Genomic DNA, 72,089 nt, shown 5'->3' with positions numbered 1-72,089 from the left:
TAAGGTTTTAAAAATTTTATAATACTTTTAAAAATGATTAAAGTCTAAGGTTTGCATGCAACTCTTTATTATTGATTTTAATTCTAATTTCGTTTATTATAACACTTATAAGAAATGAAACAATTAAAACTAACTAACATTGCAAGCTAAACATACATAAGTTATTTATAACAATTATAAATTAACCTAAGGTAGTGTCATGCTTCACGCAACGTTCATTCATTACTAATATATAACTTTTATATAAACAAGTAATAAATTAAACTATAGCATACATTCCATACAAACATTCAACATTATATTATAACATTTATAATATAAATGATGCATGCATGCATGCATATATTATAACTCTTATATTATATGATGCATGAGCATGCTTTATGTAATTTAAATCATGCATACTAATATATTATAACACTTATAATATAAAATGATACATGAAATGAAATGCATAACCTATGGTGGGTTTTAAAATTATATGACATGTATTATGGCATATAAAATAAACATACATCACATGTACATTTAAATAAAATTGATGGACTGGGATAGATTATCTCAAAACCAAAAATAAAAGGCTAAAATATTATAAAATTTGAGTCCACCGGTTTGGAAAAAGTGAACCGAGTCTTGAACCACTCAGCTCGAACCACTCCACCAAGAACTCTTGCAGCTTGATCATGTAGCAAACTCCTGATCGTCGAGTAATGAGCATCGCGTATAGATGATCATGTAAAAGTGATCATGTAGCTTTTGAGTAAGCGATGAGCATGAAAGTCTACGCGATCCTGCAGCGTGCATCGAGTATCACATACCATGTGATCATGTAGCTACTGACTATGCGATGAGCATGATAATCTACACGGTCGTTTAGCACGAAATCCTTGTGCCGAGTATCATATATCGCGCGATTGTCTACCTATCGAGCACCTATGCGATCATGCAGCCAACGCAACATGATCGTATATCAAACTTTACACGATCGCGTAGCATTAGCTATGCGATCATTTAGCAGATGCTACACGAACACATAGCAAAATCTAAACGATCGTTTAGCTCTAGCTCCACGATGCGGCCACTGTATCGTCTTCTCCATCGAAATGACTTGCAACCTTTCTTCTGAAGGTTCACGAACGACTCAAAACCAAACAAATACATACTCGATTGCAAGTTTAATGCCCAAAAACGTAGAGGCCCTTACAAATTAACTTTGTAATTTAAACAGAAAGCCACAAATAGAGACATCTATCCCGTAAACATCCATCAACAACCATCCACATACATTTAACAATTAAACACAATGCAAAAACTAAAACCCACCAAAATTGTAAATGATTTCAATACATAAATGGAATTTGGAATCAGAACTACAACTTGGCTCTGATACCAATTGAAGGAACTCGTTTTAAAGAGATCCATGAGCGAAAGAAAATCATCCAAATTCTATTTAGATTGAAAAATACAAATTTACAGCAAACATACAGATTATGCATTCTAAGTAAAATTATAGCCTACTTTTTATACAAGAAATAAAGTTCAAGAGATTATACTTTTGAAGAACACTTCTTCTCGTAAAACACTCAAACTGACACGAATTTTACAAACAGCAACAAAAACTTGAAGACCCTCTTCAAGAAAAACACGAACCAAAATAGAAGACACGGCCACTTGGATCCTTCGGTATACTCGGGGTGAGAGTCCAAGAGTTGTGGGCTCTGACTATTTTGGTTAGGAAGGAGTTTGACTTTTGAGGAGGAAGAAGATTGAGGAAGAACGTTGTCGTATAGAAAGATTTTTGATCGTGTAGTGTATAAGCCTATCGTATAGACTTTGTATTTTTCGTGTAGACTTGTTAGGGAAAAAATAGAAACTTATTTTCATTTATCCCATTTGCCACAAAAAAAAAAAAAAAAAAAAAAAAAAAAAAAAACTACTTAATCGCCTACTAAGGTGGTTGGAGAGAAAAGAGGGATTATTATTCAAAATAATAAATAATATAAATAAATATGATAACCAATTTATCGTATTATATTTATAATCTATAGTTTTAATATTTCATCATATACAATATAAGCTATAGTTCTTTTTCTCTATTTTATGGCATTTAATATAAATTACATTTATATTAAAATTAACAACTATTTGAATCTCATTCAAATATTTCTTTCCTCCAATTAAACTATAATGCATCAAATACATTATAACAATTATATCAAATATAATTGAATCAATTTACTTATATCATATATAATTAAATTCCCTCTTATTAATTTAAATAATTCAAATTAACCCAAAAACTGATTCTCAACTAAATCCTTTTAAGCTACCAAGGGGACCTTATGGACCTGTAACTTGAAGCTCCAATGGTACGTGAATAATTAATTAAACTCTTTAATTACATTATCCACCATTCTTTAACTGTTGGGCACTCCACTCAAGACCGACAGTTGTACTATTCGCACTGCAAATATATTTATGTGTCCATTAGATATAACCAATCAACAATACGATGACCCTTCACAAATTGCTCGTAAGTATAGCTGGGCCAACATACTGTTTTGCCCCTATAATTACATCTAACTCTTTAAGTACCATTGATCCCTCTAATGAACAATAGATCATAATCCTACTATGATTAAACCCCTTAGAGCCAGGAGAGGGTGTGGTGTCACATTGTTCAAGACCTGGAATCGGCCCTTAAGGGAGCAATTTATCTACTTACCCTATTTCGGGGAAGGAGTGAATTACATCTTGTGTAACTAAGTTCTCAGGTCCCCAATCAGACGAATCCCCAAAATGGTAGGCTTGTTGAGTTAGCGATCTGGCCACTCTCACCCATACAAATTAACAGACCGCCCTCATAGGTAGAAGTTCACAACTCACTCAAGATTAAGTTCATGTTACCTATGAACGTCCTGGTGAAATGAAAATCTCTATTATGAACGGCATTATATAATGAAACTAAGCATTTCGTGGTCCGGTCTTATACAAACTCCTTTGTATAGAATATCCCTGCTCGCATGTCTAGTACATGAATGATCAGGATCAGATCATTTGTAGCACTTTACAACATTTGTAATATCTACAAAGTGGGTCATACTCGTAGTGTCACCAGGATAAGGTACCCAGCCTTATCCATATATTACAAACCATTTAGGTTATCACTTAAACACGATTCACCTGTATGTCTCCACATACATGTTTAAGTTACAATGATAACCTTGGATGTTAGTTTATTGGTTTATGGTTAATGCAACTAAAAATCACATATTTTATAGACAAAGTGAATAAAAATATCATATATTATTAATCACATAAAAGTTTGTTCATACGAGGTTTAAAAATTATAGGACCCTACGAGATTTAGGGCATCAACCTCAACACTCATATTGTCACAGAAAAGAGTCATAACATCTTGTGAGATATCATACTCCATTAACATCTGCTTCATCCAAATTAATTGAGTACAGCTACTCCCTGCAACAACATATTCTACTTCAGTCGCAGACAAGATAACACAATTTTCTTTCTTGCTAAACCACAAAATCAAGTTGTTCTCTAAGAAGAAATAACCTCTAGAAGTACTCTTTCTATCTTCTGAGCAACTTGCCCAATTAGCATCACAATAACCAACTAGAGAGCTACTGGTATCAAGGGTATAATAAGCTATAATCTCTAGTTTCATTTGTTGGGGTTAGATGCCCTAAATCTCGCTGGGTTCAGTAGTTTGTAAGCATGTGTATGAACAAAAATTTTGTGATGTAATAATATGAGATATTTTCTTCACTACAGTCTTTGTTATATGAGATATTTTGTTGCATTACCACAAACCAATAAACTAAGATTTTTGGTTATCGTTGTAACTTAAACATGTTTGTGATGACATACAAGTGGATCGTGCATTAAGTGATAACCTAAATAGTTTGTAATAGATGGATAAATGAGGGAAACCTTATCCTATTGACACTATGAGTGTGACCTGCTTTGTAGATGTTACAAGTGTTGTAATGTACTACGGATGGTCTGATTCTGACCATTCATGTATTAAACATGCAAGCAGGGATGCTCTATACAAAAGAATTTGCATAAGATCAGACCAAAAATGTTTAGTCTCGTTATATAAATTCATTTATGATAGAGACTTTCATTTCACTAGGATAACCATAGGTAACATGACCTTAATCCTAAGTGAGTTGGGAACTCCTGCCTATAAGGGCAATCCTTTGATTTGTATGGGTGCGAATGGTCAGATCGCCGACTCAAACCTACCGCCTCAAACCTACCACTTTGGGGATTCGTTTGATTGGAGAGCTAGGAACTCAGCTACACAAGACGGAATTCACTTCTTCCCCGATTTATGGGTAAGTAGATAAATTGCTCCCTTAAGGGCTGATTTCGGGACTTGAGCAATGTCGCGCCATACCTTCTCTTGGCTCGAGAAGGATTTACTCATAGTAGGACTATGATGTATTGTTCATTAGAGGAATCGTTGGTACTTAAGGATTAAATGTAATTACAAGAGCAAAACGGTAAATTGGCCTAGTTGTACTTACGAGCGATTTGTGAAGGGTCATTGTACTGTTGATTGGTTATATCAAATGGACACAGAAATATATCTGTAGCGCGAAGAGTGTAGTTTTCGATCTTTAGTAGAATGCCCGACAGTTAAAAGATAGTGGATATCGTGATTAAAGAGTTTAGTCAGTTATTCATGTACCGTTGGAGCTTCAAGCTATAGGTCCATGAGGTCCCCTTGGTAGCTCAATGGATTCATGTTGAGAATCAGTTTTTGGGTTAGTTTGAAATGTTCATATTAACAAGAGGGAATTTGATTATATATGAGATATAATTGACTTAATATATTAGATACATTAATTGGAGGAATTATTATTAAATGTTATAAGGGAGAAAAAGAACTATGGTTTATATATTGCATGAGATGATATTAAAACTATAGGTTATGAATATATTGATTATATTTGTAATTAAATCAATTATATGATAATTGGTTACGGTTTTTTCTCCCATAACCAACTTAATGGGAAGTTGTGATCAATTATGGTAACTGATGGTTAAAATGAAAATCGTTTTCATTTTTACACTAAGCGATCATTACGAATTTGAGAATCGGACGATCAAAAGCATAAGCTATAAGATCGCTTGAAAGCATACACGATCGTGTAGCAAGTTTTCTATACGATAATAACTTATCCTCTAAACGATCGAGTACACTGTCTATACGATAGACTAAATCTTTCTCCCATTTACTCGATCATCTACACGATCTGAAAATTCCTCCTACCCTCTACCAAATCCTATAGAGCCCACAACTCCTAGATTCTCACATTGAGAATACCAAGGTAACCTGCTGGTGGTGTCTGTTTACTGTTCAAAGGACGAGTGTAGATTGGTTCTTGTTCGAGGAAATTGTTGAAACCTGACGTTCATGTTTGGTGAACAATCGTGCAACAAAGTTCGAGGGAACGAGAAGAATAGTTCTTCAAAAGTAAGTTCACTTGAACCTTTGTATTTCCCTTTTGTAGCATGCTGTAATTTAGAGTTTTGCATAACTATTACTGTGTGATTGTAAATGTGTATGTTCTGTCACAATGGGATTTGGAACGATCTTGCTTCAGCTCATGGGTCTCTTTGTTAAGAGTTCCTTCACCATTAATGTATTTGATGATTCTCTTTGTACTGAGTAAATGATTATTTTTAGGATAGGATTGATATCTAGCACATACTGTTGGGATTGGTGTCCTAAATCTCCTGGTAGTCTCATAGTTTGTAAACATTCTGTAAATATATTGTTATTAATAAAATAAGTATTATTTTATAAGCATTTTCTCAATTCAATAAACTAAGATCCGAAGTTATTTAATGTAACTTAAGCATGTATGTAGAGACATACAAGTGGATCATGCCTTAAGTAATAACATAAATGGTCTGTAGTAGATGGGTAAAGGAGGGATACCTTATCCTAGTGACACTACGGATACGATCCGCTTTGTAGATGTTACAAGTGTTGTAAAGTGCTACAAATGGCCCGATCCTGACCATTCATGTGGAGACATGCGAGCAGGTATCCTATACAAAGAGTTTGTATAAGACCGGACCACGAAATGATAAGTCTCTTTATATAACGCTGTTGATAATTGAGATTTACATTTCACTAGAATGACCATAGGTGACATGACCTTAATCCTGAGTGAGTAAGGAACTTCTGCTATAAGAGCGATCCTTTGATTTGTATGGGTGAGAGTGGCCAGATTTCCAACTCAACAAGCCTACCATTTTAGGGATTTGTCTGATTGGGGAGCTGGGAACTCAGCTATATAAGACGGAATTCACTCTTTCTCTAAAGTAGGGTAAGTAGATAAATTGCTCCCTTAAGGATTGATTCCAGGTCTTGAACATAGTGGCCACACCTTTTCTTGGGAAGAGAGAACTAAATCATAGTGGGACTATGACTTATTGTTCACTAGAGGAATCAGTGATACTTAAGAAGTTAGATGTAACTACAGGTGCAAAATGGTAAATTAGTCCAGCTGTACTTACGAGATTTGTGAAGAGTCATCGCACTGTTGATTGGTTACATGGACATAGAAATATATCTATAGTGTGAACAATGCAGCTATCAGTCTTTAGTGGAGTGACTGACAGTTAATGAATGGTGGATCTCGTGATTAAAGAGTTTAGTTAGATATTCATGTACCGTTGGAGCTTCAAGCTACAGGTCCGTAAGGTCCCTTTGGTAGCTCAATGAGTTCAAGTTGAGAATCAGATTTTGGGTTAGTTTGAAGTATTCAAATTAACAAGAGAAATTTGATTATATACGATATAATTAAATTAAAATGAGATATAATTGATATGACATATTTGATATATTATATGATTGGATAAATTAATATAAATACGATTTATATTAAATGCCATAAAATAGAAAAAGAACTATAGTTTATATGTTACATATGATGCAATATTAAAACTATAGGTTATAAATATAATATGATAAGTTAGTTATTATATTCATCTATAATGTATTGATTATGTGATAATTAATTATTCTTTTTCTTAATAACCGGCTTGAGTGGGAAGTTATTTGCAGTTTATGGTAACTGTGAGATAAAAAGGAAAATGGTTTTCCAAATCAAAGAGAATCGGTGATTTTTTTTTATCGTCTCACAGAAAGAAAAACTATCGAGTAAAAGAGTTTTACTAAATGATAGTATCTCACAGCCTAAACGATCAAGTATTGCATTTACTATACGATAGTTACTCGTTGTTACACGATCGAGTAGCAAGTTTATACAATAGGCTTCTTCTTCTATACGAACAAGTATCAAGTCTATACGATAGACTTCCATCTTCTGTCATATACTCAATCGTTCACTTCCTCCATTCCTCTATCCAAAGTCATACAGAGCCCACAACTCCTAGATTCTCACACCGAGAATACCAAGGTAACTCTTATGGTGGTGCTCTAGTTCTGTTCGAGGATCGAGGATCGAGTTGTACTTAATTGTGATCGAGGTTCATCCAGTTGCTCATTAAGATCGAGTTCTGATCATTGCGTTTGAGTTCATGATGTTGGACGCATTGCTAAATGATCGAGGGATACTTGAAGAAAAGGTTCTTCAAAGGTATTGCATACTCTATCCATTGTTTGTTTTTAAAAGAAGCTTGTTGTAATTTACTCGTTATGCATAATCTGTTATTTTAGAATGTAAGTGTTTGTGTTCTTTCTCAATGGAGTTTGGAACGATCCACTTTCGCTCACTGGTTCTCTATTTAGAGTTCCTTCACATACACCAACGGTAAAGGCAATGTCGAGTCTACTAACAGTCAAATAAAGCAAGCTCACAATGATGCTTCTATAAAGACTCTCATCAATATTAGTCCCATCAGTGTCTTTTGACATTTCTACATGAGTTAGAGCATGAATTCTTTTAGCACGGACACTTTCAAGGCCAAATCTCTTTACTAAATCCTTGGCATATTTGTTTTGTGATATAAAGATTCCTTTATTAACTTGTTTGATTTGAAATCCCATAAAATAGGATAGTTCTCCTACCATACTCATTTCAAATTCATCATGCATCTGTTTCACAAAGAGCTCAACCATCTCTTAAGACGTTCCTCCAAAAAAAATATCATCAACATAAATTTGAACAATCACAAACTTTTTACCAGACCTCTTTACAAAGAGAGTTTTATCAAATCCCCTCGTCTGTACCCATTGTTGACAAAAAAAAAATGGGTTAAATGCTCGTACCATGCTCCGGGAGCCTGTTTGAGGCTATAGAGGACCTTGTTGAGTTTATACACATGCTTAGGGTGAGAATGATCCATGAATCCTTTGGGTTGAGGAACATACACTTCCTCATTTAGAATTCTATTCAAGAAGGTACTTTTCACATCCATCTGATGTAATTTAAACTTCAAAAGACAAGCAAGCCAAGCAAGAGTCTGGTGACTTATAATCTTACAAGAGGAGCGAAGGTTTCATCAAAATCCACACCTTCAACTTCTGTGTATCCTTGAGCTACTAATCTTGCTTCAAGATCTTCTTTGACATTGTTTGGTTCAACAGGGGAAGTGAAGCAAATGTTGCTGGTCATGTTAAGATGATTAATTTTATCCTTTCTTCTAGTATCGCTCCTTTTTCTAGGTCCCCAGTAATATTACTAGAAGGATGATTTTTACAAACCCTGCTGGAAGGTTGTTTGTTACTAGCTTATGCCTGCTCTGAGGTATTCTGGTTAATCTCCACTAGATTTTCTGAATTCATTTCTGAAGATATGTCAGATGAGATATTAGGCACATTAATATTAACAATTGGAATGATATTAAGATCTTCTTCTTCAATAGGAGAAGAACCAGATGATGCACCATTATCATCAATTATAACATTAATAGACTCTATTACAGTATGAGTTTGTTTGTTGTAGACACAGTAAGCTCGACTATTTGTGGAATATCCAAGAAATATCTCTTCATCGGACTTGGAATCCTATTTTCTTCTAGTCTCTCTATCAACAAGAATGTTTAGAGACACTTCCAGAGACATGAAAGCATTTCACATTAGGTTTTTTACCTCTCCATATTTCATAAATAGTGCTTGAAGTTCATGGTCGTAAGACCACTCTGTTATGTATATGACAAGTCGTGTTTAAAAGCTTCTGCCCAAAAGTGAAATGGCAGATGTTTTACATGTACCATCACGCGAGCCATCTCCTAAAGAGTTCTGTTTTTTCTTTCCACAATTCCATTCTATTGTCGTGTAATAGCTAATAGGAGCAGAAAATTCATGGTGAATTTCAGCAGACTGACAGAACTCGGTGAATTGAGAGTTTTCAAACTCCCTACCATGTCACTTCAAATACGTATCATATTCAGATCTTTCTCACGTTGCAATTGAAGACAGAGAGCATGAAGAACAAAAAATGTGTCTGCTTTTTCAAGAAGAAAACACACCCAAGTGCATATCGTTTGCCACTAGAACATATCGTTTGCCACCCAGACTCTCAGATTGCATCGATCCCATCAGATCCATATGAAGAAGTTTCAGATCACGAGAAGAGTTTGAGTGGCCCAATTGCTTGTGTGAAGCATGAGTTTATTACCAAATAAATAATCTCCACAAATAATTAGAGGAGAGGCTAATAAAGAGGGGAGACCGATTATCGCATTAGTTTCAAGAGCCTTCTAAATAGTCTTCATGCTTACATGCTCAAGACGTTTATGCCATAGGCTCGCTTCATCTTGTCTAGAGAGATGACAAACCTGGGAAGAATGATCAGAACTCCATAGATAAAAATTATCAGAAAAATGCAAACCTATCATAACGAGAGCTTTGACATCATCTGTGACAACAAATTTTTCTTTGGTAAAGCTCACATTCAGTCTTTAGTCACACAACTGACTAATGCTAATAAGATTGGCAGTAAGACCTTCAACCAACATTACATCTTTTAGTGGAGGAAGATCCGGATAATTCAGTTTTCCTTTCCCAATGATTTTTCCACAAGCACCATCACCAAAAGTGACCTTTCCAGAACTGACAGATTTGAGATCGGATAAATAGCTCTTTTTACCAGTCATGTGCCTTGAGCTTCCACTATCAAAATACCAGTCACCTTCAGCAGAAGATCTGAGTGAAGTTAGAGCCACATTACATTAATTTTGAATATTTTTCTCTCTCCATACCTGTTTGACTCTTGCCTAGTTTTTGTGATGGTTCTGTGAGAAGTAAGGAGCACTCCTGGAATAGGTGGGTATGTAGAGAATCTTTAGTAATTGATAGCAAAAAGGATGTTTGTGCCCCACCTTTCCACAATAATGATAAAATCATCTTGGTCTATTAAGTGATTATCTTTCAATACAGCGTTATTGGTAGATGTACCTGTAAAGCCATATGACTCGAGATCTTCAGTTCTAACAAACTCAATCTTTTTCTTCCCTTTTCGTTTCAACTGATTGCAATATTGACTTCCTCTTTTAGAAAAGCTAAGCCCAGAGTTATCACCAGTAGATTTTCCTCTGTCAAAATTTTTTCCAGAGATTCAGTGCCAATATTCAACATTCTGACATTCTTGCATAATGAATCCTTTTCAGCTTTAACTTGAGAGAGTTCACACTCAATTCTGCAATAATAGACATAAGCCTATGATTGTCAGCTGTCAAAGTCTCAATTCTTACTTTCTGTACATCAGGGCCTTTCTGATCATCTTGCTAATTGAGAAAAAGAATATGATAAGAGGGATCTGTAGACTCAAATCCTACAGAATCATGATCGGTTTTTGCATACACATCATATTCAAAAATATCACATAATGAGATGTCTAAGGAGATGTTGCTAACAAGTGCTTTGACATCATCCTCTGAGTCACTACTATCTTCGGATTCAGTATCAGACAAAGTTAATATATATCATTTGCTCTATCTCTTCAGAAAAGTGGAACATTCAGCCTGTATATGACCAAATCTATCACACTCTCGACATTTGAAATTGTTTTCCTTGTGCATGAGTAGATTACTTGACTTGTCAGCTTTCTTTTTACTATTCTGAGATCTGAATTGATTGAGAGGAGTAGAACCACCAAACTTGTGTAAGAGTTAGGCCTCTTACCAAAATGTTTAAGCACATGGTTAAACTGTTTTGAAAGCAAGAATTGATTCAGCAAGAGGTGTTGGGGTTGATGCCCTAAAGTCTCGTGTCCTGTAGTTTGTAAACAGTTTGTATAAACATTTGTGATATATAATATATTTTTGCTCGGTTGAATGTTTTATTTTCTTTACCATAAACCAATAAACCTAAAATCCCTGGTTATCTGAATGTAACTTAAGTATGTATGTGGTGTAAGTGGATCATGTCTTAAGTGATAACCAAAATAGTCTGTAGTATATGGATATAGAAGGGAAGCCTTATCCTGGTAATGCTACGGATGCGACCCGCTTTGTAGAATGGTCACAAGTGATGTGACTGTCACAGATTGTCTGATCTTGATCATTCGTGTAGGGGACATGACGCTTTGTCAAATGGTCACAAATGTTGTGACTTGTCATAGATGGTCTGATTCTGATCATTCGTGTAGAGTACATGACGCTTTGTGGAATGGTCACAAGTGTTGTAACTTGTCACGGATGGTCTGATCCTGATCATTCGTGTAAGGGACAAGCGAGAGGGGGCGTCCTATATAAAGAGTTTGTATAAGATCTGACCACGAAGTGTTAACGTCTCGTTATATGACACCGTTTATGACAGAGACTTCACTTCACTAGGATGACCATAGGTAACATGACCTCAATTCTGAATGAGTTGGGAACTCCTACCATTGAAGGTGATTCTTTGATTTGCATGGGTGCGAGTGGCCAGTCGCCGACTCAAACCTACTACTTTAGGGATTCGTCTTATTTGGGAGCTGGAAACTTAGCTACACAAGATGGAATTCACCCCTTCCCCGAAGCAGGAGCAAGTAGATAGATAGCTCCCTTAAGGGCTGATTCCAGGGCTTGAACGATGTGGCACCACATGTTGAGTTTTATGTCCTAAAACTCGTGGTAGATAAACAATGGAACTTATTCTGAAAATTCAATAAAGGTATTATTGAATAGATCTATTGCTTGAATAGAAATCCAATAAACCTAAAAGCTCCTTGACTATTGGATGAGTACTTGAACTTTATGTGGAGACATAAAGGTGGATCAGGTTCGAGTAAATAGTCAAAATGATCTATAGTATGTGAATAAGGTTGGGTACCTTATTCTGGTAACACTATTGGATGTGGCCCACTCTATAGTTGTTACAAGGAGTTGTAAAGTGCTACAAAAAAAAGTGATCCTAATTCGTTCATGTTGGAAATGAGGAGTGGTGGTGTCCTTGTGCAAAAGGGTTTGTACAAGATCGGACCACGAAATGAGTCACTCTTACTTTATAACGTTGTTTACTGTTTAAGACTTACTATTTCAAAGCAATGACCTAGGTAACTTGACCTTAATCCTAAGCTAACTATGAATTCCTGTTTATTCGGGATTGCCCTTAGATTTGCATAGGTGAGGGTTAGCTCAACAGTGCCAGCTCAATAAGACTCCTATTTCAGGAGTAAGACTGGATGATAGCTAGGGACATAGGTTGCAAGAGGGAATTCACTCCTACCCACTTTTAGGGATAGTAGAGAGGTTGTTCCATTAAGTGCTGATTTTGGGGCTTGAACAAGAGATCCCGCTCTCTCATTTGGCATGAGAGGCACTCAATTTTGTTGATTTGATCACAAAATAATTGTTCACTAGGGGATCAGTGGGGACTATAGGAACAAGAGGTAATTTCGGGGGTAAACAGAGATTTGACCCAGTCGTTATTACGAACAACCTGTGAAGAGTTAACTTACTAATCATGGTTATATCGAGTGGACATAATATATCTACAGTGAGGGGAGTTCAACTATGGGCTTTAGTGGAGTGACCCATTAGTTAACGAATGGGGGTTTGATCGGTCTAATGAGTTTAGTCAATTAATCTCGGATCGTTGGAGTCTATGCTCTGTAGGTCCACGAGGTCCCCTTACTAACTCGAAAATGGATTAGCTCTAAAGTAGCGTGATAAGTTAATTTGAAAGGTTCAAATTAGAATCAAACGAAATTGGAGGAAATATATTTAAATATGATTTAAATATATGAAGATGAATTTGTGTAAAAATTAATTTAATATTGGATATTAAATTAATTAGAATTATTTAAATTGTTAAAATAATTATTTATTAATTTTATTAGAAAATTAATTTATAAAATTAATAAATTTTTATGTTAGAAATAAAATATGATTTTAAAATCAATTTTAGATTTTGAAAATTGAAAAATTACACAAAATTGAAAAATGAATTTCTCATGTTCATCTTCAACTAGCTCACAATGAAACCCATCTCTTCCTTCATTTAATCCAAGCATGAGTTGCATCCCATGTAACAAATCTCTTTGCATGATAGTCTTCAATATATTGAAGAGATTGGAGTGAAGTGAAGGTGATGAACCGATAGAATTTTTCAGAAAAATTCTTGAGAAGAAGGTGTTCTTCATTGGGTTGGTTTAGTGAGCTTTCTCCATATTCCCTTTGATTCCAGCTTATTTTAAGTCCCACAACTCAATCTAGAGCACCAAGAGGATAGTAGGAAAGATCTTGTGGTGGTCTACACAAAGATTTGGAGGAATTTGCAGCTGGAAATCAAGATTTCAATGGTTCGGCCAAGGTATGTTCTTGAAACCCACTAAACTCTATTTTAGCATGTTTCTTTTCTGCCAAAATTAATCAATTAGAATGCTTATGGATCCTGATGTCTTCCATTGCGTGCCGGTATCGGTCCAACACCACACACATTCTCTTGGCTCAAGAGGTGTTCACACATAGTTGGACTATGTTGTATTATTCATTAGAGGGATCGGTGGTACTTAAGGAGTAGGATGTAACTACAGGGGCAAAATGGTAAATTGGCTCAGCTGTACTTACGAGCATCTATGAAGGGTCATCATACTCATGATCGGTTATATCCGGTGGACACAGAAATATATCTGTGGTAAGAAGAGTTCAGTTGTTGGTCTTTAGTAGAATGTCTGGCAGTTAACGGATGGTGGATCTCGTGGCTAAAGAGTTTTGTCAGCTATTCACATACCATTGGAGCTTCGAGCCATAGGTCCATAAGATCCCCTTGGTAGCTAGGATAAAGTTGAGAATCAGTTTTTGGGTCAGTTTGAAATGTTCAAATTGACAAAAGGGAGTTCGATTATATATGATATAATTGAATGTATGAGATACATTATTTTGGAGGAAATTGGATATAAATATGATTTGTATCAAGTAGATGAGAAATTACTATAGTAGATATATGATATCAAACTATAGGTTAAGAATATAATATGATTATATTCATTATTTAATTAATTAGGTTGTTATGAGATAATTGGACGAGAATTTCTCCAAAATCGTGCGAAAGTGGGAAGATTGAATTCGGTTCTTGTAACTGAAGAATAAAAAAAAATTATTTTCATTTTGTAAAGAGGTTCGAAAATTCGCTCATGCTGTGAAAACTTTACGATCGCTTAGCGTTGATAGCCTAGCCGATAGCACCCATCGTCCTAAACGATTGCACACCCGCACACTAAACGATCGCTTACTATTTGCTAGATGATCGTTTAGTAAAACCTACACGATCGTGTACCTTTCTTTAATAAAAAGCACCCGACTATACGATAGCCATCTACTATCCTCCACTTGCTTGTTCATATTACACGATCGTATTTTTCCTCCTCCCTCTACTAAATCCATCAAAGTCTACCCTTTGGATTCTCACTCCGAGAATACCGAGGGTTTCGAGTGGCATTGTCATCCCCAGTTGCTATTGGTTCGTGCGCTGCCAATCGTGTAGACAACCGTGGTGCTGCTAAGCGACTATTTGTTGGGCGATAAGGAACGTATAGGAGTTACTTCCGTTGGACTGAGTTCGATTGAAGATTGTCTTCAACTGGTACGTTTACTCAGTCTTTATGTATTTTATTTGTTAAAGCATACCTATAATTAGTATTACAATGCATATCTAATTGTTAGAATGTATGTGTGGTAATTCGGTCACAATGAAATCGAAAAAAACTGCATGCACTCATGGATACTCTTGTTTAAGAGTTCCTTCAAGAGGATCTTTTGATTCTCTATTGTCACTAACCAACTCTTCTTTAACCACAGATTGAAGAACAATTCCCTTATTTTTCTTTTCGACTTTCCCATCAAGGGACATTTCAAAAGTGAGTGAGGAGAAAAATAATTCGTCGAATAAATATCACATACGGATATTTCTAGATAAGGAAAATATTCTGTTGAATAATATGTTGATGTCACAACTTGATGTTAAGACTTTATTTGAGACATCTGCAGAACCACTACTTTAGAGAAAATTATAAAACTAACAAACCAAATCTCCAAGGATTAGTACACCCATCACATCCTATATTTGTTACAATCACGCCAAAGAAAAGGCAATTAAAATCATAGATTTTCTTAATAGTGATTGACACATCTACAACTTTTGTGTTGAAACTAAAAAGAATGGTAGTGAAATTGTATTTGTGGTGTTACCCAAGGATATGCTCCATAGACCAACAAGAGAATCAAGATACTTCCTTCCTTCAACGTCATATACATTCAATCCCTACATCACCATGGAATTTAAACTAGAATTTCAAATAATTTAAAAAAAAAAAAAAAAAAAAAAAAAAAAAGAAAAAGAAAAACAATCTCTTAATAAAAATTGTCATGTAACAAAAAATTTTAGCTTAAAAAAAATCATATATATAATAAATGAAGGAGAAATATGTAAGGATAGATAAGTCTAAACTATTTGGACATCGATTGGACTATACATATCGTTATGCAGCATATCAATTGTCCAATTAAAAATTGACACGTCAAAAGAAATTTTAGATATTTTAAAAAATTTATATTAAATTATTATTTTGTTGTTATATAAAATATTAAATGAGGGGCTAAATGGAGATGGATGCAGTCTAAATTGTATATAATGAATGTTCTTTAACCGACTAAAAAAAGGACATATCTTCTCCTCTATTAGAAATCATTATGGTGACAAGATACATGAAGAATACCTCAGATCTTTCTATAATGAGTGGATTAACATTGGTGATCTCCCATCCACTGGTAAAAGGTGCAATCATATCATGTCCTTTGAACCTGTAATTGTAATTAAAGCAAGCAATTGAATTTTAGTTATTGCAGTGCAAAAAGAGGCACAATATATGCAGAGAATGAAACAAAATAACATAATGTAATGTTACTTAGAATCTTTTTTTTGTGCTAAAGCCTCTGTACTTTGTAAGCATGACAAGAAGGGAGCCAACATGCCATGTTCCTGTGAAGCTCTTCTACAAGAAATTACAACTTTTGTAAAGGGACCAAACTGCTAAAAGAAAAAAAAGGTTGGATTAATTATGTACGTTTATAATTATCAAAATCACTTTTGTTATTTTTAAAATTACTCTAAAATATAATTTTTAATCACTTGAAATTAATTTTATATTAAATTTTACACGACCATCAAAATGAGTTTTGAAGGATTAAAAATATATTTCATAATAATTTTAAAAATGATAAAAATGATTTTAATCTATTGTTCACTCCCATATATGTCCTAACTTAAAAAGAAGAGAGAACCATCCTAAGTTGTAAAACTTTTGGAACTGAAGACAACAAAGAAAACTACGAAAATTTTGTTGGGATTTGTTGTAACTTTTTAAATATTCATTAATAATTAATTATGCTTTTACCAAAAGGAAAAGAAAAAGAAAAATAAATGTGAATGAAGTAAAATAGTGAAGGTTTGACATATTGATGTTGATGGAAAAATTGAGAAAATAGTGAAGGCATGACATATCGATGTTGATGAAAATATCGAGAATCCAATTTTATGAAAATATCGATATCGATGAAAATTTCATAAAACTTAATGGAAATTGATAGAAATTATTATAATTAATTAATTGAACTTTGATTGTGACTTAATGACTTAATTAGACTATAATTGACCATCTTTAATCATCATTTTTATAAAGTAATACAAGATTTAGATATATATGGTACATATTTGTGTAAATATCAATGCGAGAGTAGAAATTTAAAAAAGACATGAAAAACTAATTTCAAATATTGGTAATTAATTATAAAATAAAGGACATAAAATATTTGCATACAAAATAATGGTAAATTGTTTATAATAAAATGTACATGTCTAATACCAAAAAGATGAACTTAGAGCATCTAATCCATAATCTTGGTAATTCTAATAGAAACTACAATATTGCTCCCATGTCATCCTACATTGAAAATATTGAAGATGGTTGCTTAATGAGAATGATATGACTCAAACGACCAATTTATAGACCTTATTGATGGATGCATCTCATTAGTCGATGACCTTTCTCCTTCAAATGGATAACATAACATAATAAAGGCATAAGCCTAAACTTATATAACATAAAATAACATAATAAGGATATAAAAATCATAATAATAAACATAAGAGGGATACAAAAAGCATAACATTAAACATAACATAACATAATATGGATATAAAAGGCATAACATAGTAGAAAATTGATATGTGAAACTATACAATTCATGTAATCAAGACAAGATCATAAAACCAAAAAAAAATTTATTGAGTTAGCATAGCTAATTGCTAAAAATCAAAAGTTTCTTGAAATTTTGAGAAATATCAAAATTTCGAAACATGAACTAACATAGTTAATTGCTAAAAAAAATCGAAAGTTTCTCGAAAATTTGAAAAATATCGAAATTTCAAGATTTTTCGAAATTTCGTCAAAATGGGGAAAATTTTGAAATTTGACCCTATCGAAATTTCAAGATTTCGACTGAAATCTTCTATAGTGTTTGGAAAAACTAATACTAAAATGGTATAATTGATTTAGTTTAGATATCATAGTGTGTAATTAGTACTAAAATTTCGAGATTTTTCGAATTTCGTCAAAATGGGGAAAATTTTGAAATTTGACCCTATCGAAATTTCAAGATTTCGACTGAAATCTTCTATGGTGTTTGGAAAAACTAATACTAAAATGGTATAATTGATTTAGTTTAGATATCATAGTGTTTAATTAGTACTAAAACTTGGGTTAAAACTAATAATAAGTTTTAAAAAAATAAAATATTAACCTTCCTTTTAAAATTAAGAAAGTTCAAGAAATAATTTGAATGATGTGATTTAAATATGAGAGAGGATTTTAATTTTTTTACTAGTTGGGAACATGAAAGATTTGAAAGGAATGTAGTTTTACTCTTTTAAGTTTGGATACTAATGGAAAAAGAAAAGAAAGATGATATGATAATATTATTTTAATTATGATTTTTTTAATTAAAAATTCAAATACGACCATGTTAAATAAATAATTTACTCTAAATCCACTAATCATTTAGTAAAGAAATTTTTTAGGTAAGAATATATAACTTGAAATTTACTTTAGACTTGTTGTAATCGATCTCTACCTTTCTTGCGAGAACAAAAGAATTAATTTGGAATTTGTTATGATACGAAACCAAATCATGAGGTTCCAAATAGTATTAATAATCAATAGAGTAAAAATATTAAAAATGAAAATAAATAACATAAAATAAGAGATAAATCTGATAAGTTGTGTAATAACATTTAATTAAGAAAAAACTAAAAACATATTTTTTGTATGAAAAAAATTAAATATTTAATAAAAATAAGGTAATTCAATCACGGAATAGATGAAGGATAAGAAGGTTTAATACAAAGGAAGCAAAGGAACAAAAAGAAGAAGAAGAAGAATTAGGGTTTTGATTTGTTAATTACCTTAGGCTTCAGAGTGGAACGAAGAAGTTTATTAAGGATGAAGTTTATAATAATATTTGAATAAAACAGAAAGTACTGATAAGTATAGTGTGGAACATCAACTTACTCCTAAAAAGTTGTTGAGTTCGTATTTTAATATTATCTACTTGAAATAATGAATTTTTTCGATAATTATCGAAGTGAAGTTAACTCAATAGCAATTAACACAACCTCTCTGATGTTCAATCTCCTTTCTCCATAAAAATATTACATTAATCTAAATTATAATATTTATCTTTACACTAATAGAAATTAGTGGAAAATATATTTTTGATAGTTAAATTTTGGAAAGTGAGAAAGAAAAAAAATTTCTTTTCTAGTTAAATTGTAAGCTTAGTTTCTAATTTTCTACGTTTTTGTTTACTTAGTTTTCAACTTTTAATTTTGTATTAATTTGATAAGATTGAATAGGTTAATGACATATTAAATGTAAAATTAAATTTTTAAAGACATATTAGATACAAGATTTTTAAGGATGTCTTATATATTTTTTAAATTTCACAATCTTATTATAAACGAAATTGAAAGTTTATAAACTATATTGACACAACTCATATCGTTTGATAACTATTTGATTTTTAAAAAATAATGTTTATTTTCTCTTCATTTCTTACTCGTGGTTTTCATCTCTTATTTTCCTAAATAAACATTTCAAATTTTAATAAAGTAAGAAAAAAGAAAAACAAACAACAACCCTAATAATTTTTAAAAAAAAAATTAAAAACACTTATAAAATGTAAACAACAAATTGACTAGTGAAAGTAGTATTTGTAGACTTAATTTTAAAAAAATTAGACGGTTATAAATGGTTTATTAAATAATAGTCTAAATTGTCTACATATTTCACAAAGAAAATTTAGGAGATTTTTCGATAAATAATAGTCTGAGTTATAATGTTGATTCAACTACCAATTGTAGTATTCCGACAAATTTCATGAAGCATATTTACAAAAAGAATTAAGAATATTGAAAACTTTAAAATCATATATTAATTAAATTTTAAGTAAAGTCTCTCTGAAGGAAACTTCTTGATATGACACAGGATGGAGATTTGTACTTTTCTTTTCTAGAAAAAAAAAAAAAAAATGTTTTTCCTTTTGTCTTTACTTTATCAAATGTGATAATGATGGAGAAATATTTATTTACAAATTCTAATAGGCCCCTTATCTTTTATTTATTTATTTATTTATTATTTTCTCTTACCACATAGAATTGAACTCTAACCTTTTTTATTATTATTATTAATTGAACTGAATAGCACAGGTTTTTGTGCTACTTGAGCGATATCATTTTAGCATCATTTCGTTTATTTTTGTTGTTTATTATTTTAATACATACCTATTAACTATTATGGGCAAGTTCATTCAAGGTTTCGTAGATATCTCAAAGATGACTATATTTGGTTATGCATGAAAAATGCTATCATAATTTTATGAAAAAAATATATATTTGTATTTAATTTTATATAATGATAATAGATAATTAATGAGAAATTTTCACATATAGAAAAAAGTCAAACTGTTTAGATACCGATAGACTTCTATCAACATCTATCAGGGATAGGTTTCTATTAATTTCTTTCACTAGACGTTGATAGACTTCTATCAGCTTCTATCAAACTATCAAAGAAGATTAAATTTTTTATATTTTATGTAAATAGTTTCCTTTTTTTTTTTTTTTTTTTTGAAAATCTCTTTTAACTAAATATAAAAATATATATCATTCAATATATTGATGAAAGTTAATTAATTAAAAATTAATAATAATTTTAATTCTACCTATATGAAAATGGAGTAATTTATAGTTAAAGTTAACCGATCAATATATTAAATAAACGTTATATTAATTATAATATAATACTTAATCAATTTTATAATTAATTAAGTTCAATATTAGTAATTTTAATTTTAATTTTAATTAAATAATATAAGATAATATATTTTTAATAAACATATGTTATATAAAAAGTGAGAAATGAGATAAAAATACGATATGTTAATAAAAAAAAAATATTAAAAAGTTTTATAGGTTTATAATGAAAAATCAAATTAAAATTAATCTCAATAAATAATTACTTGATTTTAAAAAAAAAAAAATGGGAATCAATTATTGTTATTGAAAATGAATTTTTGTATTAACTCAATTAACTAATCTAGTTTACTAATTAAATATATTTAACATATTATTAATTAATTAAATAATTATTCACGTAAAAAAAGTAATTACATTCATTTAATAAATATTTATTATAAAAAAAATTAAGAAAATATTTTAATAAATTATTATTAATTTATTAAAATAAATATGTATATTAATTTTGTTAAATTAATATTAATTAAGTAATTAACTAACTATATTCAAAATAAAATTAGATGTAAAATTAAAAATAGAGAGAAGGGAAAAGGAAAATCCATAATTTTAGAAGGGAAAAAAGAGAATCCACAATTTTGGAAAGAATAGAAAATTCTTGTCGATAAGAAATAAAGATGTCTGTAAATAATTTATTACCAGATAAAGTATTGAAAGATGTGTATTAATTTTGATGCAAAAAATTCTGCAACCAAATGACAAGTTAGTTCCTTCCCTGCTGTATAGCCTTTCGCCCTCTCCACCACGGCACGCCATCCATAGTCCATAGCGTTGTCCCCCTTCGACTGCCGACTTCCAGCACTCCAACCCGAGCCCTCCTCTCTCCCACTGCCGCACCAACCTTTGTTTTATGTTAATGTTGTCATTAATTGTATTTATACTTTTGCTTATAGAACTTTAGATTAACTTTTTAATCTTATCACTCCACCCTATCCAATAGGGTTATTTGTTTCTTTTCATTTTCATGTTAATTTCAATTTTTGATATAAAACTTTAAAATGTTAATTAAATAATTTTTTAGTTAACCAAGGTAAACAGTATTTTTAATATTTTCTTTAATAAAGTATTTTTAAAGTAATAGATCATATATATCTTTTTAATAAAAACAAGAAAAAAAAAACTAAAATATCTAATATTAATAATTTATATCCTAATTATTAATCGTTAAGTTGAACTTTATATTAGATAGACATCACAGCAATCATGTTCAAAATTTAACACACATAAACAATAAAGTTAATTTTTTAAAAATATTTGTATGTATTCTTTTATTATAAATTTTATTATTAATAGTCATATTAATTTCAACCAAATATATTATTGTTGTTATTATTATCGTTATTAAATTGCGCAACACACAAGTAGAAGATCTAGATTCAAAAAATGAGTGGAATACATCTTTTTATTTTTATTTACAAAAATATGAATTTAAGTTGCAAATACTTTTTCAAATGTTTTTCAATGACAACGAACTATAATTATTTCGTTGGAATCATGTATTTTTAAGTTTACGATATTTTTTGTATGCTATCATGGGAGATTTTTTTCATTAACATTGTTAATTTTAGAACTTATTAGGAAAAGTGATTGTTTTGAAACTTATTACAAGGATTCAACACGTCCAACAATTGCTAAAATAAAACAAAAAAATGTCACATCCCATAAACTTGAAAATTCTAATTACATATGAAAAAAATACAGTATCTTATACCAAGGATCCTCCTCGCCTTCCAGAAGTAATCGACTGGTTCTCTACCAGACTTGATTTTGCCCACATAACCAGTAAGATTGAGAGGAAAAAGAGGGTTTCCAGAAAAAGATTATCAGTATTTTAATCCAGGATGAGAGACTGGAAAATGATGGTGTCAATTAATAATGATTAGAAAAAATATTGGGGAAGTGAAGTGGATAATAATTCCATGGATTGCCTCAATGAAGTTCAGAGGCTAAGAATTAAAAACTAGGAATATCCTTTTGGCTACAATTTTGAGATGGAGAAAAAGGAGCGATTCCCACCTCGACTACAAATTACACCTAAAGCCGTGTTAATCAAAATGCATTCTTGAGGAAACTGTTTCACATGTATCCACCAATTGCGTTTGCAAACAATGTCAGGTTGCAAGATTTCAGGGCCAATAATAGATTCCATCCTTCTGCCTTTTGTTTCCAACTTGCTGACGGGAGAATGTTTTCTAATTACATCTTTCAGGCAGCCAAATCATATGCTTCGAGATCGACAGACCTACCTACCTACCTACCTTAAACGAGAACCGGATGGACGGCTTTGCTCATAACCACCAGGGACAAAAACAGGGAGTTGGTTTGAAGCTGAGTCCCTTTTGAATCTCGACTCACGAGATAGATTCATTGCCATTCTATCTTGGCTCTCTCTCGAATTCGAGACCCTGTCATTTCTTAGACTATCTCGAGAAGGGACGTTCACTAGAGGACCACCAAAGAAAATGGAATCTCCAGTGTACATTAACTTCTCTGCTTGCTGCAGTGGAGCTTTTGTGTTTGATGAAGATGGTGTAGGTTGCAATGGAGCAACTGGCTTTCTAGCGTTGTTGCTTGTTTCAGCATTTAAATTCGGCAAACCGATCTGCACAGATGATCGAGTAGGACGAGTTTCTGAAGCTGATGCAGGGACTGAGACATACCTCCCAGCTTCTTGGTCCCAGACAACCGATGTCTTTCTGACATCTCTGAGAAGAGAAGTAGCCGGGGCTGAAAGCAGTAATGGATCAGTAGTGCTTCCCCTCTGAGCAACCTTATCATCAAACCCAGAAGTATGTGATCTTGGGTCGGTGACAATAGGGTAGGATCCCTTGGAAGGATACGGACGTCCAGGAACTAGGCTGGGAAGCGACGAAGCAGCACTAAAACGACCCAGACCATTACCATGTGGGAGAGGACTGAGGGTGACTGTTTCATGCACATGGCTTGGACTACTGAAGCTACTCACGCTCTGTGTTCTGGTTTCATAATCATCCCGACTAGCTTGACTCGGAGCCAAAGAATTTCTTATGGGAGAGAGCCTAAGATCATTCTTAATCTCTTTATTTGCACCAGTGTCAGTGCTCACGCTACTTCTAACACTCACGTTGCCACTGGAGCTCAATTCAGTATCTGGGAAACGACGGTTATCAAGTGGCCTCAGAACAGATGATGATGCTCTAGCTTTGGCTGCGGCCTTCATGGCCTCATTAGAGTCCAGTTTTGCAAGCTTCCAAGCACTAAGACGAACGGCTCTTTTGGGTGCTTTTGGACCTCTTTCTGAAGCTCCGGCTGCATCTGGGTCCACAGTTGATGGTACCATTCCTGGCTCCAGGTGAGGCACCACTTCATCCTAATGCATTTAAGTGGGCTTCGTTATTAGAAAGAAGCTGTTTTTATTTTTTTAAAGAAAGTAGGAAGAAGCTTGTGAAGTGGGTGAAGCATGCACAAATTCCCCGTGGATAAAATAGAAATATGACCGCATTGAAGCAAAAATGCCAACCTCAGTGTGATGTATTATTCATCAGCACATGCAGGGTTACGGAGACATAATTAATGAAAGACCTTGAACTAGACTTTGTCATTGTCCCATGGCTTCACACTAGTACATTATAGTATTAAAAATTATACTAAAATTTAATTGTTCCATCTTTTTAATTGAAAACCTCTTTACGTTAAGTTACACTGATTTATTATGCTCTAATTTTACCAAAGCCGTACTCCAACTTTTCCCTTTCCTAATTTAGACAATCAAACTGGAGCAAGTACAAAATGACTATCAACCTATGTTTAAGAACTAATAAATAAAATTATCAGCTGTCAGGTCACGTAAAAAAAATATTTAAGTTTATAGAAAAAATGAAAACGAATAACCAAAAAGTGTAGAGGAGAAATGTAGGTTTTCTTACAGAAGAATAAAATGACTTATGAAAATACCTGATAATCAACAAAAACTCTTGGAGGTGTACACCATGCCCCTTTGTACTGTAAACCAAGAGAACTTCCACCACTCAAACCAGTGGTAGCAGATCCAGATGGAGAGTACATTATGTTTGGCAATTCCTCGTCAACAGAAGCTCCAGCAGGGGCCTCGCTTGTAGCCCTCATTGCAACAACATATTCATAGGTTGTAATACCCTATTTCAACACATGTAGTAAAATAATTGATGAAATCCAAGCACCAGGTAAACTGTCTCATCCATGATACATTAGTTTTCAGAATTGATCAAAGATATTGATAAAACTATTTTGATTTTAAATGTAGCAGTATTTATTGGACTATTAACCCATACCACTATTTCCCAAGATGGAACAAAGATGGAGAATGAAAAAGGAATTTATGCTCTCACCACTGACCTTTTTAATTAATATCATGTGGAAGAAGAAAAGTTCGCCCAAAGGGATACAAGCTAGCATGGAAACTGCTGTACATATAGCCTGGATAAAACCAAATTCAGATTGGCAATTAGCGCTTGGCTTCAGTAAGCTACAAAACTATTGCCTTCACTATCAGATAAAATTACTTAATTTTTCCTTACCACAACTGTCGCAAAAGGGGCACGAGAAAAGCCATTTCCAAGTCGATCAATAATTTCAGTTTCCGTGCCTTTTTTATTAACAAAACAACGCACTAAAACAGCAATACCAACTCCAGCTTCAACAACGAGCTAAACCACAAAGGTAAAGAGTAATTAATAGCAAAAAGAGAGAGTGTATGCTATGATTTAATACTATCCAGTTTTTAGTACTTACCCAAACAAGACTTACTGCCATAAGAGAAATAAATGTGATATAGTTTTTCTGCCCCACACAGTTATTGAGCCACTGCAACCACGATGAAAAGACGGTCAATCTCCAATTAAAAACGTAAAGAAAATTAAAATAAAAAACAAACTAGATGATTTTAAAAAACCAAAGATATACCCGACAATGGTGATCAAAACCATCAACACATTTATCACAACTTCTACAATGTTTGCTGAACTTGCGCACCTGCAATACACAAGTATTCAAAGGTCATAAAATCGAAATATAAAGTTTTGTGATAATAGATGCATGCAGCCAATTTTAAAATAAGTATCCAAGTAAATCTTGGGGGGAAGGGGAAGGTACGTCACCCCAAAAATGCATTTTGCAAAAATCTGTTGCTAAATGATACTGCCAAACCTAGTAAATGGAAAAGTAAATATAACCGAGCATGTTAGCTTCGGTTGAAGAGGTGAATTCTTCATGGAACTTTCTAATGCTTGAAGCATATAAAAATCAATTGCCATGCAAGCCAATCACAAGTCCATGCAACAAATGTAGAATGATATTATTGGTCCTCTTTACAAGCTCTGTACCTTTACTCCTTTAGATTCATTGAACAATATTGATTTGACAGATGCACGAGTATCCTTGTAAAGCTTGGATAGAACATTATTATATCAAGTAACCTACCTATTAAAGAAGAAGAAGACAACGAATCTGAGGCCCAGAAGCTCTAATGATGCCTTAGGTCTGATACTTCTAAATTACTATCAGCACCGACACTTCGTTCTCAGAGTCAGACACAGATACGTCTAGACACACTTCAAACTCGGGAGATTTCATTTTCTAATTTTGGACCGGGTTTGGACACACTTTGGATTTGGGAGATTCTCTTATAGATTGAGTCTTTATATATTGATCAATCCTAGGATATTAGGATGACATCCTCTAGTCATAGCCTACTAAATCTTTTTGTACTTTGAAGGATTCAAATATCATTAATTGACTTAATTCTATATGTTTTAATGAAATATAGTTTGTTTTTAGGTTAAATTTACGTGTTTTATCTATAAAGAAGTATTGATATATCAATACACACACTATATACTACATATATATATATATATAAAGAAAGAGAGGAAAAAATGTGTCTCAACGTGTCCGTGTCCGTGTCCTATTTTTTAAGAAACTAATGAGTCGTCATGTCTATATCCTGACGTGTCATATCTCGTATCCGTGTTCGTGCTCCTTAGGGTAAAGATATAGTTGTATCTAGTAGAGTGGAAGTGGTAATTGAATAGTAGTTTACATCTCAAAACAAATGGCCTATAAATCATTGTAGGTAATTTTAAATAATCACGTGTTTCCAAGAAAGGTAGTTTTTCTTTAAAATATAAGTTTCCAGGAAAAGTACTGTTCTCTTCGTTCAATACAAATTAGGAACAATCTTGATGAGAACAATACCAATAATGCATAAATGTCACTATGGGAACCTTAGAATTTCTTTCTGATTGTGATTATCTTCTAAAAATAGGTTGGTCACGTTTCAAAAACTTGACAATATTCAATGATTATATAAAACTGGGACTAGAAACATGAGACAAAGAAGTATAAGCAAAATATTAACATGTGTGTTTCTTATCAAAAAAAAAAAACATTTATTGTTCTGACAGGACTATGATACTTTACCAATTTTTACTTGAGAACTACAATAGCACATCCAAACCAAATACCTCAGCATTGCACAATGTGCAAAATAAAGCATCCTCGGCAGCACTTAGAGGGTCTGCCGCTCCATCCCTTTTTCGACAATCTTCATGCACAAATAGTGCGCAACAAATTAGTCCAATGTTATCAGCGCTACGAATTGTTGGTCGTTCCACTGGATTGTCTACTGCACCAATTTCTCCTACAGAACCTTTCTTACTCATATTAGCTCCTGATATGGAACTTCTGGAAGCTGATGAAGCAGAAGAATGTCTACCATTGACAATTTCATCTAAATTATGTGGTAGACCCTTCGATGATAAACCTTGATTATTATCGGGGGCTGTCACCCGATTATCAAACTTAGACATAATACCAGGGTCGGCTGGATTAATAGCAGTGCATCTCACGTAAAGAATGAATACAAGGAGTGCCTGCAATTCGATGCAAAGATTGAGAGAATGAATGAAAGTGATTTCCCACAATTTAAGTGGAACACAAAATGCTCTGATGATAGATGGTTTGGAAAAATATTCTATTTTACAAATACAAGCACGATCAATCTAAAGGATGCTCTAGTTTACAGGGATCACTAATCCACTCCTCAATATTCTAAATCCACCACCGTTCAAAAATTGATAGCTTTTTTATATAATAATAGACAAAAGGTGCTTGCGTTACCAAAAACTGATAGTTAATGCAATAAATGTTCTTATCCAAAAAATAGTGAGTGCTATAAGTGAACAGTTCTTAGAAAATATGCCATTGAAAAAGGTGAAATGTCCAGAAATCGAGCTAGGAAGAAACCTCAAATAGATCAAACTTTCAGAATCTACAAGCTGGAAAATTATTCTCCACAACAAGTGTAAATAATAATGCATACCACCGGTGAATAAACGCCAACCAATATGTACTCCCACACACGGCCTCCGAGGAATGGAGCAAAGAAAGCATAAAACGCCACCACTAGCAAGCAAAACACTGTGATTGCAACAACCTAATATTTTAAGAAAAAAACTATTAGAAAGAAACTCAAAGCAGGCATAATACTGAGAACAGATTGTTTGTGACATAAAATAGATAATTTTTTCAGAAGGGAAACAAAGTGACAATTTTTTAAAATGAAAACAACAAATGTTAGTAGCTCGATAATAGGTAAAAAGCAAATAAAGAAAAAATAAGAAAGACTTCAAGTTTCTGAACTACATTCCTAGCTTCAACTGTACAAACCAATGACACGGCTTCTGGTACGCATTTCAACACTTGAAACAGTGCTCCACATAATATTAAAACTGAATGTTGAAGTTCAAACTTCAGACTTTCACTTTGCCTAGTTTGAGATTGATAATAGAAATAAAAAGCATAAAATCCCTTATATTTCCCTCCCGCAAGTTCCATCCATGTGTCCAAACCTGGCTCCAGAAAACCAATCGTTCTCTAACTTTGTGTAAATGATCCAACATGGATTTACCCAAGAAAGCTTGCTACCAATTATCAAATGCCCCATCCCTTGGCCAAATCTCCAAGGGCGAAAATGGGGAGAAAAATAGACCGCGAACGAAAATCCCATCGTGATATCACAAGCTGCAGTATCACACACAACTCGAGAAATGAAGCTACAATATTTCTTCTCGCTTCTCTCTGTAGCCTATCAGACCAAAATCCCAGTCTTAACTACTAGATGAGACACATTGGAAAATAATAAGAATAATAATAACAATCTCCACGTCGTTACTCTGAGTAAAGCTGCAGACATCAGCAACAAACAAACCCCATAAGAAAATCAATTTTCAAACAAACAACCCACCCCAACTGAGCCATTTCCCGAGAGAGAGAGCACACATTGGCAGAATAAAACCCTAAAACTGTGAAAGCAAAAACCCACAACAGGAAGAAGAAACAAACTGAAAACGATCGCATAGAAGAGTACCTGAAAAGTATGAGCAGGCAGTTGCCATCCATGTTTTCTCACCATAACTCCACAATCGAAACACCACACACTAGCGAAGTAAGTACAAACCCACTCTCACACTCCCGACGGCTGGCCGGCGAGAAGAAGAGAGAGAAACCAAAATCGAGAGAGAGGGAGAGAGAGAGAGAGGGAGTTAGTCTCTATAGCAGGTGAAAGCGAGTCCTCGAAAGAGAGGATCAGAGTGGAAGCGGCGAAGTAGTGAAAAAGAACGGCAGATGGAAGAGAAGGGCGTCAAGGCGAGCGTTGACAAAGAATCTCGAGAATAGGAGTGCAAGGTTTAATGGTTGTATTTAATTAAATCCTTATTTCATTTTTATTAAATTATTAGTTAGTTACAATTGGGTTTTATTTTAATTTTATGGTATTAAAGCTTCTAAAGTTAATTGGCAAATATATGTTTGGCAAGCCATAGTTCGAAGATATGAAACTAAAAAAAATTATTACATTAGATGTCAAAAATCAATTTTATATCTATTAAATCACTTCATTTTTAAAACTTTTGAACTTAACTTCTTAATTTAAAAGTTCACAAGATAAAAATAAAAATTTAGACATTTTTTTTAAATTAAATAATTAAATTATCGGAAATTTTAAAAATTAAGATTATTGTTTGATAATCATTTGGTTTTTAAAAATGATGTTTGTTTCACATGAATTTTATATTCTTTATGACAAGATATGAAGTTTTTAGTCAATTTTAAAAATAAAAAAAAATATTAAAATTAATTAAAAAAAAAAAAAAAAAAAAAAGGTTTTTATATTAGTTTTCAATTTTTTTTGTTTGGATTTTGAAAATCTTTTAAGATGTAGACAATAAAACTTTTATAGATGGAAATGATGTTTATAGGCTTAAGTTAATGTTATGTTATATTTATAAGTTTAGTTTAGGTTCTTTATTTAATTGGAATGGATAGGTTTAGATTTATTTGGTATCAGAGTGTAATTTGGTCAGCGATAAGTGACATTTTGTTCAATGATAAGTGACGTGGTCTTTCTCTTTAAGGGTTTGAGGTTCAATTTCATGCATGGGTGTTTGTCATGCTTAAAAAAAGTAAAAATAAAAACGATAAAATGTAGGTGCATCCTAGGTATCACCATTTTTTGTGCATCATTTTTCACCATTCACATCTAAAAATATATTAAAATATTTCAAAAAAGAAAAAGACAGGATTTGTTACATAATAAGTTATGATTTGACAATTTATTAGGATGTACAAAGATAAATAATGTCTAAGATGCACATAAGTATTTTTCAAATAAAAGATAATTATGGAGTCGTGAGTTAGGTAAGAGAATGAGATGATACTTTTGGTGGGAAGGAAGAGACGTTGTTTAAAGGTTGAAATATAAAAGACTATAATCAATATGAAGTGTGTTGGACGATATGATTAAAACTATATATATGTTTTATTTAATTAACTTATAATCAATATGAAATGTGTTGGATACAATTGAAAATGTTTGGAGCATAATTTCATGGATTGAAATATAAAAATTTAAAAGAATGTTTTTTATCTAAATATTAGACATGAAGTTAATAATTAAAGACATAAATGGTATAGATGAAAGTATGATGTTTTCATTTTTATGAAACCACGTTGTATCTATTAAAATATTGAGAACAATTATTTGTTTTTAAGAAGAAGAAGAAGAAGATAGCAGTAAACAATTATTTATTTTTAAGATAAGACAAAATATAATTATTTTTATGCAGAATTTTGTTCCTATTGAATTTTTTAAAAACATCCATAAAATCCAACATTTTGCACATTTGAAGTTGTTATTGTTATACGAGAAAATAAATCTATAATAAACTATCTACTGATCTCTAATTTTGGAGAAAAAACTTCAAATAGTTTATTAGGTTGTATTTACATGATTATTTTAATAAGTTATTGATAAATAGTTATATCTCATTTCTATAAAAAAAAAATAATAATAATAATAATAAAATTGCACATTCATAAAATCTGACCAATCTCTTTATCCAACAAAATAAATTCCCAATTCATCTTGCAAATTACAGAGAGGTATGTAAAATTTAAATGAAAGAAGAAAAAAAGGTAAAAATAGAACAGAGGTAAAAAAAAGTAGGAAAATATAGAACAAAATAAGAATTTATTGAAAAATTTAATGACAAAATGGGGTGAAAAATTAAACGAAAAAAAAAAAAGAAAAAAAAAAAAAGATAGATGAATAGGTACGAAACATGGAAGAGTATGAGTATGAAGGTAAAATGATCTTTACTGAAAAAGTTAAAAAGGAAAAGATGAAAGTTAAAAGTTATCTTTGGACTAAGTGGAGTACATGTGCGATACACTTGACTAAAATTTTTTATGACATAAAGTTTTAAGATACAATTTAAAATGTTTAATATGAAATAGAGTAAGTAAACAAAATTAACACTTGAAACTTTATATTTATAGTTTCAAGTTAATTTATAATAAATAAATCTATAATATATATAAAAGTACGAATGAGAAATAATTTTTTCTAGATGCTTTTATCATCATGTAATTTAAAAATACTTCAATTAACCTCAACTCGACTAAAAATACCTCAATTACTTCATGATGCGTTATTTTATAAGATGAAATTATGGATGAAATGCAATGATGAAAATTGCGTTGAGTAATCAAGTTTTCTCAATGGAATCAAAATATAAACCCCACTAAGTTTTCTGGTAAGTCCAGAGTCGAATTCAGGGACTTGGGAAAACAATATGCGGTGATAATTTTTTTCACAAAAACTTTGCGGTAACCGGTAACTCAAATAGTTGTTTGGTGTTGTTGGTTGCGGTAATTAAATAAATAAATGCAGCAAATTTGATAAAAGTTTGATTATGCGATAGATGCACTGGGTATGCGGATGAACGTGTTGAGAAAGTCTTTAACTAGCGTCACCTAGGAATGCGTCAGACTATGCGATCATGCTACACCCATGTACAACAAGTCATTTTCCAATACAAATGCGGTGCTCCTAAGTCTATGACGCATGTGTTGAATGCAAAAGTGTAAATAGAGTTTATTCCTAAGTCTCTACTCTTTTCCTATGCGATGATGCAAGATGCACACAAAGATAAGATGACTGCACACAATCATATCCTATCTCTAGGATGCATACGATGCATTAATAGCAAACAGTGTTTATTCCTAAGCTTCTATCTCTTGATTATGCATTCTAATATGACTTTCCCGAGCCTAGATTCTAACTTTACTTTTCCAAGCCTAGATCCTGTCCTTAGACTACCCTCTCGAGTATTTCTAATGGACGAATGAAGCATACATAATACAAGATAATTGCATATAATGAAGATCCCAAATTATGCTAGCTAAGTACTTCTCGACCCATTCAACAAATTTAGCTACTCATGCATAATAAACAGAGAGCGAACAGATATAGAAAAGTAAATTTCATTTCTATAAATGAGTTGAATACAAAATAACAATGGAAGATAGAGGTAGAGAGCCTGGTAGCAATCCCTTGCTGCCCAAGGCCTTTACACTAGCAACTCTATTTGGTTCGAAAGATATTCCTGCTTTCGCAGGAGCTGGCCCTCTCTCTGATCTTGATGCTTCCAACACTCTCCAGAGCTCACTGGAACGATCTATCGGTACAATCTCCTTTTCTCGCTTCCGCCTTAAAATTTTGGAAAAATTTTCTAACTCTCCAAACTCCTCTTCTTAAGGTTACCTTCGGTATTTATAGAAATTCGGGGTGAAAGGCGACTTCTCTCTTATGATTGCACAGATGGGATGACTTTAATTCTCTGACTGATGCGCCGAATATTTGTCACCGAAAAGTTTAGTGTACTTGTTATTGTCACCGAATATTTGCCTCCACTATCTCTCCCAAACCCCTTCATAAGTTTTTCTTTATTTATTTTCTCTTCATAGAAATGTATATTAGAAAAATGTAAATTCGAATGTCTCAAATATTTGAGAAAATCTCTTAGGAGATGTTTGGGGCAAGGAGTTTGTTACTATAGTCCTAGGTTATTATAGTTGGGTTATAATAGTCTGTATTTGGAGTCTATATTATATTAGTTTGGGTTATAATAGTATGTGTTTGAAATGTAAACTATTTTAGTTTGAGAATAAAATAGTAAACATCGTAGTAGATAATTAAAAACAATTATGAATGTAAAATATTAAAAATTATAGCAAATAATAAATACTGTATCAAATGATAGTTTTGTAATGGTGTTGATTATAGCTAATTGAGAAATACAAAATAGTATTTATGGTAGCAAGAGAAGGTTATCACAGTGTTAGGATAATTTTTGCCCAAAACACACCTTTAATTTATTTTATTCTTCTATCTATTTATAGTCCCAATTACATGTTTTTCTTATGGACGTGCTTGTGTTTTTTTAATAGTGGAATCAAGATTGGAGCCGCCCACATAACACAACATAATATTTCTTCAATCGCAACAATAACAAATGTCTTATTGAAAATCATATAAAGGCTTCATTGTTGACGACTATATCAACCGTGATATTGTTATTACAACAATTTTTAAACAATTATCACCCTATTATAATGAATGAGAAATTGTTCATTGTACTTTATTGTTATTATTATTAGGTTATAATTTTTCCTTCATGTGATCTATTTTATTCACCAATTTGAAATATGAATAAAATAACTAAAATAAAACTAATCATTGCAAGTTTAAATAATATAAATTAAATGCCTAAATTAAATATAATAAATTAGAAATGAAAAATCATAAAAGGAAAATATATATAGGTGAAGAAATTACTTTCATTTACTTTCATTTGTGTGGCCGGTCTCTGTAGACTTTCGGAGTGAGGTTGAGAGGTTTTGATGCTTGAGGGCTATCTTGCGAAATAAAGATAGATTCAAGCATTTGATTCATTTGATGGTTGCCGATGGTCGATCTTGTATTGTTTGGTGGGATCATTGGCTGTCGGGGGGTGCGATGTTGGATTCATATGGGTCTACCGTGGTTTATGATGCAGGGAGTAGTTTGGAGGGCGCGGTTGTCAAAATTCATGGATGGTGAGGGAGGTTGGAGTTGGCCTATAGTGTATGGGAGTTTCTTGAGATATGGGGTCTTATTCAGGCAGTGGGGCCGAGGTGAGGGGGGAAGATTATTGGGTGTGGGTACCGGATGCGAGTGGTCGGTTTTCTATCGTTAGTGCGTGGGAGAGTTTGCATCCTCGTCGTCCTAGGGTGTCTTGGGCTGATATTTTGTGGGCCGGGGGTGGAGTTGGTTGTGTCGAGTGGGGTCGGGTAAGGGGTGCGTAGGAAGTTATTCCGTGTTTTCTGGTGTGCTTCCATATACTACATCTGGCAAGAATGTAATCAGCGACTGCATGGAAGTAGACCGAGGTCAGTGTCAGCTCTGGTTCACCTTATGGTCTCTACGGTTCGTGCTCATGCTTCTTCCTGGCGGGTTGATCTTTTTGGTCTTATATAGTATGTTTTACAGATGTTTTTCTTGTTGTACTTTCCGTTGTTCTTTGTTTTTATTGTTGTCCCTTGTTTGTGGGATTTTTTTTTCTCTAGCTTTCTCTCTAGTGGTCTACGAGTTTGTTTCTTTTTGTGTTAGGTTTTATTCTGATCTTATCTTGTAGGCTTTGTTACCTTATGCTTTGATACTCTGATCCCGAACTATGGGATCCCCTTGTTGTTATATAATAATATCGCCTATTCTAAAAAAAAAAATTATTGTTAAATACTGTAAATTTAAAGAGAAACTAAAAAAAAGTTAAATTAAATATGATAATTTTGAAATATAATTAATGAATATTAACTTAACTTTTCTTTTATTTATACACCTCTCCCCAGTTTGTGTCTCTTAATTCAATATATTTTTTTCTTTTTTTCCATCTAGACTTTATCTCCCATACTGAATTTGTAGTTACTTATCATCAACTAAAATTTTCCTCTTTAAAAAATGTATTTAAAAATTTATTAATTTCAAAATTTAATTCTAAAAGGCCTTCTCAATTTATTTCAAGAATTAATTTTATCAATTAATTTATTTCAAGTTCCAAGTATTAAATTAAGTATTATATTGGTTAAATAAATTGTTATATAATTAAAAATGGAATGTCAAAAGTTTTGGAATCTTGATAGTTTTGTAATTTTTTTTACACTTTATAACAATATAAAAGTTTGATATTTTCTTTGTCACAGAGATAAAATAGTTTATATCTTCTCTTAATTTGTAATTCTTCATATTTTTCAACTCCATCGTTCTCAAAGTTTAAGATTATAGTTTGATAATTTACAATAGTCTATCACACATCTTTTTTTAATTACAAAGTAATGTTGCATATAATTTATATAACAATTTATTTTGAAAAATATATCTTGGTTTTATCTGACACTTAGTGGGGGAGAAAATTATTTGATAGGCGATAAAATTAAAGTTAATTTATGAGATATTTGTAGGTATTCTTTAATTTGAAATTGAAGTACGCTTAGATTTTATCCACGTGTATTACACGTGATTCATCATTTTAAAATTTAATTTTAATAGTAGTATTATTTTTTTCCAAAATGAGTATAGTTCTTAAAACATTATATTAAAATTAGATTATTATCATTAAATAAAAAGTTAAAATAAAATAATACCTATATACATATCTTACAAATTAACTTTAGTTTTTTTTGCTTATCAAATATCCCACAAATTTGAATTTAATTTGTGAAATATAGTGTATTACTTCTATTGAAAGTAAAATTTAAAAAGAAGTACAGAATCTAATATATAAAGATGGATGAATGTATCAAATAAAAATACATAATGGTGTAATTAGAATAAAATTGATACAAAATTCACATAATAACCTAAATCATGTCTTTGATTAATGGGGTAATTCTTCGATGGTTAATCTTTTTAAGGAAAGGATAAAGGGTAAAGAAAAGAAAAAAAAGAATTTCATACCCTGTTTTAAAAATAAATAAATAAATATTCAATAAACAAGACCTTGAACGGAGGAAAATATTTTTGTAAACATGTCTTGCATTTATGGTTGACAAATTTATGGATCTTCATGTTGTTGTTATTATTATTAATGGTGTGGACAATTTTGGGGCATTTTTTTCTCAAAATTTGATAAGAAAATCGAATATTATTTTCTTATAATTAGATCTAATATCATACTTCTTTTTTAAAATTATAATAACCAAAATCTCACTTGGTAACTATTTTTTTTTTTTTGTTTTTGTATTTATAAATTAAGTTTATAGACGCTATTTATACCTCTAAACTTAATTTTTTTTATCTACTTTTTATTTAAAAAACTAAACCAAAATTTAAAAACTAAAAAGAAAAAATAGCTTTCAAAAAGTTGTTTTTAGAATTTAGAGTTTGGCTAAGAATTCAACTTTTGTACTTTACAAATATGCAAATCATTGTAAGAAATATTGATGAAATAGACTTAATTTTCAAAAACAAAAACAAAAAATCAAATGGTTATCAAACAAGGTTTAAATCTTCTCCTAGCACGATTAGTGTTTTTAGAATTTTGTTTAATTTCTTGTTACTTGAATTTATTATTGACATTATAATATTTTAGTTTGTTGATACACAATCTTGATGAATCTTTTTATTTTTTTTGATAGACAACTAGGATATGAATTTTTTAAAATAAAATTAAAAACAACAAAGTCAAAGACGATAAGGCGAAAATGTCTAGAGGCCTTCATATTTTAATTTATTTATTCTTTAGATGTAAAACCTTATAAGCTTTTTAACGTGCAAGTAGAAACATATTTTATAAGTTTAATATTTCTTGAATAAAAAATAAATACTGTTACATAGGTTAATGAAAATGGTCCGCCCAAATTTGAGCAACTAAGTCAGACATGAAGTTTACAATCAATCAAATGAAAATTTGATATAATTAATTTTAAGAAATCAGTAAAAATGTTAGACTAAATATCCAATAGTGGATTAAACTAAAAGATCTACAAAGATGGATTTGAAATCGAGAGTGAGAAGAAGTGGAGCGTAATACTCATGTAAAGAAGTTCGTGCATACTAATAGGAAAATAAATTTGAAAAACTGGACTCAACATAGAAAACAAGAAAATAAAAAATGATTTTGAATTTGGTTGTTAGATTATAGATTTCATAGACTATTCAATCTCAAGTCACAAAAAAGATAGATTACCAGGAAATGTAGACAAATACAACATTGTTGATTACATGAAAGTGTAGACCGTATAACATTGTTGATTACCCGAAAATGTAGACAATTCAACATCATCAATCACTACTAAGACAAAAATAAGGTCAATGTTGTAGAAAATTTGAATGAAAAGTCGGGAATTATATATTGTAAATATCTTGGTCCAATATACAGTGACGTGACAAGGTTAGGAGTGTTGATAAATCACAACCGTATCAATCATATGAAATGGTGGGGGTGTTGATAAAACACAACCGTGACAATCACCATTAAATGTTTGGAGTAAATAGAAGGAGTGGTACCTGGCCACAAGAGAGTATAGTAAACATTTGTTTAGAATTGAAGGGCAATGTGATAAGGTAAAAATTATTTCTGATGACCTTTTTTTTAATATAATTTTGATATAGATATAAGCTTTTACTTCGTGATTGGATAGGGTAACAAAGTTTTATATTACTCTTTAGACCTTGTTCGATTATCATTTCGTTTTTTTATTTTGGTTTTTGAAAGTCAAGTCTATTTATTCTCTATTTCTTACAATGATTTACATTTTTCTCAAATATAATGGTTGATGTCTTAACTAAATTTAAAAAACAATAATAAGTTAAAAGCTACTATTTTTAGCTTTCAAATTTTGAAATTACTTTTTAAACCATTGGTAAAAAGTAGACAATAAATGAAGAAATTTGGAGATTGTAGTAGTGTCTATATGTTTAATTTTAAAAAATAAAAAGCCTGAACGGGATGATTATCAAACAAGACCTTAGTGTTTACTATTTTTATCGTTGTTCTACCAACTTCCAAAACATTAATAAATGTTTTATTTATTAAATTATGCTTAAATCGGTTTGCTCTCCATATCCGCACTACATTTTTCTTACAACAAGATTTAAATGTTTTGAACTTAATGTCATTAACAAAGGTGCTGATATGTATTTTATCTGGAAAATTTTACACGTTGTCAGATGACATTTTTTAGAAGTATGAGAAAATAAGCAAAAAGTATAAAAGATTGTCTATCATCGTTAGCAAACTGAAAGATCCAGCGAAAGAAATTCACTAGTCAATGGGCAGAAAATGCCACGATGATCGTCTAATGAGCTAAACAATATGCTAACAACATGTTGTGATTGGTTGATGTGATGAAAACATTGCACCTCTACTAGATAAGTTAATTAATTATAAAACATTGTAAGTGGTGATATTAAACAACACTATGGTCTTTATCAAATTGGTTTAAAAGGCGAATAACCTCTAAACAATCAAATTCAATAAAAGAGAGGATGATATATGAAGTAATTAATCTCAAGCACACTACAAATCGCCTTCATCTTCAATGGGAGAACGGAAAAAAAAAAGTTACATATTTCCGTCTTTCTATAAAATGTCATATATTTTGAATCAATCTTTTCTTGTAGCACAACAATTGTTAGGATAAGATATCAAATCTTTAACCTTATAAAGAATGTGTGTCAATTACCATTAACTTAAGTTCAAATTTGGTTATATCATCTGTTATTTGTAATACACTCAACTTGTATGATAGTGATTTTCCTTTCGAGTACTTTTAGAAAAATTACATTTTTATTTGTTAAGTGTGACTTAAGTTGCGTATAGTTCTTTGAGTTTTCGTACGATATTCTTGAGGTTTGCATTTGGTAACATCATTGGTCTAGTCAATAGCTTTTTTTAATGTTGATAATTTATGAAAAGAAAACGATACTTAATTATTATTTTGGGTAATTGTTTTAAATGACAAAATTGTTGGAAATATTTTCAAATATAGCAAAATGTTAATGCTTATTAGTGTCTACATCTACCAATATCAGTGATGGACACTAATAGATATCTATAACTATCTATTAGTGACATTTTATTATATTTGAAAACAAAGTTTTATGCATATAATATGTTAATGGTGAATAAATAATATAAATTAATCACAATAAATAATTAACTAATTGTAAATAATAAATAATGATTATATGTTCATGAATAAGGAGAAGATTAAAATTAATCCAAATAAATAATCGATTGATTATTAAAAAAATAAAATAAAAAATTATTATTATTAAAAATTAAATTTTTTATACTAACTAAATTTAACTAGTCTAGTTTGTCAATTAAATATATCTAGATATTATTAGCTAATTAATTAATAATTTTATATAAAAAAAGTAATTTCATTCATTTAATAATTTCGATTGTACAAATAAGTTAAGTAAATATTTCAATATATTATTATTGATTTATTGAAATAAATATTCACATTAATCTTGTTAAATTCGTATTGATTAATAATTATATTCTAAATGATATTATATGTAAAATGAAAAACAGATGAATAGGGGAAAAGAGAAATCACACAGTTTTGGAAGGAAAAGAACGAGAGTGCCTAGAAACAACTTATTCCTATAGGTTAAAACGGTGAAACAAACATGAGATCTGGATGCCGATATCAATTTCATATAGCAAATCCTCAAACCAAAAGGATGTTTTGGGATAAAATGACTGGGAATCAAGAATGACTATGTTTGTCGTGCATGAGAATGCTATCAGAATTTTATGAGCAAAAAGTGTATTTGTGTTTAATTATGAAATTAAGCATGAAAATCTTATTATAATTGTAACAGATTAATAATTGATTGAATATAAATTGTGTTTGTGTTTAATTTATGAAATTAAACATGAAAATCTTATTATAATTGTAATATATTAATAATTTAAAGAATAAATAATATTCAATATACCAATAAAAAATTAATTAAATATGAATCAATAATATTATAATTATAAATATTTGAAGATTATGATATAATTATAAATATTCAATATTTTAATTATAACTATAAATATTTTAATAAATTTATAATTAAAATTAATCAGTTAATGCACTTTATGAACGTCATACTAATTATAATCTAACATTTAATCATTTTATTATTAATTAAGTTCAACATTTGTAATTTTACTTTTAATTAAATAATATAAGAAAACATATTTAAATGGACAATATATTATATAAAAGGTGAAGAAAATGAGATAAAAATATGATATATTAATAAATAATACTAAAAAATATTTTGTAAATATGATATGTTAATGCTGAACGGAGTAATAAAAAATAATCACAATAAATAATTAACTTCTTATAAATAACCCGTGATAATTATATGTTCATAATGAACGATAAAATTAAAATTAGTCTCCACAAATTACTTGATTATTAAAAAAATAATAAAGTAATAAATTATTATTATTGAAAATGAAGTTTGATACTAATTAAATTTAACTAATCTTAGTTTATTAATTAAATATATTTAAGATATTATTAGTTAATAAATAAATAACTTATGTAAAAAAATAATTCTATCCATTTAATAAATTTTCATCATAAAAGCAAGTCAAGTAAATATTTTAATATATCGTTATTGATTTATTAAAACAAAAACTTATATATTTTTGTTAAATTAATATTAATCAATTAATTAGTTAATTATATTCAAAGTGAAATTATATGTAAAAGGAAAAATAGAAAAGGAAAAAGAAAAAATTCAAAATTTTTAAAGGAAATAGAAAACTCTTATACGTGGAAAATGAGAATGCGAATAGTTTATTTCTGAGCAAATGGGTGAAAATTGTGAAGCAAACATGAGAATTGAATATTTATACCAATTCCCATATAGAAAGTCTGCCAATCAAATGGTCCCTAAGATGCAAAGAAAAACAAGAAAGAGAGGGACAATAAGAGAGAGATTGAGAAAAATAATTTTTATTATAAAATATGGAATTAGCATTTATAAACTAATTAAAAAAACTAAACGATCAAACCAGACCAAACTTTCGTAATGTGTTAAAATCAAGATAAATGGGTACTAAAAAAAGCTCAAAATAAATATAAAGACTATAATAATGCTTTTAAAATAGAATGATGTAAATTTGTAATTCAAATCAAAATTCAATTAAATTCATAAAATGCTTAAAACGAGTATAGCTCAACTGTATTGGTAATCACAATGTTCATTGTTCGATTTCTCTACTCTCGACTGTACTAAAAAAAATTCAAAAGTTTTTTTTTTTTTTTTTACAATATTATTCATAAAGTTTAGGGGTGTTGAAAGACCTTTTAGACTCAAATTAATTATTCAGACTGTAAATTTCTTCAACCTAAATAATCATTATTATTAAAAAATGAACCAAACCCAATCCAATTATAAAATATTTAAGTTGGGTTGGTTCAGATTGATGAGGTCATTTATTTAAAATTTTGTTATAAAATGAAATAAAAAGTAAATATGTAAAAGTCTAATTTAATTATTTTAATGTATTAAATTAAGATTAATAACTCACTTTCAATTTATAGAGTGAAAATGTTATTTATAAATGTAAATGAACTACTTTTAAGAGTTGTTGAATAATAAATTATTAAAAAAATATTGAAATTAAATAAAATTAAAATCAATATATGTATAAATAAAAATATTTTAAAGTTAATAATAAATTCAGATTTGAGTTATATTAGGTGAATCCATGAACCAACAAAACTCATAAAATTTTCATTTATTTGAATCAAACCTATAAAATTTTCATTTATTTAAATCCAATACAACACAAATGAGTTGATAACCCAATTCAGATTGAGTTGGATTGGGTGGATGATTTTTCGGATAATCGGATTTTTTTTAACCCCTAAAGTTTTATATATATCCCGGAAAAATAAATAAATCGAAAATAGCCAACGCGCCAAAAGGGGTAAAAGAGTCCGTCAAAGAAAAAGGAAAAGAAGAAAAAAAAGAAAAAGAAAAGAAAAAAAAGAAAACTGAAAGCGAGTGAGAGAAAAGCGAGTGACGGATTATCCATTGTGAAGAAAAGAAAACAAACATCCCCTTCGGCCAGCGGCGAGTGGTTTACAAACCCTAATTTCCCAAAAATTTCTCCACTCTTTGCCCCACTCGCGGCGACATCCCCCACTCGCTCGCCTCTTTGTTTCAGCTTCTTCAACTCCCCCTGAGATTCTCTATATGCCCTGCACTTCAGGTCCAACTGCTTTTCTCTCTCTTCCTCAATCACCCCCTCTTCAAACCCCCATTGCGAACTGTTTCTCTCATGTTCTCTTTCTTTCTTTCAGTTTTTTTTTTGTTTCTTCTTTTGTTGATTGCTCGACATTTTTCCCATGTTGAACCTTGTTGGGTTTGCTGTATTATGCTTACGTTTGTATGGGGTGGAATTATTGTTCGCCGGGAGAATGGAGGGGATATTTTATTTTATTTATTTTTTGTTTGTTGTTGGGGAAGTAGGAAAATTATAAAATGGAAGGATCGTCGATGATGGGAAGTTTATGAAAATAAATTTTGAAGTTTTGAGGATTGAAAGTGTCGTGTATTGGCGATGTTGTGGAAATTCTTAGCTGCTGGATGGAAGTGTATGTGTTTCCCAACTTAGACAATTCAAGTTCTGCTTCATCTGAGTGACTTCAACAGCGGGAGGAATGCTACGAAATTACTGTGGCGTCAGATTTAATTCGAGGGCGACCTATATCGGTGTAGTGCCGGTCTCCATGAATTCTCCTTCAACTTTCTAATTCAACAGTTTAATATGCGCAAAATTATACCGGGTTTGATCAGTTTGTCGGTATCAAACATAAATTTGACTTGTATTTGTCCAGTTTTGATGTAAATCTTGTAGCTACGTGCCAGACCAAAGCCCAGCTCAACGACCTTTCTTTTAGTTTTTTGTCTTATAGTTAGGGGGTATTACGTCCAACTGAGGTACCGACAGTTTGCCAAGTGTTCCGGCATGAATGAAGCGGTGAATACCACTTTAGTGTCTAGTGACCAGTATGATGTGAAGTTGAAAATTGAACTATTTTAGCATCGTATCATTTTCATCGTTCAGTAGAATACTCAAGGGGAATGCTTTTGCTGACAGGGGAAAGATTCAATGGATCTGATCCTTATGATATCACTTCAGGAAATATGGATCTAAAGTAGCAGTAGAAATGGAATGAAGTTCTGAAGATACAATGATATATAGAAAATTTGCTTCTTTGTGTTTAGTAGTGAGTTTCTATTAAAGCAATTTGCAGATATTCCGTCGTTTGTTTGTTTGTTTCTACATCTTCGCGGACCAGTAATTGTCCTTCCTATGATACTGGATAGATGATTAAGCGTGTTTTTATATTCCTCTCTTTCCATAGCTACCTTTGCAAATTACAGATTGTTCTATTTTTGTTTCCAATTATTATTTTGTAAATCAACCATTGTGAGGGGAATAAGATGTTGTGTGACATTCCATGCAGCGACATTGGAAGATTCATGTTGTATGTCTTATTGGGTTTCAATATATAGATGAAATTAGCAATTTTCTGCTGGGCTTTTTGGTTCATTGTGAAAGTTTGAAATCTCAATGACACAGTTCAAAATACTATTGTTGAGATAAAAATATAAGAATGGAAATGCACCGCTGTTATCTCAAGATATTAAATTTTAGTTCATCTACATACAAACAGCCTTTGATTTTGTGAAATGATGTTGTAGATTTCACCATAGACAAGCAAGCAGCAATAACCTGCTCCAATGGTTATGGGCATAGTAGGTATAGACCGTATAACTTAGAGGCTGTGATTTTCTTTTTTCTAGTTTAGATGACCCTGTTTATGTGTATGTAAGTCACAGTCAAATTTTAGTCTTTAAGATGTTCAGTATTTAATCTCCATTTCAGGTATCTCCAAAATTCATTAGCAATTGACTCTTCTCACCATGGATATAGATCTTAGGCTACCTTCTGGTGAGCATGACAAAGATGAAGAACCAAATGGAATCAATAATATGTTGGATGTGGAAGAAAAACTTCATAATGGAGTTATTGAGAGTGGAAATATGGTTGATGCTACAGATGGGATGCACGTTGAAGATGGTGGAGATTTAAATTCCCCCATGTTAGACATGGTAATGTTTAAAGAGGACACAAATTTGGAACCACTTCCTGGCATGGAATTTGAATCACACGGTGAAGCATATTCCTTCTATCAGGAATATGCTCGCTCTATGGGATTCAACACAGCAATACAAAATAGCCGCCGTTCAAAGACATCAAGAGAATTTATTGATGCAAAATTTGCTTGTTCCCGTTATGGCATGAAGAGAGAGTATGATAAATCCTTCAATCGTCCACGTGTAAGGCAAACTAAGCAGGAAAGTGAAAATTCAACTGGTCGAAGAGCATGTGCAAAGACAGACTGCAAAGCTAGCATGCACGTGAAGAGGAGGGCAGATGGTAAATGGGTTATACATAGTTTTGTTAAGGAGCATAACCATGAGCTTTTACCAGCTCAAGCTGTCAGTGAACAAACAAGAAAGATGTATGCTGCAATGGCTAGACAATTTGCAGAATACAAAAATGTAGTAGGACTCAAGAGTGACTCCAAGAATCCATTTGACAAAGTTCGCAATTTGGCTTTTGATGCTGGAGATGCAAGGATTTTACTTGACTTTCTCACTCAGATGCAGAATTTGAACTCTAACTTCTTTTATGCTGTAGATATTGGTGAAGATCACCGGTTAAGGAATTTATTTTGGATTGATGCAAAAAGTAGGCATGACTATATTTATTTTAATGATGTAGTTTCACTTGATACTACCTACATCAGAAATAAATATAAGTTGCCCCTTGCTTTCTTTGTTGGAGTGAATCAACATTATCAGTTTATGTTGCTTGGATGCGCTTTACTATCAGATGAAACTCCAACAACGTATGCTTGGCTATTGCACATATGGTTGAAAGCAATTGGTGGACAAGCTCCAAAAGTTATTATCACCGACCATGATAAAGTACTGAAATCAGCAGTTCAAGAGGTGCTTCCAAATGTGTATCATCACTTCACTTTGTGGCACATATTAGGAAAAATTTCTGAAAACCTTGGTAATGTAATTAAACGACATGAGAATTTTATGGCAAAATTTGAAAAATGCATCTACAAGTCATGGACAAATGAAGAGTTTGAGAAAAGGTGGTGGAAACTGGTTGATAGATTTGAACTCAAAGAAGATGAATTGGTTCAGTCCTTATGTGAAGATCAAAGACACTGGGCACCAACATATATGAAAGATGTCTTTTTGGCTGGAATGGCCATGCCACAGCGATCTGAAAGTGTAAACTCCTTCCTTGATAAGTATTTGCACAAGAAGACCACTGTGCAAGAATTTGTGAAACAGTATGAAACAATTTTACAGGATAGGTATGAAGAGGAAGCAAAAGCTGATTCTGATACATGGAACAAACAACCCACTTTAAGATCTCCTTCGCCATTTGAGAAGAGCGTTTCGGGAATGTACACACATGCGGTATTTAAAAAGTTTCAAGTTGAGGTCTTAGGTGCCGTTGCTTGCTTTCCTAGGAAGGTAAGGGAAGATGATAAAAGCATTACCTATCAAGTCCAAGATTTGGAAAAAAATCTAGACTTCATTGTTGTATGGAATGGATTGAAGTCGGAAGTTTCTTGTCTTTGCCGGTTGTATGAATATAAAGGTTACCTTTGTAGACATGCTATGGTTGTTCTTCAAAAGTGTGAACTTTCTACTATTCCAGCTCAGTATATTTTAAAGCGGTGGACAAAAGATGCTAAGAGCCGACAATTAATGGGAGAAGAACCTGAGCCAGTACAATCTCGGGTGCAACGGTACAACGATTTATGCCAGCGAGCATTGAGATTGATTGAAGAGGGATCTTTGTCCCAAGAGAGTTACAGTATTGCATTACATGCACTCGATGAAACTCTTGGAAATTGTACTAGTGTTAATAATTCTAATAGAACTTTTTTAGAAGCTGGTACATCAGCAGCTCATGGTCTACTCTGCATTGAAGAAGATAGTCAGATTAGAAACATAGGCAAGACAAACAAGAAAAAAAATCCAACTAAGAAAAGGAAGGTTAGTTGTTTGCAGTTTCGGTTTTTATATTTTAAGTACTACGTGTTGGATATTGAAAATGACGCTTTTGAATTGCAGGTGAATTGCGAGCCAGATGTCATGACTGTTGGAGCTCAAGATAGCTTGCAGCAGATGGTTTGTCTATCAGTCTTTCACCATCGTTATTATTATTATAATCACGTCAGTTTTTAACTTTTGCTTATATTGATCCTGTTCATTTGGGATACATTATGAAGTATATCATTTTCTGAATTCGTAGATCTGTAAGGAATTATAATTATAAACTAAGGTCATTTCAGAATATCTTGGAGCAATCTATATGAGATATTGAAATAAAGTACTGCAATTTTACTTCTAAAATGTAGAAAGAAAAATAAAATATCATTCCTCAGAAAAGTAATTTCACAAGAGTATATGAGCACGTTGAATATGATGTATATATGAGCACGTTGAATCCCAAAATAAAAGACAATTTTGTTTGTCTTCAAACAATTTTTATGCCAATTCAAATCAACCATAAAAGATGATTTATTCTTCTTTCATCTTAAGATTTTGCTTTTCCAGTTTCAAACCACCAAACACGAATAACTTCTGTGATTAGACTTGTTATATTATGTGGGAGACAATGGGATAGATAAACAGTTTTTAAGGAGACTTGTCCAGTGAGCAAAAACTAGCAAAAGGGAGAAAAGGTGATTAATTGTTGCCTCAACCTCATTTGTGGTCGAAAACATCTGGGAGGAGAGGGTCACCCCTTGAGTTCTAACGTTGATACTTTTGAGAATCAAGGACAATTTTTTCTTTCCAAAACCGTATTGAAAGGTTCTTTGAAGCGTTTTCTCTGTATTCATGAGGTGCAAAGTCAGATTTAGAGGAAAGATTGTTGCCAAAACCTTCGATCTCAGAAATCCTGCTAAAGAATTTAAGATGACCACCTGCTCAAATTTCTGATTGAAGTTGATTCAATCTTCCACTTCCGTGTTTAGGAAATTCTTTCGACCTTCCAAATTCCAGCCATCTTTCAGGGATCACTTTTCGGTTCTTACTTCTCGTGCTAGTGTCTCGTTTGAAATTATGTCAATGTTCAAATTTATCTTTGGAAATAAAAAGGACTAGGGGCATTATAATTGATTAAATGTTTTTTAAAAATTGTTCTACGTGAAGATAAAGTAAACTACAAACCATTGTCAATATATAGATATGATTCTTTCCCCTCTTTTTCTCAGGACAAATTAAGCTCAAGAGCAGTAACCCTTGATGGCTATTTTGGCACACAACCAAGTGTGCAAGGAATGGTATGAGTTTTTCGAGTCTCTCTTTGGCATATTGATTAGTGAACTGGCCAAGTTTTCACTTCCATGCACTCTTATCTCCTCAGGTACAACTTAACTTAATGGCACCTACCCGTGATAATTATTATGGAAATCAACAGGCCATCCAGGGGCTGGTAAGCTTTATGGTTACACAAAAAAGTATATGTGCTGGTTCAAACTTGGAATAAAATATTTGATCTCTATATCCCATTTCTCGTCCGTTGGTAATCATTGGAAATTCCGGGTTCTTATATATAGGGTCAATTAAACTCAATAGCACCTAGCCATGATGGTTATTACGCTGCTCAACCGAGTATTCATGGACTGGTATGTTACATTTTGGATGTGTGTTAATCAGCCTATTTGTGCTCTAGTCACCACATTTTACAAAAAAGGTTTGTTCCTGCAGGGACAAATGGATTTTTTCCGAACACCAGCTGGTTTCACCTATGGCATTCGGGTTAGTTTACTGAACACAATGGATATCTTCTATTTCGTTATGCCGTTTATATGTCATCCAGATTCAAGTCATTTCCTTGTGGCAGGACGACCCCAATGTAAGAACAACTCAGTTGCATGATGATGCATCAAGACATGCATGATTAACCCCTAATCATAGCGAAGGTGCTTCACAAGTGGAAATAAATGTATCTATTTGTATTTAGCCATAAAATGAACTTTGCACATGAGGAGTCCGTTATAACGATCATTTTGCAGGTGCAGGAAACAACACATTCTTCTAGTCTGTAAAAATAGAATGTACTTTCCAAGTTAGTGGCTGGAGATATACTAAATGTTGGCCTCGTAAGTGATTGTATCATAAAAAGAAAGTATGATGTACCTCATCATTGTCATTTATTTTACATGGTTCTCATTGAAAGATGATATCGTAGTACAAATTCAGCCTATATGTTTGATTCTTTAACCCAAATAGTATTAGTTGGAAACAAGACTTGCTCGAATACAAGTAGTCATGCAGTGCCAATTTCTTGTTTAAGGTGTAACTAGAGTATGCAGAGCTGGACTAAAAGATTTCTGGTTCAATAATTTCGTCTGAGTAAGATGGAAGAGAATTTAGAGCCACTTGCTCGGTACACAGTTCCAAGAAGCCAAAGTTCTTTTTTTTTGGTTCACTGCTATCAAAGCCTTGTTATGGAGATGGTGGGCAGAGCAGACTAACAGAGGTTTTTTTTTCAGGAAGAAATAGGAAGTGGGAGGAAATTTGGGTGATGTCTTAAATTTGGGTGCAACCCCTTTCCCTTCACTCTCTGTAATTTTTTACTTGTCATTAATACTTGAGCAGTGTTTGAGTTTTGTTCTGTTTTTTCCTGTATTTTTCACATGGGAAATGAAAAGTTTTGTCTCTTATTAGAAAAAAAAAGGAACAATTTTGTTTAACAGGGTATGCGTTATCGTACATGGTCGGGATGTCCCGTCGCTTGTCCCTACGAAGCAACTCAGCATCACTTTGGATATGAGCAGGTCCGACTTAAATTTGAGTTTTTGTTTGGTAAGTCTAGCCATGTCTCTTTCAACCTTTATCTCATTTAAACTCAGCATTTGAAGTTCATTAATGTAGTTTCCTTAATTATGATTTATTTATTTATTTTCATTTTATTCATAAAGAAAAACATTTTTGTTCATTTTTTCCAGGAGTGATGCTTATGCTGATATCCAGGAAATATCCTGAAGCTCATGCCAAACTTTTAACAGTCACATGAGTAATGTGCTTGCAGAAGGGAGCAAAATAGGTTCGTTGCTTGTGTAGAGTTCTACTTCGAATTTATCGGTTTTCTTTTTCCCCAACTATAATTCATTATAACTATGGTTTAAAATTTCCATCAAAATCTTGAAATTTCGAAATTTGGAAGGGTTCGAAATTTTAATTGGAAAAAAATTCTTCCCTCCCTAATGAAGGTGTCATTAACTAATTATAACAATTTTCATCAATTTCCATAATTTTTTCAAAATTTTCATCGGTATTTTCATAAATTTGAGACCGCAATATTTTCGTAGACATCGATATTTCAAACCTTCATCATAACAATTTTACATACTCATGTTTATAACAATTTCACTCTTGAATTCCAATTACTTAAAAAGCTCTAAACATTGAAAAATAGTCGAATAATTGTGAATCAAATTACATGTTTAAAATCTTGGAAATTTGTTTTAAATGTCGAACTATTGAAAACATTTTTAAATATAGTAAAATGTTAGTCTATCAGTGATGGACACTAATAGACATCTATCATTATCTATTAGTGATAGATGATAGTAGTCTATCCGTGTTTATTAGTGTTTATCACTAATAGATAGTGACATTTTTATATTTATAAATATATTGGTTCATTTTTCTATATTTGGAAATAGTTATTTAATCTTAGGGTCTAATATATATAACTCTTTTGAGTCTAATTGGATTTCTTGATTGCTAATACATGCTATATGCTTGGTAATTGAGTCTAATTGGATTTTTTAAGTTTAATAATGCCTAATCAGTCTTTAAATTTTGAACTCTATTTAATGGATTCTTGAACGGTCGAACATTTTCAAAATTCAGACTTCTTTAGGACACAAATGAAAATCAGGGGCCGGTGGTGATTATTCATGTTCCTGTTCTAAAATAGGAGAATATATCAAGTTCTGATTGAAATATTAATTAAACTGCGATTTAGTCTAGTCTCATTGGTGTAGATATATGTATATTTTCAGCTAAAAGGTTAGAGGTTCAAATTCTTCGTACCACATATTGACAAACTCCTTAAAAAGAAAAAAATCAATTGAAGCATAACTTAATTGGTTCAGATATTTGTCTTTGAAATGTTGAGAATAATTTTTCAGAAAACAAGTTTGTTATTACATAAAATTCTCTGGAACTTTTGGGTTGTTTTAAAAAGTTTTAATTGTACCTGCAACCTTTAACATACTTTAATAACAGCCATTTTGTCAACTTTCTAGCTGGAAAAAAAAAATGTAAATGTGATGAGGTCGTGGCGAGTTAAAAATAAAAACAATTGTAAATGTGTGCATATGTAGTTTCAATTATGTCTTCGAATTTCGAATAAATTTCAAACTATAAACTTTTTTTTTTTTTTTGGTTACAAAAGTTGAATTTTAACCTCAAACCACTTTCAAATAGCTCTTTTATGATGAAAAATGTGATGTGGTAAATCATAAGGAAACAAAAAGGCATGATTTAGGAAAAAAGTAGTTATATAATATATCGTTCATCCTCCATGATTAAAAGATGTTGGAGGAAACAAATATTTTTCAAGGATAATGGAACTATGTACCTACCAAATTTGGGACCTCGCTCTTATGATCAACTACAATAATTTAACGAATAAAGAAACCATCAAACCAAGACCATCGTTACTCAATAGATTTCTTACTATCCAAAGATGAAAGTTATCTGTTAGGCTCATACATAATGTAGCTTCTTTCCAAATTTTTTAATTCTCCTTTATCTTTGAAGGAGGTGATTTGGTCGTTGGCTTTTGGTTTCGATTTATGAACTTATGTTAAAGAAGAAGAAAAAAAAGGACAAATATCAAATTACACCTCTGAATTTTGGTGTTGTATCAATTTAAATCCTAAATTAATAATTGCATCATTTTAAACTCTGAACTTTCATAAGTATATCAATTTAAACCTTGAAGTTTCATAAGTGTATCAATTTAAATCCTCCATTATGTTTTATTTGGATACACTCACGAAAGTTTAGGGTATAAATTAATATACTTATAAAAGTTTAGGGTTTAAACTGATACAATTATGAGCTTTGGATCCAAATTGATACTACCTCCAAAAAACATAGTTTAAATTAATACAATTATTAGTTTAGAGTTTAAATTGATACAATCCCAAAAAGATGAAAGTTATTTTGATATCTAGTCAATCATTTTTTTTAATCTTCTAACTTCCATTAACTCCCATCCTCTACAACTCTTCTCACATTCGCATATTCTCTCACAAATATTTCCACTTTTGATGCACCTCACATTGTTAGAATGATGGTGGCAGGAAGATTTAAATGGCTAAAAAAAATGAAAATTTTAAAACAAGAAAGACATTTAAAACTTATTCCAAAATCTTAGTGTGTATATAATAAAAATATGATTAAAATTTCATTTTAGTTCTTGTTTTTGAATACTTTTAATAAATTTTAAATTTATTTTTCTAAGATTGAAACTTATCGGAATTGGTTAACTAGTAATAATAATAATAATAATAATTTTTATGTAAGAAAAGACGTCGATATATTTTCACAATTTATAAAGAGAATACTTATAGAGATTAATTTTCTTTTCTGAAGAATTTAACAATAAACTAACTGATATGACTAATTTTAATTTTTTTTTTTTTTTTTTATCAAATGACTAATCTTAAAACTCATTGAAGGTAAATAAATTAAAACTAGATATTTGAAAGTACATTACCAGAATGCATTTTGGTAGAATTTGAGGTTTCATTCTGAAACATGGCAAAACCGTCCAGAAATAAGAATTATGGCAATTCATGTGACATGTACACGATAAAAAACATGATCGAGGTATACAGTGTAATTGTTGATATTTTTCAAGGACCAATGTCCTCCTATTTCTCTGGATTTTATTATTATTTGAGGTTATATTTAACCACTTTTCAAATTTATCTCACCTTAATAAAATATCCAAATTTTTCTACCAAATTTATATTTGAAATATCCATATATTATTAAAACTTCTTTTATCCATATATTTTATTCAAATCTCTATATTGTTTTTCATAATTGTATACATACATTTCTAATGAATTAACGGTATATTTCTCACATTTTTAACAAATTAGTTGTATATGCCATAACTTTTGTTACTTACACAAATGTTTCATTAATTTAGGTTTTCTTGTGGTTTCTTTAACAAACTAGGATTTGATTTAAAATAAACCAATCACTTCCTCATTTTTTCCTCTTTTGAAATTCAAATTTATTTTTAATATAAAAATTAGATTTTGATAACTACCTTACGAATTAATTTAAAATAAACCAATCTCTTCCTCATTTTCCCTAATGGATTCAAATTAGCTATTTGTTTTGATTTGATTTAACCACTTTTCGAAAATTTTGAATTAATCAATATTTAATTTGTTTATCACCATTTAGATTTTAATTTATAATACATCTTTAGATTTTATATTATATTATATTATATTTTTTATTATTCTAAATTCAGATTAATTTTTTTTATTTTAATTAGGATTTTACGGAATATTTTATACATATTATCATCTAATAAACGGTATATTTCATTTAAATTTGATCATTTTTTTGTATTTTTTAATTACTTTTATTCATTATCATCTTATTATATTATTATATCATTACTTTGTCTTTTTTACAAACAAATAAGTATTCATTCTTGCAATCTTGCTGTTTTTGCTATGCCTCTACAATGAGTTAGACTTGTAATTGTTGAAGCTTATGAAAACGGAATTATGAATACAATATAATTGTAAATAAACGAACCCCCCTGATTTTTCTTCTCGAATTATATTTGAATTTATATTTTATTATCAAATTAGATTTTATCTAACTACTTATCGATTTTTTTAAAAATCAGAATAAATAAAAAACTTTCTATTTTTTCTCTCCAATTTATATTTGAATTTGCTTTTATTATCAAATTTGATTATATCCAACTAACTTTTGATTTGTTTATATGTTTGTTACAAACTCAATTGTAACTAAATATTTTTTTTTAATGTTTTCAACTTTTCATATACAAACATGTAAAAACGACTTGTTGAACCTAAAAAGAAACATATAAATGAGAATTAAATTTTAAATGTTTGAAACATATGAATGTGTATATATATATATTTCAGTTTATTATTATTGTTAATATTAATATTAATAATAATAATATTATTAGTATTTTTATTCTTATTCTTATTATCATAATTATTATTATTTAATAAAAGAAGATAACAAAAAACCCTAAATCTCACCTTCTTCATTTTCTTCGTTTAGCCGCCTCTAAAATCTCATTTTCTCAACTCTTTCTTGATTTCCATCATGTTGGCTAATGAAACTCTTTCTTGAATTCCATTAGTTTTTAATGACCACCTTCACCATGTTGCTGACATTTTTTCGCTTGCACACATGTTTTTTGCTTTTGTTTATACTCTGAACATCATATGAGACTCTGGTTTGGTGTCAAACACAATCATACTTTCAATGGTCACATCGTTCCTTCACATATTCACTTGCCAACAACAACTTTACTAAATCCTAAATTAACTATGCTATTTATCACCTTGGAGGAAATCCATTGTTGTATACATCTATAAGTTTCTAATGACCCCCAAGGACCATATTGAATGATTTTTAATTTTGCTTCTTTAATGTTTGGATACTATGTATTTGTGGTTCTAGAATGTCTAGGTAGGGTGTATTTGTGGTATTCGTATTTGTTTTTGAAGGTGTATCTCTGCATTTTCATTTGTAGTTGTTTGAGGGTAGTTTTGTCATTTACTAATTAGTATTTTTTATTATATAAATTTGTTTTGCTATTTTTATAATTTTAAAACTTTTTTGCTATTTTTTCGAATGAAACCTTAAAATTTGTTGTTTCTCTTATCAACCATTTTTTAGTTAAAAGTTAACTATGTATATATAATTGGGTTAAATCATCAAAATACCCTTGAGCTATGAGGTTGGTTTCAATTATTAATTTGAACTTTGAAAAATTTGGTTTTAACTCTTGAACTTTAAAGGCATAGTTGGGTGACCATTTAATATTTGCTTTTTGTTTTTGAAAATTAAACTTATAGATAGTACTTCCAACTCTTTTTTTTTTTTGTTATCTAGTTCTTACCAATGGTTTTATTTTGAAAACTAAAAAAAATTGCTTTTAAAAATTTGTTTTTGTTTTAGAATTTGATTAAGAATTCAACTATTGTAAATGTACATTATCCTAAAAAATAGAATGAAATAAACTTAATTTTGAAAAACAACAAATAAAAAACAGTTTTATCAATTTTCCTAAAAAATAGGATGAAATTATTGGAACTACCCTTGAACTATGAGGGTTTTTTTTTTTAATTCATGGGTGAAAATTTTGTGTTGAATAAATCTATACGAAGTTGTGTCTCTATTTTCAATGTAACTGTTTACATTTGGTTCATACAAATTTTTCTATCTATAATTAATAACAAAATCCTAATTCCTACAATAAGTTCAAATATCAAAGGTTAAAAAAAAAAAAAAAATGAAAGCTAAAGAAGGTTTGTTGTGTTGTTGGTGAATTTTGCGGCGACGAGCAGAGCGTGGCAAGAATACCAAAAAGCGAGTGAAGTTGAAATTGGAATCGAAATTTGACCCAATTCTCCCGAATTCATCCCCACAGTTCACCATCGGCGAGTGAGTTTCAAACCCTAATTCCCCAATTGAAGAACCACTCGCGCAATTCCTCCACTCGCTGCTTGTTGTGTATGCGCGCCTCTACACTTTCTTCCCTTCCCGGATTCTCATGAAAAACATTCTTCTTCAGGTTCTCTCTCTCCACTTCTCACCCCAATCTCTTCTTGTCACTTTTATTCGATTCTATTGCTGTTTTGATAGTGTTTTCTCTTGGGATTTTCCATTTTACATGCTTATTTCGTTGCTTTGACAGTGTCGATGGAGAATTGTTTCTCTATCTGTAGTGTACTTGATTAGATTTGGGAAATCTGCAATTCTACTCTTGCTTCTTCTCCCCCTCCTCCTGATTTTAGTTAATTCGATATGGGTTTTTCTTTGTCCCCCTTTTTCTGTATGTTTGGTCTCTCAATCAGTGTTGAGAGGTTGGGTCGTTATAATACTCTTGACTTCTTGAATTGGGATTCTGTCGATAATCACTTCTAGAGTTTTGTTTCTTATTTGGTACGATGTCTCTGGTGCTTGTAGTCGGTGTGAAAGTTGACGCTTTAGTTGTGTAAAGTGGGAACCTTTTAACTCATTAAAGGTTAAAAGAGAAACGAGTTCTGTATTCTCTAGCACTTCTTTTACTTTCCTTTCGTCAAAGGATTTCTGAAACAGAAAATTGCAGTTTTTAATATCAGCCGTGGTGTAGATTATGTGCAATGCAACTTATATATGTAGCTGAATATTTTAAAATATTTGATGCCTCGTATTTGTAAGCGATTGAGTTGAGTTACTTGAAAAGTTTCCATCGCGTTTGTTTACTGGGCCAGCTGTTTTTTTGATGTCTTCGATCATGTGAATGTTGGCATTTAATTATTGTCCATGATTTTAAAAATGCAAGCTTTAACAAACATATATTGGTAATCTTCGTAGTAATGGATTTGAAAGTTTATTGGATAATGCCTTGAGGTTTATGTCAGGTGAAGTGAGAGTGCGATCCCTCTATCATTTCAGGCTTATGAAAATGACCAGCGGGGAAATTCAGTCAAAGCAAAAGATTGTAAATTATGCGATGATGAAAAGGAATGAATTATGTGGCAGCATCTAGGTCGAAATGTGAAGACTCTACTTTTTTCTGCTGAAAAATGGTTGACGTTGTGGCTGAAATGCAAGATAGGGATGGTGGAATTGTTAGGTTACCTAAGAAGGACATCTTGTTTGAAGGGGATATAGATTTTGAGCCACACAGTGGAATTGAATTTGAATCCCATGAAGCCGCATACACATTTTATCAAGAATATGCCAAATCAATGGGATTCACCACATCAATTAAGAATAGTCGACGTTCAAAGAAATCAAAAGAATTTATTGATGCAAAATTTGCATGTTCCAGATATGGAGTCACTCCTGAATCTGAGAGTGGAAATAGCCGAAGGCCGAGTGTGAAAAAGACTGACTGTAAAGCCAGCATGCATGTGAAGAGAAGGCAAGATGGAAGATGGATTATTCATGAATTCATAAAAGATCACAATCACGAGCTTTTACCTGCTCTTGCATACCATTTTCGTATCCATAGGAATGTAAAACTGGCTGAGAAGAATAACATAGACATTTTGCATGCTGTCAGTGAAAGAACACGGAGGATGTATGTTGAGATGTCGAAAAAATGCGGTGGGTACAGAAATTTCAGTTTCCCACAGATTGACACGACTTATCAGTTTGAAAAAGGCCGGTATTTAGCTCTTGATGAGGGGGATGCCCAAATATTGCTCGAATACTTTAAACGTATCCAAAAGGAGAATCCCTACTTTTTCTATGCTATAGACTTAAATGAAGAGCAGCGTCTGAGAAACTTGTTTTGGGTTGATGCCAAAAGTAGAAACGACTATGTTAGTTTCACTGATGTTGTTTCTTTTGATATCTCATACATTAAAACCAATGATAAGCTTCCCTTTGCTCCTTTCATTGGGGCGAACCATCATGCGCAGTCAATGGTGCTTGGTTGTGCACTGGCTGCAGATTGGACTAAACCAACATTTACCTGGTTGATGAAGACATGGCTCGGAGCAATGGGCGGGAAAGCTCCAAAAGTTATTATTACTGATCAAGACAAAGCCTTGAAATTAGCAATTGAAGAAGTGTTCCCAAATACCCGCCATTGCTTTGCTCTTTGGCATATATTGGAAAAGATACCTGAAACTCTTGCTCATGTAATCAAACGACACGAAAACTTCTTGACAAAATTTAATAAATGCATTTTTAAGTCATGGTCTGATGAGCAGTTTGATATGAGATGGTGGAAAATGGTTACTAGATTTGAACTTCAAGATAATGAATGGATTCAATCATTGTATGATGATCGTAAAAAATGGGTACCAACTTATATGGAGGACATCTTCTTGGCTGGAATGTCAACTGCTCAGCGTTCTGATAGTATGAATGCTTTCTTTGACAAGTACATTCACAAGAAAATTACGCTGAAAGAGTTTTTGAGACAGTATGGAATCATTTTGCAAAATAGGTATGAAGAGGAAGCAATAGCAGATTTTGATACATTGCATAAACAGCCAGCCTTAAAATCTCCTTCTCCCTGGGAGAAACAAATGTCTACAATTTACACACACACAATATTTAAGAAATTCCAAATTGAAGTTTTGGGTGTAGTTGGCTGTCGTATGAGAAATGAAATTGAAGATGGTACCATTACTACATTCAGAGTTCAGGACTGTGAGAAAGATGAACATTTTTTAGTAAGGTGGCATAAATTGAACTCTGAAGTTTCTTGTTTCTGCCGTTTGTTTGAATATAAAGGTTTTCTTTGTAGACACGCATTGATTGTGTTGCAAATGCTTGATTTTCGGAGCATCCCATCTCAATATATTTTAAAGAGGTGGACAAAAGATGCAAAGAGTAGGCAACCAATTACTGAAGGAACAGAATTTAGACAGAACAGAGTACAACGTTACAATGATTTATGTAAGAAGGCAATTGAATTGAGTGAAGAAGGATCACATTCTGAGGAGTGTTATAATATTGCCATCCGTACATTAGTAGAAGCTCTAAAGAACTGTGTTAATATTAACAACTCAAAGAGCGCTCCAGCAGAATCTAGCGTTCATGCCCATGGTCTACGTGAGGAAGAGGAGAATCAAGGAAGCATAACTGCTAAAGCAAACAAGAAGAAGAGTACAAACAGAAAACGAAAGGTTGGTTTCCACTCAGCATTTAATAAGCTTTTATAATTAAGTGGTTAAGTCAAACAGTCACGTTTTTTGTTTGCAAAAGCTATTTGAAGAAAAACTTTTGATTCAAGATTTCCTTTGCAGGTACAAACAGAAACAGATATGATACTTGTTGAAGCACAAGACAACTTGCAGCAGATGGTTGAACCTCCTTACTATGTATTTCGTTAGCAATTTGCATTTTTCATCATAGTCAAAGATTTTATTCTTATTTGGACTTTCTACTTGCAGGATGGTTTAACCTCAGATAGTATGACCCTGAGCGGATATTATGGAACACAACAGAATGTTCAAGGCTTGGTAGGATATATTATTAGCTTATGAGTGGATAAGAGATTAACTGGAATTGTTACCAGTGACTTCATAGATGCGATTGTTAAGCTACTGCTGATTGCAGGTGCAGTTGAACTTGATGGAGCCTCCCCATGATGCGACGTATTATGTCAGTCAACAAAGCATTCAAGGGCTGGTTAGTCTGCTATGGTTCGATAGCATATTCAATGATTATTAAGATTGTTTAATTCCTTCTGATTCAAATTCAATTTATTCCTTTCGCAGGGCCAGTTAAATACAATTGCAGCCAATCATGATGGATTTTTCGGGGTGCAGCATAATAGCATTCATACACTGGTATTTGACATTATTCCTATGGATATGCTTGGTGAACATTTTCTCCAACCAATACCTCCTTTTTTTTTATTTTTTTTTTTATATATATATATTTATTTATCATGTATATATATATACACACACACACGTATACAAATTTTGTTTTAATTTCTTTCCTGGTTGTGTTTGCATACAGGTGGACTATCGGCCAGCGACAAGTTATAGTTATAGTTTACAGGTTTATTTAACATTTCCATGTATTTGAGAAAGATCTTTCTGGTTTCTGAATAGTAGCGTGCTGCAGTCTTTTGTTGGTGGTTTCACTATTCTTGACCGAATAATTGCAGGAGGAGCAGCATTTGAGATCTGCCCAGCTTCATGGCAGTACTTCAAGACATACTTGATGAAGAAACAGACAGCTTTCCATGGTTAGTTGAGTTGTACAAAGTATATAGTGGCTGTACTTTTTTCGTACAACGTAATATCATACCTGAGCTTCTTTCCCTTTTTTAGATCAGAGATAGAAAAAGAAGTTATGCATATTTATAAGTTAGCTACTTTGTTATTTAGGCTGTCCAAGAAACAGTTCCCATGAAAGAGGAAGGGGAAACAATTTAGGCTGTATAGTTGTAGCAGAAATCTGTTGTAACTTGTAAGAAAGGAAAATTCTGCTCTTGTATATGATTACAATTGCTTGTTAAAGCAATATTGATACTAGTCTCACAAAAGTGATTTTGTTTTGAAAGACCCTGCTGTTTTTGCAAGGCTGAGTTCCCATTATAATTTTTAGAACCTAGCCATGCTTTCTGACTAACTAAAGTTTGAGTCTACACTTTCATTTTTCATGTCAATGCTAGTTCCCCCTTTCACACTCTTACTCCTATAAACTTGGCTATGTAAAGTGCTTGTCAATGTGCTCCTCCAGGCTTTAATGAGGTACCAACTTTTTTACAAATTTTCTAATACACATTCTCGCACAGCGTGAATTAGATTAATGAACTGACAATGCAGCTAGAGAATGTCAAGTTTCTCATCAGAAATTGATTTCAGTTTCATGAATATTGTTGGTGGTAATTGTTTTGCTGTAATGTCTCCAAAAAGGCCTCCAATCCTTGAATTTCAACTAGTTCTTCTCAATTACCCACAAATTCTATCCTCCCACCTTCTGAATATGTCCAGTATCTCATTCTCCATTCGATTATTCTTTCGAGTTTTAAATAACTTCTTCCTCTAGCCAAATTCAACCAAATCCTTCTGTAATTTTTAAACCAACTAAATCCTTCTTTAATTTTAAGTTTTTAAGTATGTTAATTAGTATTTTTTCTTAGTGAATTATATTTTTATGTTAAATTTAAATGTTGTCTAAAAAAATATTTAATATCAATATATACACATGTATTCTATTAATTTTTTTTTTTTTTTTTTTTTTTTATCCCCAACGTGTATGTCCTACTTTTCTAGAAATTGACATGTCGTTGTAATGTGTCATACACGTATTTCACATTTGACATCCATACCTGTATGTTAGGAATCCTTGCACCTGCAAATAGAAAAACTCTCAACAATACTCCCAAAAACAAAGTAATGCTCCGGATGATTTATTTATAAACTTCTAGGGAAAATTACAAGAGAAATACCAAATAACTAGAAAAGAAAACAAGAAGAAAACTAACCACCAACACTTTCTAGAGGACTGGAAATCCTCTTCCACAAGCCAAGCTTGATCAGGCACAAAAATGCCTAATCCCTTACCTCAGCAGTAACCCCTCCTTAAACCCCATGCAGCCCTCTTGGTCCCCACTTTTCTAACAAACTCCATAATACTCCTTAGTCCCCATTTCCTCCATAATTTCTTTTTACACCTGCGTTTATAAGTGTGTATAACCGAAGGCCTCACAATACCCCCGGTTTTCTAGTCACCTAGTCCTCAAGCTGAAATCGATGATATTTGTTGCTTCATATTTTCCATTCCTTCCCATGTCGCGTCACTTTCTGGATAGTTTTATTTTACCAGCCATTCTTCCCTCATCATTTCAAAATTCCAATAGACACCCCTGATCGCTTTCGGAGATAACTGTAATTCAAAACCATGAAATAGACTCGGGGCTTGATTTTGCACGAGTTGTCTTGCCGCTGCATTTTTTAAGCTGTGAGAAATGGAAAACGTCATGAACCCTTGCATCGGCTAGTAGTTCCAATCGATATGCCACTTCTCCAATCCTTTCCAAAATTCGATAAGATCCATAGAACCTTATAGGCAAGTGTGCGTTGCCTATAAGGGCGTAGCTTGAGAAAAACTAATTCCCCAATTTCATATTGAACTTGCCTCCTATGTTGATTGGTGTAGTGTTTCATCCTCTCTTGTGCTAACATCAGATGCTCCTTCAATGCAACCCAGACCCTGTCCCGCTCGATCAATTGTTGCTCTAGAGTATCGTTCGTCATCTTCCAATTGCCATAAGAAATCAAGGGTGGAATTGGCCTCCCAAAAACCACTGAGTAGGGGGTGGTGTTAATGAATGAGTTAACTATTAATGAGTGGAAGATCTTAAGTACTCTAATTTTGTTAATTAAAAGGAAATAGGCATGCATGTTCATAACACCAAATTAAGGTAAGAAAATACAACCTTTGTAGCCGAAGCTCCTCCTTGGTTATGATTAATTTTTTTCAGGATCAGTTCATAGACCACCACGAGAGTCTTCCCGACTATTCTTCTCCTTAGAACGGGATGGTGGGATCCAGTGAATGACAAAATTTGGAGAGAAATTGAACAAGGGTTTGAGAGAGAATCAGGGTTAGGGTTCTTCAAAATCTAAAAAATTTTCACTTTTGCCCAGTGTTATTGAGGCGACTTCGGACGCACGCTTGAGGCGAGAGGTGAGGCGATCGGAGCCCTTTGTGCCTCATTGCCATTCAAGGAGGTGCTTGCCTTGCCGCGCTTGACAGCGCCAGGGTAAAATTCTTCTTTCTTCTTCTTCTTCTCTTTTTTTTTTTTAATTTTTTTTTTAAATTATAAATGTAAGCCCATGTAAAAGAGGCCCACCAAATTCATGCAACCTAATATTAAAATATACAGCCAGCTATACACGGAAAAGCAAAAATCAATATAGAAAACCGTGATTGTCTGTTCCTATTCTCCACGTTTGGGTTAATTTTTTTATCTTCCAAGTTTGAAGTTCTCCTTCTTTTAATATTTTGAGATTCTTAAAAAAAAAAAAAAAAGAAGACATTTTCTACAACTTTTTCCATTCAAGTTCTTTGGCTGCAATTTTGAAGGGTAGAAAAAGCAATAAAAAATATTAGTTTTTTTTTCTCTCTTCATTGTAATCTTCTCGACAAATTCTGAGTGGTTTCATTTAAAAAAAAAAAGCAAAGACTTTTTAGTTATTTTTTCCCCCTATTGTAGTGTAGATGTTGTCTTCAACTTCTGTTGGTTTATATAAAAAGGAAGTGTTTTTATTCAATTTTCATTCAACTTCTTTAGCATTATCTTCATTGTTTTCTTAAAAAGGTTGATTTTTTTTTTTTTAATTATTTTTGTTTTTCAGCGTACTAGTTGTTTTTCACATTCAAGTTTTTTTTTCTCAGACTTTCGGTATGCTGTTTTGTATGCTTTTTCTTTTTTGTTTTTCATATTCAACTTTCTTTTTTTTTTTCAACTTGTTTTTTTTCGATTTTTCAGTATACTACTTATTGTTTTTCATATTCAACTTGTTTTTAAAAAGATTACTTTTTGAAAAAAAATAGTTTTTTTTTTCTTTTTTCGGTATACTTTTTAAGTTTTTATTCAATTTTGAGTGGAAGCATTTCTAAACTAATTTTTTTTTTAATAAAATTTTTTGGTTTATTTTCATTGTTTTATAATAGGATGGGAGAAGAAGAGTAGTTAAGTATACTGTTTTTCATATTCAACTTTATTTTTGAAAAAGATTATTATTATTATTTTTTTTCATATTTAAATTTCTTTTGAAAAAGATTATTTTTTTTCAATATACTTTTTTTTCTAACTTTTTTTTTTCTGATTTTTTTATTTTCATTTTTTCAGTATACTACTTGTTTTTCATATTCAACTTGTTTTTAAAAAGATTAGTTTTTTTTTTTTTTTTTTGTTTTTTTGGTATACTTTTTAAGTTTTTATTCAATTTTGAGTGGAAACATTTCTAAAATAGGCTTCTTCCTTTTCTTTTCTTTTTTTTTTTTTTGTTTTTTTGTTTTTTTGGTTTATTTTCATTGTTTTATAATAGGATGGGAGAAGGAGAGCAAAACATGTAAATGTATGTTTTGTGAAAAAATCACAAAGGGTGACATTTGTCGGGCAATACAACACTTAGTGGATGGAAACCGAAATGTTAAAGCATGCTTGAAGTGCCCTACCAATGTAAGAGAGGAATTGAAAGAGTACCAAATGAAGACAAAAGCAAAGAGAGAGGAAAGCAATGCCCTCCCCAACTATGGTGGTGCTTATGATTTGAATATAATTGATGGAGATGAGATGGGATGGAAGTTGGTGGATGTGGATCAAGTATCGGAACATCTAAAAAACGAGCAATTCAATCACAATCACAACCGCAAGCACATCCACCACGAACTAAAGGAGCAATGGATAAATTTGTATATCCAAATCCAGCCAAGGTAGTTGATGAGCGGAATAGATTAAAGAAGCTGAAGCAATCAACCATCACTGAAAAATACAACAAAGAAGGGAGAGATACTACTGTTCAATTTATCATGCGTTGGATTTATCAAGCAGGTATTCCCTTGAATACAATTCGGTCGAAAAGTTTTCAAATAATGATTGAAGCCATAGGACAATTTGGACTTGGGTTGATACCTCCTTCTTATTATGAGGCTAGAGTGACATGCTTAAAAAAAGAAAGTAGAACATACAAAAAATTTAATGAGCAACCATGAGGTTGAATGGAAAAAAATGGTTGTTCTTTGATGTCTAATGGATGGACTGATAGAAGAGCTAGAACCTTGATAAATTTTTTAGTGCATTTTGCTGCGGGGACATTGTTTTTGGAATCGATTGATGCATCTTCATGCATCAAAACTGGAGAAAAGGTATTTGAACTCTTGGACAACATGGTGGAAAAGACAGGAGAAGAGAATATTGTCCAAGTTGTGACTGATAATGCCTCGAACTATGTCTTATCTGGCAAATATTTGGAAGCTAAGCAGCCACATTTATATTGGACATCATGTGCTGCCCACTGTCTAGATTTGATATTAGAGGACATTGGAAAGATCGATCAGATCAAAAGGTGCCTTAAAAGGGCTGTAGCACTAAGTGGTTTTATTTATAATCACTTGTACGTACTTAACATGATGAGGGAGTTTACCAATCAATATGAATTGGTGAGATCGGCGGTTACACGTTTTGTAACATCATTTTTGACCCTCGCAAGTATCCATAGGAATAAAGCAAACTTGAGAAAGATGTTTATTTCTGAGAAATGGACGACTTCCAAATGGGCAAAAGATCCAAAGGGAAAGAGAGCAGCCGACACTGTTTTGGTGCCATCCTTTTGGAACTCAGTGGTCTACACTTTAAAGGCATTCAGACCATTAGTTTGAGTACTTAGACTTGTTGATGGTGATAAACTTGCAATGGGATATATCTATGAGGCGATGGATAGGGCAAAAGAGGCCATTAAGAGTGGGTTTAATGATAATGAGATGAAGTACAAAGCCAATTTGGGAGACCATTGATAGAAGATGGGTTGTCAACTTCATCAACCATTACATGCTGCTGGATATTATTTGAATCCATCACTTTTCTATGACCACAAGGATAGAATTACTCAAGATGTTGAAGTCATGAGTTGTCTTCTTAAAGTTGTACAAAGATTGATACCATCTACTAGTGATCAAAATTGATGCACAGTGGAATTAGAGTTATATTTTGAAACTAAAGGCATGTTCGACATTGACTTAGCAATCAACACAAGAAAAGTTAAAACGCCAGGTAAGGACTCACATTCCTTACTACATTAATAATTTATGTGTATATAAGTATGTTATTTCTTCTAAATCATGTCAAATGTGTGAACAACATCATGGTGGGCTCTTTAGGGTGGTAGTTCTCCAGTTTTGCAAAAGTTAACCATGAGAGTCCTTAATCTGACGTGCAACGCTTCTGGGTGTGAGTGTAATTAGAGTGTTTTTGAACATGTAAGTGATCATTTTGTTTCCTACATTATTAATTTAAAATTTAAAACAAACTTCTAATTCCATATTGGTTAATAATTTGTAGATTCATACGAAAAAGAGGAACTTGTTGGACTAGAAGCGCCTAAATGATCTCGTCTATATAAAGTATAATCAAGCACTTAAAGAGCGCTTTGATTTAAATGATCAACTCGATCCAGTCTCCTTAGATCACATAGATGAGAGTAATGAATGGTTGGTCGGAACATTGGATGAAGAAAATAATGAAGTTGAAGTTGACAATGAGCTAGTTTTTGATGACGACGACCTCACATGGGGAGATGTAGCTCTTGCTAGTGGCGTTACAGAACCCATCACGTACACTAGATCAAAAGGAAAGTCAGCTGCCTCTACTTCCACTTTTTGAGTTCAAAAGCAAATACCAACTATACAAGTGTTTAGTGATGAAGATGAGGACGATGATGAAGAGGAATTAGACATTGAGGAGGACAATGGCCAATAGGGAGCAATGGATGAAATCTTAGATTTAGATGAGGATGATGTTGAATTTGATGTTTGATCGTGTCTTGAACTTTTACTTTTAGAGTTTTGTTCATTTTTATTTATTAGATTACTATTATTAATCTTTGAGGTTTTGATATTTATATATAAACTTATGTTCTTCTTCTACATATATTATATATTTATTTATTTATTAATTGCGCCTTGCTTCACTCGGGCGTTGCCTTTTTTTTGCCTCTCGCCTTTAGGCGATCAAGGGACTTGACGCCTTGAGGTGCGCCTTGCGCTTTGAAAACACTGCTTTTGCCAAGCAGAATTGAACTTCATAGAACCATTCTATTTATAAGCAAAATCATGCAAATTTGAGTTAAGAAAAATTTGATACTCAAAATTTCATCAACTTTAAGTGGGATTAGTATCTTCAGGTGGGATGAACACCTAGCAATAATATTTTAATTTAAATCCACAAAAATATGATTTTTCCACTTAGTCAATTTTGGATTTTTCCACTAAGTTGGTCGAAGGGTCAAACTTTGACTCTCAAATTCCGCAATCAACATTTTTACTTTTTGATTCTCAAAGTCTAGTTAACATTTTGACTTTATCTCAATTTTGACTTAGTAAAAAAATTTGACTTTCAATCCAATTATGACTTAGTCAATAATTTTGACTTTCAGTCCAATTTTGATCTCTTCAATTTTTAAAATTAATTTAAACAATTAATTAAGCAATTTAATTAATTAAAACCACATTAATCCCAATCAATCTTGATCGACCGATTTTGAATCCTTACTTAGAAAATTCTGATATTCAAATCTATTTAGATATCATTTTCTCTCTCTATATGTTTAATTCATAATTAAACATTAGGTTAAATATATCATAAATATTTAACATTTTACTCCAAAAATTGAATTCGAAAACTTCGAACTCGTTCGTCATGTTGTTCTAAGGTTTAGTCTGATATGAGCTAGTAGGGGGACCTCATAGATCTAGGTCATCACTTTGAAATAGTTAGTCTTAAACAGTAAACAACGTTATAAAGTAAGAGTGACTTATTTTTTGGTCCGATTTTATACAAACTCTTTACACATAACGCCCAACTCGCATGTCTCCACATGAACGATTCAGGATCACATCGTTCTTACTAGATAAAAAGCAGACTGCATCCAATAGTATCCCCAGGATAAAATACCCAGCCTTATCCATATACTATAGACCGTTTTGGTTATCTACTTGAACTTGATCCACTCTTATGTCTTCACATAAAGTCTAAATACTCATGTTATAGCTATGAATCTTAGTTTATTGGATTCGGTTTTTTTTTTTTTTAAATGAAATGAGCTATTTATACATTGAATAAACCTCAATAACATCTTTATTGATAACAAAACAAGTTTATTGTTTACAAACCACGAGTTTTAGAACATAAAACCCAACAGTTAATGGAAGCATGAAATGTGGTATTATACTAGTATTTAGCCCATGGAATGGACTTGAACCACTGCTTCGGCTGCTCGTAAACAATGAAGATAAGTCTCCATGCATTGATTAACTTGTTCGATTTGGCCATCTGTTTGGGGATGAAAGGCCGTGCTCCTTTTAAATGCCACTTCATTCACATCACAAAGCTCCACCCAAAAACTACTCATGAAGATCTTGTCTCGATTTGATACAATTGACCTTTGGGAACCCATGATGGCAAACAACTTCCCAAACAAAGACCTCGACCACCTTCTTTGTGGTATACGAATGACTAAGTGGACAAAATGGGCATACTTACTCAACCTATCGACCACTATAATTTGTGAATCCTTCCTGTGTGACTTAGGCAATCCCTCCACGAAGTCCATGGATATGTACTCCCATACTCGATTTGGTATAGATAATGGTTGGAGCAATCCTACAGAAATCATACATTTTGCAACATGTTTTTTTGACATCCTCCTTCGTTCCTTTCCAATATAACTCCCTTAATATCCGTTTATAAGTGCGTAGGTAGCCTGAGTGACCTCCTAATATGGAGTCATGAAAGTTTGACAACAGGGGGGGTATGAAAGTTGAACTCTGGATAACACCAACCTTCCTTTGTACAGTAGAAGCCTCTGTGCTAAGGAGAATTTCTTGTCGCTTACCAGATCCTCTTCTAGCCTTTTACGGATTTGCTGTAACTCTTCGTCAGCTTCAACCTCTTGTTGCATTATTTGCACATCAATCAATGAAGGAGTTGCTAATGCCATCATGTTCTGTGGGAGGTGGTATTCGGGATAATGCATCAATGACATTATTATTTAAGCCTAGTTGATAAAGAATCTCGAAATCGTATCCCAGCAACTTGGTCAACCACCTATGAAATTGGGTCGAACCTCTCTCTGCTCCAATAAGAAATTGAGGGCTTTTAGATTAGAAATCACTGCAAATTTACACCCTAATAGGTAAGATCTCCACTTTTAGACTGATAAGACCATTGCCATAACCTCCTGTTCATAAATGGACTTCCCTTGAGCTCGTGCTGACTGTGCTTGGCTAAAGTATGCAATCAGTCGCTGCACTTGCATAAGCACAACCCCCAATCCTACTCTCGAGGCATTTGTCTCTATGAAAAAAGGCAATTTAAAATTTGAGAGGGCTAGCAGGGGTAGGCTTACCATGGCTTGTTTGAGTGCATCGAATGCCATGGTGGCTTCCTCGTTCCACTTGCAGGCATCCTTTTGTAGTGGTTTGGTCAATGGAGTTGCCATTGTTCTGTATTCTTTCATGAATCACTGATAATACCCAGTGAGCCCCAAAAACCCACGTAACTCTGTCACATTCATTGGAACTGGCCATTGTAACATGACTTTTATCTTGTCACCATCGACTTCTACCCCTTTCACTGACACCCAATGTCCGAGATATTGAATTCTCCGCTGACCAAAGATGCATTTCTTCCGGTTGGCAAACAGCTGATTATCTTATAATACATTCATTACTATTCCCAAATGTTTAGTATGTGTATCCTCATCAGGACTATAAACTAGAATATTATTAAAAAGAAACTAATATGCACCTCCGTAGAAATGGTCTGAATATTTGGTTCATCAAGGATTGGAAGGTAGTTGGTGTATTAGTCAGTCCCAAGGGCATAACTAGGAATTCATAATGGCCTTTTTGAGTACAAAAAGCAATTTTCTCCACTTCAGGTTCGTGCATCCATATTTGATGATATCTCGACGTGAGGTCCAGTTTGGAGAATATCACTAAGCCATGGAGTTCATCCAGGAACTCCTCAGTCATTGGAATCAGGAATTTATTACCCACGGTAGCTTGATTGAGTCGTCGATAATCTACACAGGAACGCCATCCTCCATCTTCTTTTTCACCAGAAGAATAAAGCTTGAGTAAAGGATGTGGCTCGATCGAATGATCCCTACTGTTAGCATTTCGTTCATTAGTTTTTCTATCTCATCCTTCTGAGCGAAACTGTACCTATACGGTCGTACATTCACCGGAGCTTCCCTTACTTTGGTTAGTATACGGTGATCCACCCCTTGTTTAGGTGGAAGAGAAGGAGCCTCGAAAATATCCCTAAATCCTACCAACAAGTCCTGTATGTTGTGGGGTATCTTAACTTCCTTTTCGGTTTCAGACTCATCGCTCAGTTCATCTGTCGACCCCGATTCCAACTGGTGGAATTCCACCAGAAATTCCAAATTTTCGTCATTCCAAGTATGAGTCAAGGATTTTAGAGATACCTCTATGGCTATTAATGATGGGTCTTCTTTCAACACGATTTTCTGTTGCCTTGTTGTAAATGTATCGTCAAGGTTGGCCATTGGACCTCCATATATCCCATATTGCATAACCAAATCATCCCAAGGATGATATCCAACCTTCCTAACTCCAAAGGCAAAAAATCGTCCGTAACCATTAGTTTGGGTAGAACGACGACCACTGCCTTACATACCCCCTTCCTCCTAGGGTTGGCAAAATTCCCTACGGGGTCCCTCCGCCCCAATCGGGACGGGTAATCCCCGGTTTGACCAGGGATGAGGTAAAACCGGGGAAATTTTTTGGGGCCCATTCGAGGATGGTATCCCCGCCCCAACTCCGACCCCAACCCCGATTGATCCCCGACCCAGATTTGATATATTCATATTTTTAATTTTATTTTTATAAATATATATTTATAATATATAAAATAAGTTATTTATATGTGTGTTTATACTGTATAGACTTATAGTATTGTGAGTCAAATATTGAATATCTAAATTCTAAATCTAAGCCCAAAAGTCAAGTCCAAACTTAAAAAATAAAAAACCCCCTAAATTTTGAAAACACAAACACTGCGTTTAATGCATTGGGTGAGTGTGACTGCATCTGCCATCTTCCAGACCAGTGTGTGGAGTGTCCGTCTGCCGTCTTCCAGACTAGTGAGCGAAGACGTCTGATCAGTTCGTGAAGAGTCGAAGACGTCCAGTTCGTTCAGGCGTCTGTCTGCGTTCGACTTCGAATTCGTTTAGGCGTCCGTTCAGTTTGTGAAGAGTCGAAGATGTTCAGTTCGTTCAGGCGTCCGTCTGCGTTCGACTTCGAATTAGTTTAGGCGTCCGTTCAGTTTGTGAAGAGTCGAAGATGTTCAGTTCGAGTTCAGTGTCCGTTCGAGTTCGTTTAGGCGTCCGTCCGTTCGATTTCGAGTTCGTTCAGTTCAAGTTCAAGTTCGTGAAGAACTTTCAGGCGTCTGTTCGAGTTCGAGCCGCTGCCAAGCCTACCATTCTACTTCCAAGAGAGGAGATCTGGAAAGGTAATGCTAATACATGAGATTAGTTTGAAAAGTAGATCAAATTATTGGTAAGGATATATTTTGATTGTGTTATTTTGTTTTTCATTTGAAAAATAGAGACTCGTGCTGCTGTCTTAATCTGTCCGTTCAAGCCGCTATCGTCTGAGATCTATTGCCGTTCAAGCCGGTAATTTTTTTTATAAAAATTAGTGTTTGTGTATGTTTGGATACTTTGAATTTTAGGCTTGAATATGTTTGAAAAGCATGTTTGAATGCTTTTAATTTTGTGGTTGAATACGTTTGAAAATACTTTGAGTCTTTGTGTATGTTTGAATTTTTTTATTTTAGGTTGAAATCTTTGGTAGGTTGTATGCTTTGAAAATTAAGTCCAAGTCTAAAGAGGGTTTTTCAAATTAAATATTTGGTAGGTTGAAAACAATGTCTTCATCACCTTTTTCAAATAAAAATTCTCCAAGTCCAATTCCAAGTCCAATCCTAGATTCAACCCCAAATTCAACTCCATGCTCCTCGAATGATGATAATTTGAATGTTGATAATTGTGTTATTCTTGGTAAAGATATTGAGAATGGATCTTTAAAGAGGAGATTGACATTGGTTGTTTGGAACCATTTTAAGAAACAAAAAATAGATGGAGTGGACAAGGCAGTTTGTAATTATTGCAAATGAAAATTAGGGGGATGAAAGTAAAAATGGAACCAAATATTTGCATGACCATATTAAGATATGCCCATATAAAGGACAAAAGGACATACGACAATCCCTATTGAATCCCAACAGAGAGAAGAACAATACATTGAGTTTATATAATTTCGATCAAGAAGCTGCAAAAAAAAAAAAAAAAAAAAAAACATTAGCTAGGATGGTAATAAAACATGAATATCCTCTCTCAATAGTTGAGCATGAAGGTTTTAGGGAATTTTGTAATGTCATCCAACCATTATTTAAGATGGTGTCAAGAAACACAATAAAAAAAAGGAGATTTTGAAAATTTATGAGATTGAAAAGTTGAAAATCATGACATTGTTGAATGAGATCAAAGGAAAAATTGCCCTTACAACGGACATGTGGACTTCCAACAACTAAACAAAAGGTTATATGGTTGTCACTGCACATTTTGTTGATGATAGTTGGGTTTTGCAAAACAAAATAATCAGGTTTATATATGTCCTTTCTCCACACACTTCTGAGATGCTTCATGAAGAAATAATGGAATGTCGGTTAGACTGGAATATTGATAGAAAATTGTCATCTGTAACTGTAGATAATTGTAGTACAAATGACTCCATGTTTAATATGCTTGTTGATAGTTTGTGTGGACACTTAATATTGGATGGGAGTTTATTTCATATGTGGTGTTGTGCTCATATTCTGAACTTAATTGTGAAAGATGGGTTGACGGTGATAGGAGATGGGATCGAAAGAGTACGCAATAGTGTGTTTTTTTGGGTGCATACACAAAAAAAGAAGGAGAAATTTAAGAAAACTGCTCATCAGTTGAATGTTTATGATGGTCAGATGTTGAGTCTTGATTGTCGTACTAGGTGAAATTCTACATATTTTATGCTAGTCACTACATCGAAGTACAAGACTGTTTGTTATCGATTAAAACAACGAGAACTAAAGTATAAGTGTTTGCCTTTGGATCAAGATTAGGTATTAGGAAAGAGATATGTGAGAAACTGAAAATATTTCATCACGTGACTAAAATATTTTCTGGATCCAAATATCCTATTGCTAATCTTTTTTTCCTAAAAATT

At 32.3% G+C, this 72,089-nt stretch overlaps 3 protein-coding genes across 23 annotated transcripts; 2 read left to right on the top strand and 1 right to left on the bottom strand.

Moving 5' to 3' along the window:
- Nucleotides 1-22,647: 22,647 nt before the first annotated feature.
- Nucleotides 22,648-29,489, bottom strand: LOC120085400 (probable protein S-acyltransferase 19). The gene is made up of 9 exons (XM_039041357.1): nucleotides 29,187-29,489; nucleotides 28,140-28,253; nucleotides 27,283-27,690; nucleotides 25,724-25,792; nucleotides 25,553-25,624; nucleotides 25,339-25,467; nucleotides 25,157-25,237; nucleotides 24,737-24,937; nucleotides 22,648-24,152 (listed from the first exon to the last, which is right to left on the bottom strand). Exons 1-9 carry the CDS (start codon nucleotides 29,229-29,231, stop codon nucleotides 23,058-23,060), a joined length of 2,214 nt encoding a protein of 737 aa, XP_038897285.1. The 5' UTR covers nucleotides 29,232-29,489; the 3' UTR covers nucleotides 22,648-23,057.
- Nucleotides 29,490-42,228: 12,739 nt separating this feature from the next.
- LOC120074852 (protein FAR-RED ELONGATED HYPOCOTYL 3) lies at nucleotides 42,229-49,553 on the top strand. Of its 16 annotated transcripts, XR_005481145.1 has the most exons (12): nucleotides 42,230-42,438; nucleotides 44,170-46,328; nucleotides 46,407-46,463; nucleotides 47,555-47,623; nucleotides 47,707-47,775; nucleotides 47,900-47,968; nucleotides 48,051-48,101; nucleotides 48,187-48,445; nucleotides 48,640-48,732; nucleotides 48,839-48,885; nucleotides 49,043-49,151; nucleotides 49,295-49,553. XR_005481145.1 is itself a non-coding variant. In XM_039028032.1 (9 exons), the coding sequence occupies exons 1-8, from the start codon at nucleotides 42,423-42,425 to the stop codon at nucleotides 48,241-48,243; spliced, it is 2,547 nt and encodes an 848-aa protein (XP_038883960.1). In that variant the 5' UTR covers nucleotides 42,229-42,422; the 3' UTR covers nucleotides 48,244-48,265; nucleotides 48,359-48,546. The 16 variants fall into 16 exon arrangements, 2 of the variants coding, with proteins under 2 accessions (XP_038883960.1, XP_038883958.1); XR_005481162.1 differs by lacking the exon at nucleotides 48,640-48,732 and having other exon boundaries at nucleotides 42,229-42,438; nucleotides 48,187-48,265; nucleotides 48,359-48,445; nucleotides 48,839-49,151; XR_005481161.1 differs by having other exon boundaries at nucleotides 42,229-42,438; nucleotides 48,187-48,265; nucleotides 48,359-48,445; nucleotides 48,640-49,151.
- Nucleotides 49,554-54,890: 5,337 nt separating this feature from the next.
- LOC120072674 (protein FAR-RED IMPAIRED RESPONSE 1) lies at nucleotides 54,891-59,624 on the top strand. 6 transcript variants are annotated; one of them, XR_005480569.1, is made up of 8 exons: nucleotides 54,891-58,234; nucleotides 58,355-58,411; nucleotides 58,502-58,570; nucleotides 58,668-58,739; nucleotides 58,829-58,931; nucleotides 59,076-59,117; nucleotides 59,227-59,307; nucleotides 59,450-59,624. XR_005480569.1 is itself a non-coding variant. In XM_039025144.1 (8 exons), the coding sequence occupies exons 1-7, from the start codon at nucleotides 56,174-56,176 to the stop codon at nucleotides 59,281-59,283; spliced, it is 2,430 nt and encodes an 809-aa protein (XP_038881072.1). In that variant the 5' UTR covers nucleotides 54,892-56,173; the 3' UTR covers nucleotides 59,284-59,307; nucleotides 59,450-59,624. The 6 variants fall into 6 exon arrangements, 5 of the variants coding, with proteins under 5 accessions (XP_038881080.1, XP_038881072.1, XP_038881064.1 ...); XM_039025144.1 differs by having other exon boundaries at nucleotides 54,892-58,234; nucleotides 58,829-58,900; XM_039025136.1 differs by having other exon boundaries at nucleotides 54,893-55,176; nucleotides 56,043-58,234; nucleotides 58,829-58,900; nucleotides 59,227-59,624.
- Nucleotides 59,625-72,089: the final 12,465 nt, after the last annotated feature.

The sequence above is a fragment of the Benincasa hispida genome, chromosome 1 (assembly GCF_009727055.1).
Source record: "Benincasa hispida cultivar B227 chromosome 1, ASM972705v1, whole genome shotgun sequence".
NCBI lineage: Eukaryota > Viridiplantae > Streptophyta > Magnoliopsida > Cucurbitales > Cucurbitaceae > Benincasa > Benincasa hispida.
The sequence above is the reverse complement of the archived record's forward strand: the minus strand, read 5'-3'. Positions and strand labels throughout refer to the sequence as shown.

What these genes read in the sequence shown, in the direction of transcription:
- LOC120085400 (XM_039041357.1), bottom strand. Translation starts at nt 29,231, where the DNA reads ATGGTGAGAAAACATGGATGGCAACTGCCTGCTCATACTTTTCAG. An exon ending in TGCCTGCTCATACTTTTCAG is followed by an intron (nt 28,254 to 29,186) that starts GTACTCTTCTAT and finishes TTAAAATATTAG; the next exon opens with GTTGTTGCAATCACAGTGTT. An exon ending in TTGGCGTTTATTCACCGGTG is followed by an intron (nt 27,691 to 28,139) that starts GTATGCATTATT and finishes ATCGAATTGCAG; the next exon opens with GCACTCCTTGTATTCATTCT.
- LOC120074852 (XM_039028032.1), top strand. An exon ending in AAGATAGCTTGCAGCAGATG is followed by an intron (nt 46,464 to 47,554) that starts GTTTGTCTATCA and finishes TCTTTTTCTCAG; the next exon opens with GACAAATTAAGCTCAAGAGC. An exon ending in AACAGGCCATCCAGGGGCTG is followed by an intron (nt 47,776 to 47,899) that starts GTAAGCTTTATG and finishes TCTTATATATAG; the next exon opens with GGTCAATTAAACTCAATAGC.
- LOC120072674 (XM_039025144.1), top strand. Translation starts at nt 56,174, where the DNA reads ATGGTTGACGTTGTGGCTGAAATGCAAGATAGGGATGGTGGAATTGTT. An exon ending in AAGACAACTTGCAGCAGATG is followed by an intron (nt 58,412 to 58,501) that starts GTTGAACCTCCT and finishes TTCTACTTGCAG; the next exon opens with GATGGTTTAACCTCAGATAG. An exon ending in AACAGAATGTTCAAGGCTTG is followed by an intron (nt 58,571 to 58,667) that starts GTAGGATATATT and finishes TGCTGATTGCAG; the next exon opens with GTGCAGTTGAACTTGATGGA.